General features: G+C 33.9%; 2 protein-coding genes across 2 annotated transcripts; one reads left to right on the plus strand and one right to left on the minus strand.

Annotated features, from left to right (window-relative positions):
- The first annotated feature begins 47549 nt into the window (after positions 1–47549).
- LOC111404250 (protein LYK2) lies at positions 47550–49855 on the plus strand. Its single transcript, XM_023033052.1, has one exon. It carries the CDS (start codon positions 47678–47680, stop codon positions 49697–49699), a length of 2022 nt encoding a protein of 673 aa, XP_022888820.1. The 5' UTR covers positions 47550–47677; the 3' UTR covers positions 49700–49855.
- A 17968-nt stretch (positions 49856–67823) lies between these two features.
- Positions 67824–68378, minus strand: LOC111404821. The gene has a single exon (XM_023033570.1). It carries the CDS (start codon positions 68376–68378, stop codon positions 67824–67826), a length of 555 nt encoding a protein of 184 aa, XP_022889338.1.
- Positions 68379–72089: the final 3711 nt, after the last annotated feature.

Here is a 72089-nt window from a genome sequence, read left to right on the forward strand (position 1 = left end):
GAATTTTATCAAAAAATACACGTTGCACCTCGTTCTGATGAGATTACATGTTTAGTTAAAAATATGCACATCACGATCACAAAGGCACTAATTCATGATATTCTCGAGCTCGAACCGTGTGATTGACAAATTTTCCTTCATAAAGCTCATCCTACCTTGGACAGTTATGATCCTTTCGAGGCATGTCGTCAAGTCACTTGGATGAATATCGAGAATATCACTAAATTATGTGCTAATCAATTGAACCTTCCATACAAAATTTTCCAAAATACTGTAGCACATGTCATCTTTCACGAAAAGGTCACTGAGATAAAGTAACTTCAATCTCTTCATTCTTGATTCATATCTCGTCCAACGAAATCTTGATTTTCCTACTATTGCATTTTGTCTTATGAAACATTTTCACTCATCATGATACGTTAAAACTTTATCGTATGAGATGCTTCTCACTAAAATTTTCAAACATTTTGACGTCCTACTTTCTGACGAAACTTGTGTGAAACTTCATCCCACCGATACTATCAATATTCAAACTCTTAAATGGATGAAGATAGTTAAGGCACATGGGCAATGGGTGGCGCACATTAAAGGGTTCGACCCCTCCACTCTACCCTTTCAAGGTGATGAAGAAAAGGTAGAAGATGATATACCACCTGTTTTGAGTCCTCCTTACGACATACCGGGCTACAGTGCTCCTCGTCCCTCAGGTGGCTTTATGTTCATCAAGGATCAGTATAACATTCCAAATGGGCGAATTGATTCCCTCACCTTTTCGATGGATGGCCTCAAAAATCTACTTCATCAAATTCAAGCATAGCACACTAACATTCAGGCCTGACAAGTAGAGAGATAGGTACAGTAGAACACCTTTTTCGCCGTTTTCCATGCTCACTTCCCGCTACCATCGCCTTAGTAATCTTTTTCTATGAAACATATCTTAGTTTTTGTTTGTACTTTAAATGTCGTTCATGTCATTAATATTATGCTATTATTAGATGATCCCTGTCTTAACTTCATTGCTATGGTTGACATGCATTTAATCTATATTCCTGCATATATTTTTCTCATGACAAAAGGGAGAAGATTGATAGATGATTATGTATGATAAGGGAAAGATCGATAGATAATTACGCATGATAGGGGGAATATTGAAAGGGGAAATATGAGTGAAAATGATAGATAGAATAAATTGCAAATCAATTCGTTCAATTCCTTATCAATTTGTTATATTGCAAATCATTTTGTTTGTTATAATAAAAAATGGGGAAATTGTTGACCTATGATTGACTTCTCGTTTTGATTATCACAAAAAAATTACGTTTATTTCTAACAAATTGAATTCAAGTGTTTATAGAGATTATTGCAAAATGAATAAAAATGAAGACACGAAGATCCAAATCAAGAGGTGTGCAACCGACGATGAACATGGAAACAAAATTGGCAATTGATGGACGTAAATACAAAAACCAAGCACTTAAGTCAAACTACTTTAAAGATAAAGTCAAACGTCAAATATTGAGACACTAGATATAGATGCTTTGAATTTATATATAACGATAAAATACTCCAATTCTTAGCATTGAATTGGCTATAGCTTAAAAAGAATTTTAAAGCACAACAAAGAGTTACATTGCGAAAATGATTGCATAAAAATTATTTTCAAACGATAAGTATTTTAACTCGACGATCAAATTCTTATAAAATCACTTGTCTTGAAGAGTTAAGTGTAAAGATCCTTTAGAAGCCTACATTAATCAAAATTATCATGAAAGAAAGAGTTCCGGGTCATCTTGTCCATCCAGACATCTAGAAGCTCTAACAGCAAAAAATTTGACTATTTTGTATCTAACTCATAACAAATAGTTCTGCATTGTCTAGTTCAGATCCAGACGTTCGGATGAGTCGTCCGAATTGACAGATTTTCTGGCATCTTGACTGCTGTAAATACCACTACACTTTTTTGTTCACAACAACTTTTAAGAGTATTGAAGTGAGGCAATTATTGATCTTAACTACTTTATTTTCCATTCTTCAAAAGATCAATTTATTTATTTCTTGAAAAACTTTTTGAGTAAATCAAATTATTGAAAATCACTTTTCTCATAAAAGTTTTTCTACTCTAACATTTGACCTATATTTATCGCTATCTATTAAAGTATTATCCTACTTCTCTCTTGGTGCTTAATTTTGATTATATAATTTATTAAGAGAAAATATTTCATTTGTAAAATTTACTTTTGTTTTGACTCGTGTTGAGGTCCCGTAAAACTCAACGTTGTAAAAGGATTGGTACTCCTTATTTGTAAGTTATCAAAAGCATTGTAGAAGGTTGTATTGCACCATAAGCAATCAAATTTAGTGAAAAGGCTTTACTCGTATCAGAGAGATTGGTAACAGAAGGCGTATGTCATTGCGTTGGATCGAACTTCCACAATTAAATCGTTTGCATTCTTTCCCCTTTCTATTTGTCATTTTTATATTGTGCTCATTAATTCTCCTTATTTGATTTCATATTTGGGTATATCTATTTTATTGCTATATTTGCTAGTAAATTATTTTTAGACTTGAATTTATTTTCGAAATAGATTTAAAGACCAATTCACCCCATCTTGGTTAGCTATTCTGGGGCTTTCAAGACACACATGCAATAAGAGAAAAAGGGTTGGAGAAAATTTGGTGCCTGCTGCTGGAACATATACACATACATGCCGAGCAATGAAAATTGGGAAGGAGGCTCGAAGTGGACTTCTCAATCAACAAAGACAACGGCTAAATTTGGCTGAAAATTGAGAAATATACACGCAAACTAAAGAGAATTTTGAAGAAATTGCACAGCTACAACAGCTTCACTTTGGGAACTTTATTCACGGTCCATCGAGTTTTGGTACTTTTACGTGTTTAATTCCAACAATATGCTAGGCTAATTTCTTCTTATGTATTGGATGAAGATGAAATCATTTATTATTTATTTTTAATCCAAAACAAGTAGCTTATTAAATTCTTGCAATTATTGATTAATCTTTCATGCCTAATCTTATAATTTGATTACTTGATCATCAATTGAATATTTGGTTGTTTGTTGTGGTGTTGGGAGACTCACAATAGCTTTAGAACACTGCTTAATTAACACATGTGCAATAAATTTTAGGAATAATATTATCACGTGTGTAATCTTTGAGATAATTATGAAATTGAATGTGTTCTATTCATTAGAATTCGGACTAGGAATAGATTCGGGTCGTGATGAGAATAGTTTTAATTATTCTTGGAAAAGAAAATTAATTTCAATTGAATTATCGATTGTCAAGAATGTAGGAACAAAACTAGCAACATAATTGAGAATAGAATAGATAATAATAGGTGGATTCGTAATCCAATACAATCATCTCACACACATATTAAATTCGCATTTCACAAGCTTTCGTAGATTTAAGTTAGAATAATTAAAACCCACAAATCATTTTTATTTGTTTACTTTGAATCTAATTAAGGACTAGCACACTTTAATAAATTTATTCCTCATGGGACGATATATGTTACTCATCACATATTACTTGTCAACAATCCTGTACACTTGCCGATTTCGCACAAATAATGGGCAATGAGTAGTGAAACACCATTCCCAACAACTACGCTATCCTTACCCATGTAATTTGTGGATTGGTCCAGTTTAGAATGATCCATGGTCATGTGGGCTCAGGCCCCTGTATCTACCACTCAAGGCCCAATCTTCATTTAGGGATCAATAGCCCACAAAAGCCTCAGCGAGATGAGCAGGTGACTTGTTTCGATCACAGTATTAAATGCAGCGATCGACATAATGGCCATCCATCCTGTGAATCTGGTATTGTGGGGAGACGATACTTTTAGCCAGAGTTGGAGCGTCCCTGTACATGACTGGATGAACTGCTACTACGCTCATTGAAGTGACCTCAATGGTTGCGAGAAGAACCACCACGATGGGTGAAATTTTTGGTGACAGTAAAGGATGCAGCAGCAGAGGAAGATAAGTCAAGGGATTTTAGAAAAATTTCAAAGCTTTCTACTTTGGAGACTAAATTCGCAAATGAGGGGAGAGAGGTTTGGGCCATCTGTGCTGTGTAGAAGCTTGAGAAATCACTGCCAAGCCCAGGGAGAAACCAGTGCACCTTGTTGGTGCCATCAATTGGACTACCAATTGTATGTAGTTGGTGCTTTGAAAACATAAGCATACTCAACAACTGATTTGTTGTCGTGTTTCATTAATTGTAAGTCATCTTTGAGGCGCAATTCACAGGCTTTGTAGAGATGGCTAAATGTATTCTCTAGTGCGAGCCATACATCACATGAGGTGGAGAGGCGACCCACCTAAGCCATGGCTTCCTCGGTGAGGGAGGAAAGTAATAGATTGAGGAAACGTTAATCGGTAGCTTCCCATGCTAAGTATTTGTCACTTATTGTGCGAAAGACAGTAGTTCGAGTTTTGGGAGCTGTACAACGATGCCATCAACATGTCCTAATAATTCTTGACTCTCAAGAAGAGGGAGAAGTTGGCTTTTCCACAGGAGATAATTTGAGGAGGATAATTTGATAGTGGTCATGTGGATTAAGGATTGAAAGAAATAAGGGTGGAAGATTTTTGAGGCCAAGAGATGAATAAGAAGAGGATTGGTGGTCTACTAAACCAATATTTGCTCTGATACCATGAGATAATCGAAATCCACTTTGCATTCAACGGTAAGTTTTATTGCTTTATATAGATCTCAACAAATAGTGTAAATGGAATACAAATCAATGATTATTGTACAATGAAATGGAAACTATACAAAGAAACCTCCTATAATTACGTGATTATCTTTAGCGTGTATGGGAAGACTTTGATTGAGGAGTGATATCACCAATCACAGTGACATCTCCAACAACCAGAATATCTCCAATACATAAAAATCTATAGAATATTCTGGCCTCAATTTCAGGAACTGATATATGTATCATTTGATTTATTCCAACTCGGTGATTGATTTAAGAAATATCTGATTTACTTAGTAAATCATTTTGATCCATTTTAGCTTAATTGATTGATTCTTTTGTAATTAGTAATAGTTTTTAAATTTGAAAAGCTAGAATGTACATCTACGAAGGAATACTAGTAGTCAGAAATTACTGCAATACAATCAAATTCATTAATTTCTATTGCTATTGCATGTATGGTATCAAAGCCTCATTTCTGCTCCTCAATTTAGCAAAGATGTCTAGAGAAGAATTTTCGGAGCAACATTAAAATTAGTACAGACATCCGCAAATGGCAGAATATCAAAAAAAGTTTATAGAATTGTCAAAATATGCCGCAGTCCTTGCAATTGATGAAGTTGATAAGTGCAAGAGGTATGAGTGTGGCTTGAGAGAAGAAATCATATCTATGTTAAACAACATCGGGGTATGAAAAATTTGGAAAACTTGTAGAAGCAACGCTAGGTTGAAAAAAGTCTATTAGAACAATATAGCAATCAACAACAAACGAGGCCTAGAGTTGGTGGTATTAATCAGACATGGGCACGAGTCTACGAATATATCATCGAGAAGGGATCGCTGAGGAGGTTGATTAAGTGTTTCCACTTGTAGTAACTTTAAATCTAGATCTCGCGGAAGTAAAGGGTCGAGATCGAGTGGAGATTAGTACAGTAGCCAAGGTATAGTCGTTCTAAAACCCAGAGATCATTTACTCCTAGAAAAGGATGATAGCTCTAGTCTTGCCAGATTTCCTCAGTGTCAATCGTGTGGAAAATTTTACCCTGGTGAATGCCTTATGGACATTTGATTTTGTTATCACTTTGGTCAAATTGAGCATCTAAGGAGAGAGTGTCCAGTTCATTTTTAGCAGGGTGGTATATCATAGGGGACCTCTTCATAGCCAGGTGTTGGTATTTCTAGAAAGAATCAGAATCGGGACACGTTGGTAACTAAAATATGTATTACTAGTGCTATTGAGTCCGATGTTACTAGCAGCAATAGTACTAGATAGAAGGGCTAGGTAAGACATCCTAGGACTCATGGGAGAGTGTTTGTAGTGACTCAACATGATCTAATCAATAAACAAATGTGGTCATGGTTACATTAACTATTTTTGGTAAAAAAAGCTTATTCATTAATTGACTCAGGTGATACGCATTCGTTTATATCATATGCATTTGCTATTTATGCGGGCCAAATGTCAGAACCCTTAGATAGTGATTTGGTGATAGCTATTCCTGTAGGAGATTCACTTTTAGCTAACAGTGTGTACAAGAATTACATGATCAGAGTGCATGATTGTTAGTTGAAAGTTAATTTGATTTCACTTGATATTCATGATTTTGATGTGATATTAGGCATGGACTTCTTAGCTACAAATCATGCTTCAGTTGATTGTTTTTGCCAAAAGAGCCTAGAATTTTGATTGTTTTTGCCAAAAGAGCCTAGAATTATTTTTAGTGGTGAATGGAGAATATGATCTTTATGTATTATATCTGCACTTGATGCTGGGAGACTGTTTAGAAAAAGGTTGTCTATGTATTTGGCTCATATGATTGACAATCGAATAACTAAGTTCAAACTTGAAGATATACCGGTGATAAGAGATTTTCCTGATTTTTTCCTGAAGATTTTCCAGGGTTTCTTTAAAATAGGGAAATTAAATTTACCATTTATTTGGTCCTAGAGACCACTCATATTTCACAACTATCTATAGAATAACTCCAGTAGAGCTGAAGAAATTGAAAGTTCAATTGCAAGAGCTAGATTATAAGGGTTTTATTAGACTCAGTGTATCTCCACGGGGAGCACTAGTCTTATTTGTGAAGAAGGATGGCATAATGAGATCGTGTATTAATTACAGACAGCTGAATAAAGTGTCTATCCAAATTAGGGAGGTTGATGTATTGAAAACTTTATTTAGGTTACAGTACGGTCATTATGAGTTTCTGGTAATGCCATTTGGGTTGTCAAACGCCCCAGCAACATTTATGGATTTGATGAAGGGTGCTTCACCCATAACTAGACAAATTTGTGTTTATTTTTATTGATGATATATTGGTCTATTCTCGCAGTAGTGATGAACATGTTGAGCACTTGATGATTATTTTGCAGACTTTACAAAATAAGTAGTTGTATGCTAAGTTCAGCAAATATATATTTTGGCTGGATAAAGTTGTGTTCCTGGGTCATGTTATCTCAGCAGAAGGCATTTATATAGATCCTCAGAAAATTGAGGCAGTAGTGAAATGGGAATGCCCTATTAATGTTACAGAAGTAAGAACTTTCCTTGGGCTAGCAGGTTATTATCGTTAGTTTGTAGAGTATTTATCCAAAATTGCTCTTCATTTGACTAGTTTGACTTGAAAGAACACCAAATTTGTACGGATTGAAGAACATGAAAAGAGTTTCCAAGAGTTGAAGAAAAGATTAGCTTATGTTCCTATACTTACTCTTTCATCTCTAGGTATATAGTTCGTGATTTACAATGATGCTTCACGCCAAGAATTGGATTGTGTTCTAATGCAGAATGGAAAAGTTATAGCTTATGCTTCAAGACAATTGAAGAAGCATGAGTTAAACTACCCAAGTCATGATTTGGAGTTAGCTTAATGGTGTTTGTATTAAAGATTTGGAGGCATTACCTTTATGGTGAGAAATGTCAAATATTTACTAAATCATAAAAGTTTGAAGTATATTTTTTTGTCATAAGGAATTGAATTTGATACAAAGAAGATGGTTGGAATGGGCAAAGGATTATGATTGCAAGATTGATTTCCATCCGAGGAAAGCTAATGTAGTTGCAGATCTCTCAGTAGAAACACTAGTTCTTTCCTCCATCTAGTACCGATGTGTGCTTCTTTGATTTGTAAGTTCAAAAATTTGAATCATCTATTGTCAGCTACTATTTCATGGATGGTATTAACTCATTTCCATGTGAGACCTTCTTTGATTGATAAGGTTAGAGAAGCTCAATCTCAAGACCTAACATTGAGAATAGAAGTTACTGTTGGGTTAAGAATGGATTATGTGATTAGAGATGATGGTGTGTTAGCTATGGGTAATAGATTATGTGTTAGCTATGGGTAATAGATTATTTTGGAAGAGGCAAATAGTTATGTTTATGCTATGCAAAATATATCTCACATTGAAAGAACAATATTGGTGGCTGAGTATAAGGAGAGAGATTTGTATCCAAATGTCTTATTTGTTAACAGGTAAACCTAGTTCGTAAAGAAAAAGTAGGACTTTTAAAGCCATATGAAATGGGAGCACGTTACTATGGACCTTTTATTTGATCTTCCTTGTACTCAGAATGGTCATGACCCTATTTGGGTTAGATCATTTAACCAAAACTGCTAGATTTTTGCCCATCAAAGCCACTTATGCTTTAAATAAGTTGGCAAAGTTTTATGCAGATGAGATAGTGTGCTTATATTATGTCTGATAGGGCTCTTGTTTTACATCTAAATTTTGTCCTAGTTTGTAGGAAGCCATAGGTACTAAACTATATCTCAGTACAGCTTTTCATCCTCAGACAGATGGTTAATTAGAAAGGATTATACAGATTCTTGAGGATATGTTAAGAGCTTGTATTTTAGAGTTCAAAGGAAGCTAGGATTCACATTTGTTGTTAGTGGAGTTTGCTTACAATAACATTTACCATTCCAGTACAAAAATGGCTCCTTATGAAGATTTGTATGGTAGGTAGTGTAGAACACTAGTTTGCTGGGATGAAGATGGTAAGAGAAAGTTGATAGGCCCTGAATTGGTTCAAATGACTTTAAAAAAATGTAGAATTGATTAGAGAAAAATTGAAAGCAATACAAGATAGACAAAAAAGTTATATAGAAAGGTGTATGAAAGATCTTGAATTCGCAGTTGAAGATGAAGTCTTTCTAAAATTGTCGTCTTGGAAAGGGGATTTGAGATTTGGCAAGTGAGGAAAGTTAAGTCCATGATACATTGGACCCTACGAGATTCCTGAGAAGATTGGTTCAGTTGTGTATCGATTAGATTTACCATCTGAATTATCTAGGATCCATGATGTTTTTCATGTCTCCGTGTACTGCCAGTACATTGTAGATCCTTCTCATGTTCTTGAGTCTCAACCAGTTCACTTGAAGGATAATTTGACTTATATAGTAGAGCCAATAAGAATTCTAGACATAAATGTACAAATTCTGTGAGGAAAGACAATTTCACTTGTAAAGGTACTTTGGAAAAATTAGACAGTAGAAGAGGCTACATGGGAGAATGTAGATCAGATGCATGCTCAATATCTTCATCTATTCATTGCCTAGTCAATAGCGAGTTGAATTTCGAGGACGAAATTCTTTTAAGAAGGTAAGATTGTTACAACCCAATTTTTTCCAGTAAAAAAATCAAAGTTGACTCGTCAAAGTCAAATAGGGATTAAAATAAAATAAATTATTTTATTTCTGTTTATTTTACAATTGAAAATATTTAAGGTTTAAGATGGATAAAATTTAATTTTGGGGATCTACTTATATATTGTTGGAAGTTTAGAATGTAATGCTTTATTATAGGACTGTTGGAGGACTTCCTTTGCAATTTTTCGTAAAGTAGACTACAAGTGGCAAATGTATAACCCATTTTCATTTTTTATTATAGACACACACATAAAAATTGGAGAGAACAGGTAGAAGCTGGGAGAAAAACCGAGAAACAAGAAAGAAAAGCAAGAAAAGGTAAAAGCAAACGAAGGAGAAAGGAAAGAATGACAAGAGGTAGGGTTGGCTACTCAAATTTCATTCTTCAATTTGTCTAATTTTTCCCAGAGATGTAGCATAATTTATGCCTAATTTTTAGGGTTTCAATTTGTTGGTATAAATTACAGATTAAGAGAAATGAGTACCATTCTTAGTTGAAGTTTCTTGATTGGATATTTTCCATTTACAATAAGGTTAGAAATATCAATTTTTTTAGCAAACTCTAGATTTTAATTGCGTTTTGGGGTATGTATGATTAGTAGAAATAAAGGTATTAGTTGAGATATAACCACCAAGGTAGTCCACTATAAAAATGACCTTCTTCTTCTAGCACTGGTGCATCTAGACGAGGCGTTCGAGTCTTTTCTTTTCCAGTAACCGTGGATTATTTGACATAATGAGTTATAGAACAAGATGTAAAGGAAATTGATGTAAGTGTAATTGTAAGTTTTCACTAGATGAAAGATGGGATAATTATTTCTATTCTTTGGATGAAGGTTATTTTGATGAATTAGTTATTAGTAAAGGGACGAGAAAGTGGAATTAGCTTCAATTGATTAAATGAAAATTTGAGAAATTTATTCAAGTATCGAGAAATTTAGTTTATGTATTATATCATTACGGATAAAAGGTTTCTTGATTTGATAGTGGTTATATTGGTTATTTTGTATCGTGTGTTAGAATTTGATGAGAAGATTAGAAAAGCCTACCGACTATCATAGGCTATAGCTTGTATTATGTGAGTGGAAAAGCTTAATTTTCATAAATAAGTATTTATTGAATTTATATTAGATCGGAAAGTTAATTATTTCATATAGTTGTTTTAACAGCATGATTTTCATAATATAGTGGATTTTAGAGTTAGTTCTTTTTAACTTGATTTTCAGAATACAGTGGATTTTATAGTTAGTTCTTTTTAAAGTTAAATTAAGTTCAGTTAAATTATTTTATTTACATGTTGTATGTATATTAAATATTTCAGAATATTTAAAGTTATTTTTTTGAAACCACCAGAAAGTACTCAGATGATTTGGGCACACTTGGTCATGTCTCTCGAAGGAAGCAAGCCCCACCTTCCCTCAATACAACAAGCAAGTACCTTAGTCTGCACTTGTGTGAATGTATTTTCACAATGTACCACCCTGCAGTAGTGTGAATGTGTTTCCACAATATATGATCAATTATCATCTCTTGAGTAGACAAGTCAAAAATCAGATTAGCCAAGCCATCTTGAGTCGGGGTCCACCACGGAATAGTGCACCTTCACACCTTCATCGATGTTGTTTTTCGATCTGAAGGGATTGTGTAACACCCCAAATTCCAGCAGCCCGAAACATTACAAAATATGAAGTTATCAAAGTGCTTGAAGCAAATAATTTTAATATGATGAGAAATTTAGTAAAATTGAATAACCTTTAACAAAAGATAAGTTAAATTTAATAAAATATGTGGAACATTTTGAAATCATATCCTTCATCAACCATTAATAAAAACTAGTTCTAACAAACAATAAAATTAGGACTAATTGAAAATTATAACGTTACCCACAATTGAGTCTAAAAACAAAAACAATAATAATATGTTATTAAAAATTATAATGTTCTTAAAAATTAAAGTACATCATGACGAGGATCCGTTAGTCCAATAGCATACCCATCAACCGCCGTCTAGCATACTAATTTTTACCTGAAATATGTGAATAAAGAGGGATGAGTATAATGAATTATACTCAAAGAGATGCTTGCTACTCCACATTCAAATCAAACATGAAATTATGCATAAATTCACTTACCAACATAAAATGAGAATTATCACATCATGACAAATGATAATTCTAGTAAGCGCTACATAATAACGTGATAGCTAAATTGTGCCCTAAAATATATCATGATTTCTCCCAAATGAGCCTTGAACTAAAGTAATTAAATGAAAGATGTGGAAAAATCAATAATAACACTGGGCATCTCACCTTACATAATGAATCTTGTATTATAATATGCACTTGGAAAGCAAAATTATGGGAACTTGTTTTGCTAAGATTTTCTCTTGGCTGCTCGTGAAATTGAAATATAGTAGATTGCTTTGGGTATAAAGCTTAGTAATATAGTGGAAAATTTAGAGGGAGAGAGAACGGACACGTATAAGGTATTGCTGAATGAGGAGTTAATTGTAGAATGCTTAAAGTTTGCTGTCATATATATATAGTATACTAAAACATGGTATAGGGACCGTAGGGTAGTCTCGTTAGGATTAAAATTCTAAAATTTCGGTCCACTCTTCCCAGAAATTGGTTAGGATTCCTATACTCCTATATAATTTGATTGACTATTGTTTTTGATAAGTTCCAAATCCACAACAATTATAATAAGGAGACACAATAACTGCACATCTTGTGCACACGTGGAAAAGTAAGACAAATTGGTCTCCTAACTGCATGTGTTATACTTGTTGTATTCTAACATAAACACTTGAATAAATAAATAATTAATCTCCTATCTTTGATTAAATCAAAATAAATGGCAGAATGTTTCCATGCCAATATCCGTACGACTTAACTAGTTTAATTAATTAGAGTCCTAGTTATTCTAATACTAAAATTATTAGAAAACTTTATCATAATTCAAATCATACATGATTAAGGATTTGCATTTAGTTTCTATCCTAATTAAATTTTATAAGTAGCAATACTTAATCTTATTCAATTCCTAATGGCCGAAAATGAACTGTATGCTTACTAATTAATTAGAATTTCATTTATACATTGATTCTTCTATTGATTCTATCTTAATTCAAGTTATCCTAAATATCCTTTCTCAATCCTAATATATATATAATTAATCATCATCTTGTTCTCTAGCCTGTTGGGGCACATTCCGCAATTTACCTCTCTCACAAAGCTCTAGGGACAGAGTAGTGGGGGCCCCCAAGGTTGGGGTTCAACCTTTTTTAATTAATTACCATCTATCAAAAGAGTACAATATTGATATAGTAATTTAGTCCAAATTGGTAACTAATGTTATTAACTAAGTAGTTTTCTTAATTGGCTATAACTCAAATTTAACTTATCCAAATTAAATTTTTCTTGAGTCCATAATTCGTCATTTATTACGAACCTCAAAATAAGTCCAATATTGATGGGGGTAATTCTAACTCCTTTTCTTGAGTCCATAATTCGTCATTTCTATTTGGCTCATTTAATAAAAGTATAAAATTTGATATTTATTCTCAATTTGGTCCCTCAACTATAAAGATATCCATATAGACCCAAATTAACTATGGAGATAACAAATTAACTTGCTTAAGGACTTAACTAAACATTGCATTCCTATTAAATGGCAAATAAATTATATGCAAAACTAACTAAAAAAATTCGGGATTCTACAGATGGCATGATTTTCTTTCTTTGTAGGAAAGGTGTGCGATGACACGATACTTTAATGCATCTTGCTTTCCCTAACCTGTGCTTTCTTGACTTCTGTTTCTCTCTTCCAACCTAATTTCTAATACTCTTCCTTTCAAAAAGAAGTTTTAAATCTATTAGATTTTTTTCTTCTTTTGTTTTCATTAAGACGAAAATAGGGACAGTATACTGGCTTGTAGACTTTTGAATTCCAACTTCGAACCATCGATAACTATTTACTATGTGGTGTTTTACCTGCTCTGCACTATTGTGAATGTGTTTACATAGTGTATAACCAAAGTATAGCCTTTCAACAACTCTGCAAGCGTATGACCAGAATTACAGAATTGAATAACCTTTCCATGTACATCGAGATTAATCGGTACATGAGTATGGTTATTCTGGTTACCTTTTCGGTGTATTTTTCAGTAATATACATCTTAGCAGACTTCAGATTACAAAATTTAGTTTATTCAATTTAAAGATAAAGATTTTAATTTATAGTACTGTAAAATGATATTTTTATAATATATCACTTTCAGAAAGTTAGCATAATTGGAAAGTATATTTATTTGTAAAATATACACTCATTGAGTTACAAGCTCATGTGTTTTGTCATCCTTTTCCTATCAGATAGTAGCTAAGTTGAGCCGTATTGGAGCTTGTTGATTTACCGAGTTGAGTTACACAATCGTTATTTGTATTATTCAACTAGTTAGATTATACAGTTCATATTTTTGGGATACATGTATTTTTGTCAAAAAATGTATCATATCATGGGCTCATTGAATATTTGGTATATTTTGTATATGTTGGGCATTTATAGTTTTTTTACTTCTTAAGTGTAAATTTCATTCTCGTGCACTTTATTTTGAATAGTTTGTATTTGAAAGGTTAGTGTGCCCTATTTTAAATGAGATGTACATGTTTAGAAAAATTGATTTTTGTTCAGGTGGTTTTAGTGCATATTTTAGAGGAAACTCTGTCAAAATTCTTTTAAAATTTTGTCACAGTCGTAGCAGGTCAAGATTGCCTTGGTGGTAGGTCTAACATTTAGCTAATATCTATCATTGGTGCACGACACGTGTCAGGTCCATTAGGGTGATTTGGGATGGATCGTGTCACCTTGCATTTTCGTCATGGGATGCTGACAATTCCATGTTAATATCATTGTTTGTGAAGCTAAGTAAGTGGAATAATGTTACAAAATACTACAAAAACTTGAAAGTTTTTGGCAAGACCTTGATCTGTTCTATGATCATGAGTGGAAGAGTGTTGAGGATGTAAATATTATCTTCTAAGTCCAATCAACTTTGGGCATAAATATATTTAATATATAATTGATGCATTTTTTGACATATCTATTATTTAGCTAATATTAAATTAAATTAAATAATAGAGTCCGTAGATTTAAATCTTGATAATTTGTTCATCACAATGAGTTGTGATTGTGAAATAAAAATTACATATGACTAAATCTTAAATCATCAATGGCTATAAGTACTAATGAGATACATATATCGTTATTAAAGTTAGGTCATCACATGTGACATTTCTTACTTTCAAAGTGAGTAGCCGATTTCATAAGCTAAAGTGTGGTGGCATTTAAATGAATACGTGGATATTTTGTTATAGAACAAAATATTAGAGGCCCGCTGGAAAGATTCACATAAATAACTATCTGACTGTCAGGGTTTAATCTATAATGTTCAGTAGTGAAATTGATCCTTCGATTGAGGTCGTCATAGTGCCTTATATGAGGACAGTCATACTTTGATGATTTTGGATGTTGCTGTTCCAATGGTTGCTAATACAGCATTTTCAAGTATGTCAAGAATCATATGAAGGTTGTGAATGATCAATAGAGGATTCGTCACTCTTATATTGTAAGATATTATTATCTACATTTTATTCAGTTAAGTTAATAACGAAATCGTTGGCCAATGTGTACTCATAAGTCGAAAATGAGTTTTCAACTCACATTGATGAAATAGTGGAATGAAAATTATAATAAAAAATTGTGATTGACACATATTCATATCTCGTAACTAATCGAATTATATTGACAAAAGAATTATAGTTTCATGGTAAACGAACACGTTTGATTTTGTCATACCACATGACAATTTCTGTCACATGTACTGTCCTAGCACGTTGCTAGATGTTAATCTAGGACGACGAATGTGAATTGGTAATAAATTAAAAAGGATAATTTAATTTATCGATTTTAATTAGATCAAAATAATAATTCACATCGTTAGATATCATGATTGAGAATCTAATGGATCACACGCAAAAGGAAAGGTAGAAGAATGAGATTTACCAATTAATTGAATGATAAGTATTGAATTGTTAAATAATTAGATTACTTGTTAATATGCCCGAATTAATTAATTGGATTAATTAACTCATTGACCAATTTTAATTAATTGAATTAATTAAATATTAGATCGGGTCAAATTTAAGAGACGGGCCAAGTTCACATGGACTTATAATAACAGGTTGCTAGGGTTTTTAAAATGAGTCACGTATTTTCTACAATGTAAATATACCACAAGTATACGGTGTCAAGTTTGTAATATGATGATGGAGTTAGGATGTTGAACTCACAAGGATTGAATATCAATTTATTCTAAGCATTATAATTGAATAGCTCTTATTTTATCTAGAAAATCAAATTATAAGATCAATGGTTTAAACTAACCTAATAATAAAAATGGTGACGAATTCAACAAATAAATGCAAGTTAAAGAAATAATCAAAATGAGAAAGCCTATGGTGATTTCATCTAACTATCAAATATGATTTTCAATATATAAATATTTCTAATCAAATTTTCAAAGTTTACAAGTAAGAACCCTAATATAATTTTACTCCATCTCTCGCCTGTCGAGTAAAAACTATTTCTATATTTCAATTCCAATATCTCTAATTTACACCAAATTACCTAAACTATAAAACTACACGAAAATACAAATCAAAATTTTCTAGAACTCTAAAAATCTAACAAAATATCAAGATTAAGTAGCATTAATATGATGAGTAAAACTCACTCATCAAAACCCTCAAACTTAATACTTTGTTAGGTCTCGAGCAAATATCCAAGAAAAGAAAATAAACTAACGAAAACACACAAACAAAATTAACGAACGAACTTAACTAAAATAAGTTTAGTTAGATAGCCTTTATGTCTTAAGATTAAAAACATTATATCAAATTCATGAACTACTTTAAAGTTATAGTGCAAAAGCTAAATTCTCACATATTCAATGCAAAACATGTGTATGGAGAATTAAATGCAACATTGTACATTCATAAGTATATCCAATTCCCGACCTTAAAAGTCAAGTGTTTCCTTTTTCGACACCCCACAAACTTGTTTTCTTTTATTTTCTTCCCAAGAGTGTAATCTAAGATTGACATACAAATCACTAATCATTTTCCTTTCCAGTTTGGTTAGATTTTACTAGTTGTAGTTCAACATATTAACAAATGAGAATTCTCCTTATTTTTTACTACTTCAACCTCTAAGAATCAACCAAGTTACTAACCATTTACCAAATGTCTAATCCTCTAAAACAAGTATTTGGGGGGCTTAATCAAGGCATGTTGTGTGTTTTCTATTTCATGCTCTTGTTTTTTCAGATATATATTGATTGATTAATCTGATGTTTGAACGTCTCTACATTGAGCTTTCTAAATGATCCTTATAATTAGCTTTAAACTGATAACTTTCAAGTCATATGACCTTAGGATATTGGTGCGTGCTGTTATAGGCACTTCAATATAAAACCTATATTTATTAGTAGTGGAAGTAAGAGTCGATCCCATGAAGAGTGATTAATTTACTTTTTGATGCAATATTAACTAAAATGGAGGCTTTTGATATTTTTGAAATAATACAAATCATCGAATTAAATATAAGCAATAAAACAAACATTGATCTAAGTCAACATCCACCGTTGAAAATTAATAACCGGTCATTGATCCACATAATTGCAACAGTCATTGTGAAAAATAAATTTCCCATTCGAAACAATTTTCCTATTTCTCCTTAGTTTTAATTAATTAGAAACAAGCGATCTAATTAATCTTCATCATCAAACAATCCTAGACAAGCGCGAGAATTTAATTTAATAATGACTTTGCGAATTAGAGAAATCAATGAACTAGATAACACAAATCAAGTGTTTACATTTAACCTAGATAAATCTTCTCGATAATATTTAATAATTTTCAACCAGCAAATTATCAATCTTAGTTGTTTCATGAGTTAAACCAATCAACAATTACAGTTTTGAAATTCAACTTAGTTATAGATTATTGAAATTAATAACCTAGCCTACACTTTAGAAATCAAACACAACAATCATAAAAATAATTGCAGAAGAAGATTTAATACTAAGCATATGAATTAATCAATAAAAATCATGTGGATCTCATATTTTAATTATTCCAAGGCTTCCGTCTCCTTCGATCAAGCAAAAGAAATTAGTTGCGCATCATAGATCTTGAGCACAAAGAGAGAAAAATAGGGTTGGGGGCATTCTCTCCGTTTTGGACGAAATTTGGGGCTTATATATGGTGTACAAGATTTGTTTCTATAAGTATTTGATTCAAGTTAGGAAACTAAAAATTGCGTGTCAAAAATGAACTATGCGACCGCATAGTTGTAAGTGTTGCGGCCGCATAGAACAATGATTTGTAGCCCAAAAGTTCTCTTTAGGTCAGAATGCGAGCACATTGGATTTGAACTATGTGACCGCATAGAACAACCGTTTTCCCGTCAGACAGTTTCTAGTATTTTGATTATAACTTTCTTTCTCGATATCTGATTGAGGTAATTCAAAGTGCGTTGGAAAGATAACTCAAAAGGCTACAACTTTTATTCATATGTCATCTTCCAATTCGATCATTTACCATGTTAAAAAGGGATCCCAATATGATGCTAAAAATCAGTGCATAACCTTTGCGATTGGAAATTGGTGTGATTATACTTTGATTGTATTTATCCCTTTGACTTTTTTCCTCATCTACTTGATCTCTAACACTCTTGAATCTTCATCCCATTGCTCATCTCATCTAGGGATTATTTGCAACTTGGTCCCTGAGCTTTCATCTTCTATTTTCTTGGCCTCTTTTTCTTGTTTTCCTTCTTCCAACACTTTAAGTCTTCCATCAATTGACCTTCAAATTTTTCACTTCTTTGTTTCGCCTTTCGATTCAACTTTTGTATATTTACATTTTAGTCCTTAAACTTTTGATTTCTTTCATTTAGGTCCTTTTTTGTTCTTTCCTTCTATTTTATGCCATAATCATTTAAATGCAACCTAAATCACAATATAAGGGTACTTAGCATATTTAGGTGTTAATTAGTCATAAAAATGAAAGAATTAATGGATGTAAATCATGACATTTCATGTCTTATCAGATATTAGGTTTTAAATCCTTAGGCTTAATTACTCAAGTCATAAAGGCAACGAAAATACATTTCACAATAAGATTATTATGGTTGTCCTCATTGGGATATTTTAGGATAGCTTCACAACAAGATAACTTTTTCCCTTAAAGCAATGATTGGTGCAATGCCATTTATTAAACACTCATCCTCGAAAATCAACATCTAACTTAAGGTTTTCATCCAAGTTTCATCCCATTGGTCTCCGATAGTCCACACTAAATTTAGAATAGATGGAATCCACATTTATTTTCAAGTTTCCCCCCAAAGGTCAACCACCTAAACTATCCTAAATTTGGTTTAAAGATATAATAATGTTTAGAGGTTATTTGGGTGTAGCATTTAAGTTCTTTATTTTAATGTATAAGCATGGATTAACTTATTCACATACAATGTTACAATCAATTCGCGTGCATAGGTATCTCATGTTCCACATGAATAAGCAAAAATTTAACTAAGGCACATAATGTATCCACAATTCATAAACCAACATATGTTCTCAATTATATACATCAATGTCGGCAACACTATCCAACTCACAGAAACATGCAAAACAACTATTTTTTTTTTCAAACAGCACTCAAATTACTCAAAATAACTAAACAAAAAAATAATGCAATTAGATAATTTATATTTCACCCCAAACTTAAACTAAACATTGTCCCCAGTGCGAAATTAAAGGAAAAAAGAATAGAACTTCCCTGAATTATCTATATTGCCAATGATGTTGTGGTGCTCTGATGCTAAATTTGATAGATTCTTTTTCTATTTTCTCTCCCCAAACTTGAGATTTCCTACATAAAAAAAATAAACTCATTACTAACTAAAATTTGATTGGACCATATGGCAAGTGTCGATTTTTTCTAAGGATTTTCGTTTGATATATGCTGGACATAACTTGCTCTTTATTAACCCGAAGTGTCAGTTTTCTTCCTTGGACATCAATTACAGCTCTTCCAGTTGCCAAGAAAGGCCAACTAAGAATTAATGGTAATTTTTTATCTTCTTTCATATCTGACACTACAAAGTCCATCAGAAAGATAAATTTGTATACTTTCACCAATACATCTTCAATAATACCTCATGGGTATGTGAATGATTTGTCAGCTACTTACAATGTGATAGTAGTCGACTTCACTTTTCCAATTCCCATTTTCTTAAATAAAGAGAAAGGCAATAGATTGATACTAGCCCCAAGATCACACAATGCCTTATCAATGGTATATTCACCAATTGTTTGTGGAATTGTAAAGCTGCATGGGTCCTTCAATTTTTGAGAGAGCTTTTTTGGAGAATTGTGTTGTACTCCTTTATCAATTTTATTATCTTAAATTCCTTCAGCTTCCTCTTTTTAGATATAAGTTCTTTAAGGAACTTAGCATAATTTGGCATTTATGCCAAAGCATCTGCAAAAGGAATGTTGATGTGGATCTTCTTGAAGACTTTCAAGATTTTGTAAACTCCTCATTAATTTTTTTCTTCAAGAACCTCTATGGATATGGCAGTTGTGGGTTCAAGATAGGTGGATTATCAAGGAATAAAATTAAATTAGGCTTATAGTCCTTCTTTATGGTCTCTATCTCAATCTCTTGCTCTTCAACCAGTTTTTCTTCTACATGATTTGAAGCAGGTGTATGAACCACAGCCTTTGTAGGCATGCTTTTTTCAAGCTCTTTCCAGTCTTCAATATGATAGTGTTGCAGTGCTTTCTTGGGTTCACCTATGTGTCACTAGGAAATTTCCTTTCTGTTGGGAGGTTATTGCATTTACGAGTTAACCAATCTGTGCTTCTAAGTTCTTCATTGTGGCTCCTATATGGGGTCATATAAGACTCAATATTGTAAAGTCTGGACTTACCCTTATTGAATCTCGTCCATGTCTCAGAAATAAAGGTCTCCAAGATATCCTCTAGTGATGGCTTTCCTTCAAAAGGTTAATTATTGAACCCAGGTGGTGGCTACAGCATGTTCACATTGTTACCATGAAAGAGGTTCTTATGGTTTCACAGTCCTGAATGCTAATGGTTTTACTGAATTGTTTCCTCTCCGATTGAAGTTTCTACCATTCACACACTAGACTGTTCATTCTCCGTCTCAAACTCATGGTATGTAGTAGAAGCGGCCATGATAGAATTTGCTTTTTTGAGTTCCTTGTATGTTAATGCAACTATTTGAGTTGTAAGAGAAGACATTTGAGCTGTAAGGATTATAATATAATCTATCTCATAAAGATCAACTACTCTCTTCACACTTGAACGCCTACTTAGCCATTGATATCTATTAGTGGCTATTTCACCTAGCAAGGAGTAAGCCTCATTTCCAGTATTAGATATCAAAGTTCCTCCAGCTGCTGAATCCACTACTATCTTTGTGTCGTGGTGCCATAGGAAGAGATAAAAGAGGTTCACTTTTAGGTTTTTAGTCTGGCATTGGAGAACAGAGGCGAGGCTTTGATTGATATTTGTATAATCATGGGCGCCTACCTACAATTTCGTTTAGGTGTCACTATGCAAATTTAAAATAAAGGGCCATTGTACAGTTTTGAAATTTTGTGGCCTTGTTGATAATTTGTAAATTTGTGAAATTGGAATTTTCAAAAGGAGTTTTGAATTTGAATATAACGAAAATTTTAAATTTGATTTTCAAATCAGTGTTGACCGAAATTTTAATTTTGACCCATTAAAAAATTTATGTACTTGACGACTTATGCATTATAGCTAAAATTATTTTAATATAAATATTAAAATTTTACCTAAATTAAATTTTATTTTATTTAGGAGTTTTATCCTAAATTAAAATACAAATTCAATTTTATTTAGAGTTTGACACTAGTCTAGTATTTATTTAAATATGATATTAATTAAATTATCCACCCTGATATATTCTTGAAATTAGAGTTGGACTCCAATTTGACATTTAATTAGAATTTGATTTAATTAAATTGTCTCACCCTAAAATTTTCTTTGAGTTAGAGTTGGACTCTAATTTGGTATTTAATTAAAATTTTAATTTAATTTAATAAATCCACCATATAATTGGGGATTTAGAGTTGGGCTCTAATTTGGCATTTAATTAAAATTTTATTTTAATTAAGTAAACCCACTAATTAAATTAATTGATTAGTATGGTTAATTAATTAATTAATTATTTCGATCCATTTATCTAAATTAGTTTAGACAACCTTAATTACTAAAAACTTAAATATATATACATATAATATTCAATATTATATAGGAAGCTATTTGTTTGATAAATGTTTTATTTAGTGGATGATTATGGAATCGATCATGTGGATATGTTGAATTATTAGCTTTATTCTTTTTGTTTCATGGGTCTGTAAGCTGTAATTTATTTTGGACCTACGTGTCCATTGTAATTTTATGGGCCTTCCTATTCAATTATTTAGACCTACATACCAAATAGTATATGATATAGGCTGCAATTGGATTAATTGAAGAAACAAGAAGAAGGGAAGACCATAGAGATTGAGCATTTTACGGATCAATGCAATACACCCTAGAAACTGACCAACTAGTCTTTCTTATGGCTCGAGAAGACTAGATAGTGAAAGTACATAATCGTCCACGTCATTATTGATTTAGGAGTTACATGAGATACAATTAATAACATTATCTACCCAAATATTTTATTAAGACTTGTTATGTATACTCAACATCTTGATATAACAAATGGGTTCCCAGCCCAATAGGAGTCAAGTATGAATTCCATAACTTTATGTAAGAGGATCATAAATTTGAGTTAAATAGAGGGAGCATAATTAATTTAAGAAAAGGCCATGTTAAATTAATCGATGCATTTCTATATATTATTCTTTTACTTTTCGTCATTTATGTTTATTGAATCATGAGTAACCATATGTATTTGAGAGACATATTGGATGTAATAAATCAAACCAAATTTTCTAAATTGACACCACAATCTGAGAATTGTTCTCAAGCATTAGAAAACAGGATGTCCTTAAGTATCCCTTTGCAGAGACACCTATTAATTACTCGATTAAAGATGAGGTGACCGATATAATAAACATGGTGATGATGATAGTAACGGGAACATGTGTGATGCTTGCAACTATGTCACCCGAGTTGCAAAAGAAACATGAGAGTATAGATGATCATATATGATTTTTATCTCAAAGAGTTGTATGATTAATAATCGCTTGTGGAATGATATGAGACTTCTAAACAATTATACTGGTGCAAAATGATAGCTTCTGTTTGTGCTCATGTACTGAAAATAATTAACATTGAGAAGTTGTCTCAATTGGGTTCAGTCATGAACCATGAACTAAGTATTTACTTAGTTCTGCAATCTTTGTAGGAGAGGTAAACATAGCTAATTGTGAATTTAGATATGAATAAACTCGAATGCATACCTTTTTAAATTGCTAACATGCTTAAGACTGTTAAACTTAATATCAAAGTATATAGTGGGCAAGTCTGGCCATTGATTCATTTAACAGTACTAAGAAGAAGTCTTAAGGAAAAGTATCCAAGATGGTTAAGATAGTTAAAGCAAAGAAAAACAATACAAAATCTAATGACCCTTGTTATCATTATAGAATGATAGGTAATTGGAAGTGGAACTACAAAGCTTATATCTATTTTATTAGTTTCTTAGGTATTAGATACTGGATTTGTGTCTCATAGTTATACAAATATGAAAAAACTAAATAGAAGTAGACCACTACAAAATGGAGAAGTTGACTTGCAAGTTAAAAATGAGCATATTGCATGTAGGAGCATACTTTTTACCATTACATCTAGACTTAGTATTGGAATTAGAGAAATGTTATTTTGAACCCACCATTATCAGAACATTAAATAAATTTTATGTTTGGACATTAATAATTTTAATGTAAAGGATAATTTTTGTTGTTGTTGTATTTTTTTTTTTTTTTATCTTGATAAGATCTTAATAGTTATTGTAAATTATAAAATGACATTTATATTCTAAATACTAGTATTCTATAATAAGTAAAGAAATTGAAAGGCATAAGCCATAATCTGAATAACACCTATATCTGACATTGCAAACTTGGTCACATAAATGAGAATGTGATTCCAAAATTACAAAGAGATTTTGAATTATTTGACAAATGCGAATCATGCATGTTAGGTATTATGACCAAATCTCCTTTTACTTGATAAGGAGAAGAAGTTGCACAATTACTGGGCTTGATAAATAGTGATGTAGATGGACCCATGTTAATTGCTGCTAGATGAGGTTTCTCTTATCTTATCACATTTATAGATGACGTTTTTAGAAATGGTCATGTATACTTACGAGATTTGAACATGAAGCTCTTGAAAAGTTCAAGAGATCCAAGCTAGAAGTAGAAATATCGATAGGTAAAGATATTTTCACACTAAGATCAAATCGAGGTAGAGGATATCTAAATGATGAATTTTAGATTATCTCAAAGAGAATGAGATTCTCTCGTAGTGGACTCCCTCCAATACACCGCAGCACAATGGTGTGCGACTAATAACAAGTCATGCAAACTTTCCAAAATTATTTTAGGGTCATGACTGAATGCCTCAAACTTCACACTAAATTATGTCCCATTTAAGTCGTTCAACATAACTCCATACGAGTCATGGAAAGGCAAAATGCTCAACTTATCACATATTAAAGTTTGGGGCTGTGTCGCTTATTTGAAGCTCACTGAATCAGATAAACTTGAGGCTAAATTCGATAAATTCATATTTGTAGGATGTCTAAAAGAGGCAATTGGATATCAATTCTGTAATCCCATTGAGAAGAAAGTCTTCATTTTACAACATACTATCTTTCGAAAGAAAGAATTCATTCTAGGAGAGGACAATGGGAGAATAATTGATCTTGAAGGAGTTCAAAAATTCACAAATATAGTTGACCAAGTAGATGAACCTGAATTTGATCTCACTTGTTGAAGGACATATTCTTGATCAGAACTTCAAGAATCCCGAGGACACGTCAGTTCCATGTGAATCTTGTAGGATCATTTGACCTCCTAAAGGTATGAATCTATGATTACTAATCAAGCATTATTAATCATAGATGATGAACCTACTAGTTACGCAGAAACAAAGTCAAGTGTTGGCTCTAAGAGATGGCGAGATGCCATGGAACTCGAGATGAATTCGATGTATGTGAACAAGGTTTAGACCTTGATCGAACAACTTGATGGGTTAAAACCCATAGATTGTAAATGGGTTTACAAAGAAAAGGGTCGATGTGAATGAAAACATCCATACATACAAAGTAATGCTAGTAGTAAAGGTTTACAAACAAAGATCAGGTGTTGACTTTGATGAAATCCGTTCACCTGTACCCATGCTAAAGTCCATTTGGGTATTGCTTGCAATAGCTGTATATAATGACTATGAGATATGAAAAATGGATGTTAAAACCACATTCCTTAATGGAAACTTGTAACAGGAAGTGTATATAGCATAACCCATATGTTTTTAATCCAAATATGCTTACAGGATATGCAAGTTTTATCAATCCATATATGGATTGAAGCAAGCCACTTGAAGCTAGAATCTTCAATTTGATAATCAAAAGTTTTGATTTTATCAAAATGAAGATGAACCATGTTTTTACAAGAAGATAGTAGGAGCGTTGTCTCATTCCTAATATTATATGTAGATGACATTATTAATAGGAGACAACATCTCTATGTTTCAAAGGATTTCTTCATGAATATAGAGATAGATCTAGAAGATTTCTTAACCCATCTCAATCTATATAGATAAAATCTTGAGAAGATTTTGTATGGAGAAGATGAACTAAAGAGTCCATCGATACACTGATGCTAACTTCTAGTCAGACTAGAATTAGAGCTAATCTAAATTAAGATATCGTTTACTCTTAATAATTGAGCAGTTAGTTGGAAATATTCCAAACACGAGACAATCGTTGATTCAATAGCAGAAACTTAACATACTATTGCTTCAAAAGCAGCAAAAGGTTGAGGTATAGATCAAGAAGTTCATTAATAAACATGGAGTAGTTCCTAACATTGTTGATCACGTACTTTTGTATTATGATAATAACGAAGTCATCGCGCAAGTAAAGGAAATAAGGTCTCATAATTGATTCAAATGTGTTAAGATGGTATCATCTCATCAGAGAGATAGTACAAAGAAATGATGTAAAGGAAGAATGAATTCCCAAAATCAATGATTCAAATATATGTTAGACATAAACACTTTTAATATATAATTGATATATTTTTTGACTGATCTATTATTTAATTAACAATAAATTAAATTAAATAATAGAGTCCATGGATTTATATCTTGTTAAGTTGTTAATCACAAGAAGTTGTACTTGTGAGATATAAATTATGGACTTTTCTATTTGTACATCCGGGGCGTCAACCCCGGATGACACTCCCCTGGTCCACAATTATTTTATTACGTGTGGACCCCACTCTCTTGTGAGGGAATATTATCCGGGGTGTCAACCTATGATGTACAAATAGCTTTATTGATAAATTATATATGATTGGATCTTAAATCATCCATGATCTTAAGTAATAACGAGATACGGATATCATTATTACAAATAGACCATCACATGTGGCATTTCTTACTTGTGAAGTAAACAGTTGATCTCACAAGCTAAAGTGTAGTGACATTTAAATGAAAACGTGGATGTTATGTTATAGAACAAAACATCGGAGACATTGGAAAGATACCACATAGATAACTATGAGTGTCAGGGGTTAATCTCTATGTTTGATAGTGGAATTGATCCTTCGACTTGAGGTCATCATAGTGCCTTATAGAAGGATAGTTATAATTTGGTGATGTTGGATTGCTCTACCAAGGGTCGCTAATAAGGAATCGTTTGGGTATGTCAAGAATCACATGAAGGTTCTGAATGATCAATAGAGGATTCTTCACTCTTAGATAGTAAGAGATTATGATCTACATTTCATTCAGTTAAGTTGATATCAAAATAATTGACCAAGGTGTACTCATAAATCAAAAAAGAGTTTTTTGCTTATATGGAATATGATCAATAATTGAAATTGACACATATTCATATCTCGTAATTGATCAAATCATATTGACAAAAGGATTATAGTTTTAAAGTAAGCGAACAAGTTTAGTTTTATCATACCACGTGATATTTTTCATCATATGTATTGCCTTGACACATTACTAGATGTCAATCTGAGATGACGAATGTGAATTGATGATAAATTAAAAGAAATATTTAAATTTATCAATTTTGATTATATCAAAATATTAATTCACATCGTTATGTATTGTAATTGGGAACATAATGTGTCACACAGAAAAGGAGAACTAAAAGAATGAGATTCACTAATTAATTAATTGACAGGTGTTGGAAAATTAATTAATTGGATTGCTTGTTAATATGTCTGAATTAATTAATTTGATTAATTAATTCATTGATGAAATTTAATTAATTAGATTACTTAAATATTAGACCAAGTCAAGTTTAAGAGACTAACCAAGTCCACTCTTTTTTTCTTTTTTCTTTTTTAGTAAAGACATCCACACATTCTTAATGACTTTTTAGGGTTCACCGATGAAGGTCGATGGGGGTTAAGGGTTCCCAACCGTATATAAATAATAAAAATAAGAATACAAGGAAGGAGGGTATATAAACCTAATCTCCAAAATGCAACAATGCTACAAGTGAATAAAAAATTAATTAAGACAATAAATAGGGATGTACTACTTTCATGTACAATGGAATTAATGCAAAAAATGGAAACTAAGCTATAGACCACTAAAGTTAGGTAGTCCATGTCTGTCAATCTACGCCAATGTCCTAATCTATTTTGGTAAGGCAGATGGTCCATACTCCTAATAGCACCCTTAATCCAAACCTTCTGAAGCAACCGAATATGCAACCTTGTTTCCCTCTCTATAGATGTGGGAAACCATGTCTCTGTCGAAGGAATAAAGTCTCTGATTTATCAAAGAATACCCTAAATCTTCTATGGTGCTCGGCCCCTAGTGATGCAGTGAATAGTCACGGTTGAATCTACCTTCTAACCCAAATAGCTAATAACCCAAATCCTCTGACATAATCACATCTAGTATCTGTGTTCAGCTTTCAAAATCAAATATGGGCCATACCATATTGAGAATGCCTTGGTGCAATGTCCTATGTTGTCCCTAATGATGTCCCTACCACTTGCAAATTCATCCTTGAGGCATCTATCAGTGTTGATCTTGTAAGATCCCACTAATAGGGTGTGCCAAACAACCATAATAGGTGATAGTGGAGGAGAGAGAGTCTTAGAAATACCAAATAGTGTGAAGTCCTCTCGCCAATGCATAGCTCTAAAAAGTCCATGCATATGAGAAAAGAGACCATGTGGTATACCTTCCAAATAATCCGTTTGGCTACCATGCGGATCTCCCGATGCTTTGCATCATTCCTCGGTCCATAAAAACCAGAATGCCAATAGAGGAATAATAATACGAATGTATCCACAGTGAATGTGTAACATTCCAAAAAAAAAATAATAATAATAATAATAATAATAATTAAACTATAATTTTTCTGATGTGTTTTCTTTGATAAATTTATATTCTTTTCTAATGAAGATTACAATGGAAGAAATCGGGATTCAGAAGGAGTTAAAATTTAAAATTTTGTGATTATGAAATTGAGTGTTTTCTGCCATCCAATTGTTGAGTGATGACCAAAATCAAGAATATAAATTCATCACCATTACAAATTTCTTTTTTCTCGTTCAATTGTAAGTAAATTTTTTTAGAAATATATTTATTGCTATATTTGCTATGGTATCATAGTTGTTCCATGTAACATCCCAAAAATTCTAGAATAAGAATTTAGTTATTTTATATGCTATGCTTTTATTTTATAAAAATGAAAAAAAAAAGAAAATTGAAATGAAATAGATGATCATGACTTCGATTTGTGTTTCATTTTCTATCATTTTATTTCGACCCTTTTAGTGACTTTGCGTTAGATCAAGCTTTTCAGGTGCTGTTTTCTCCAGCCTCTTCATATTCCGTATCCTGGTGTTTCTTTGCTTGCTATTCTCGATCAAGTTCTAAATTCATAGTTTAATTGGCCAAATAATTAGATATTAATGGAGCGAAAATAAGTATATTGGTATTGGGCTTATTTTGCTGTCCAAATTAAATAATGTAGGTTGGGCTCAAGAAAATATAAGGTCGTATAAGTTAAGCCCTAGATAAATCAAATCTAAACAACATATTTAATACCTATTTTTTAATGTATCCTTCAAGATAATTAGCAAAGGATTATAATATTTTATTTGCATAATTATGTTTATCTTTAGTGCGAAGAAGTTAGTCATAACCAAATTCTGTTATTCCATTTGAAAACCCACTGTACGTACACGTGCATTTTATTTATACTTTTTATTCTATAATCTCTGTCAATTGAATTAAGTTCACATTAATCCAAATAAAATTGTTCCCTTTTATTGTGTAGTGTGGTTTGGTTGGGTTTTTCATAAACCGTGATCTAATATATAATATATGAAATGAGATTAGAATTTTTAAATTCAAATAAATCTATTATAGAATTATTTTATGTGGGGTTGACTTATCTTTAAGTTGAAAATATATCTAATCTAATCAAATTTTTGTTGGTTGATTAAGATAAAGATAATCCTGAGTGATTAACTATCTTAGTTACCCAGCATAATCCGCTTATTAGCTAGTTACGTGTACATTGTTTATTTTAGAAAATATTATGTAATACCAATCCTAAAGTAAATCAGAGTGTTCCCGATTCTAGCAGTCCTCGATTTTGTTGACAATAAAATATTACTTTTGTTGAAATTAGGTAAGAGATTGAAGAATTTTAATTGAGTCATATTTACCTATGGACAAGTGTGCATGCCTAGAATAACTAACCAATCATACACTCACAGAAACTTCAGAAAGCTTTTTAATAAAGAAAATAAATAGTTAAGTCAGAGAGAAAGAATCATTAAAAAGAGATTTTCTTGTGCATTTTTCCAATACAACTTTTCAAATCAACGAGGTAGAATACTATGTGCAAGTTGTTCCGTCCTTTCAATATTATAATTTTTTACGTGATTTATTTCATGAAATGTTAATTGACCTGCGGGTCCCTATGAAATGAAATGTGAGATCTCCTTCGGGTCCTCTCAAATATGTTAGAGTATTCGATTGATCACCGATTGCTCTTGATGGAATGGAATGTTGTAAATTCATGTTTTAAAAGTTATCATATTATTTTGAACGCACGTATCCTATTGAGTATAAATTACTCACTCCTTCAGATCTAACATTTCAGGTCAGATCGATCGACGTGGATGGTAGTTGAGCGGTGCGCAGGTTGCCAAGTAAAGAAAATTTTCAAGAAAACATTTAAAAAATAATAATTCTTCTAGGACATTTTGCATTTCCATTTATTTCCATTTAACGTTCCATGTTACATGATGATATGTTTATTTGATTCAGCATTTGAGTATTCAATAAATTAAGGTTTTAAGTTTTCAATTTTTATTTCTGCTTGGTGTATGTTTATGGAATGATATCGATAACATCTCAAAATTTAAGTCGATAAAATTTGGGGCATTACAGAACATATTATCTAGAATATCTCCATCTTTGGAACCTCTATTTGACCTTCTTTCTTGATCTCATGGTTATCTAAAAAAATCCCCAAAGTGCTGTCATACCTAATCAGAAATGCTGCTGCTAGTGAAGATATGATTGATGGTCTCAAACTCAGAGCAATACTGACATCGAGAACCTAAGTGACACACATTCCTCCTTCGAACAAAAAAATGAAATAAAGATAGGAAAATGGAGCTCCATAATGATCGATACGAGTCCTAAGACCGGTGAACCGAAAGGATTAGTTGCCATGTTGAATTGGTAGCAAAGCTACCATTCGATGTAATCCTCCAAACAATACGATCTAGGCATCTGCACATGAAGTTATTGTCCCTAGCTACTCTGTCATGTAAGGAGAAAGATCCTATAATAATCATTTAAAATCCCACCCATTGTCAACAAAAAAATCCTGCACCATCGCATATGTGTGTTGCCTAATTGGGAATGGGATGCTAGTGTAGTATCACCCATCCAGCAATCGTGTTAGAAGAACATTTGTCCTACACCAAGGCACCATGCAATGTGTGGCTCAGTATGTGGTGCAACTCTCTTCAACCTCTTTCAAGTAGGAGATGTCGAGTAGGAAACCTTTGCAAATGATGGATAAGTTCCCATACAATATTTGCCTTATAAGAATTGAGCCCAAAGAGAACTCTGAGACCACCAAAGCTTTATAGAAAAAATGTCTACCACATCCTATAATCTCCTTAAGCCTAGTCCGCCCTTATCTATTGGAAGGTAAATCTCCTTCCAACTCCTCCAGTGTAGTCGACGTGCTTTTTCCTTAGAATTCCACAAGAATCATGCAAAGATGCTCTCCATCTTTTTAGTACAACCTTGAAAGGCCGCATAATCGGAAAAAGATAAAGTAATAGAGATGATAGTACCAATCTCAACAAAGTAATTTGGACCGCAGGTAATAGTAGTCAAGAATCCAAGCCTCATATCCTATTCCTGACCTTCATGATGAGGTTATCATATAAAAAACTCCTCTTGGCTCCCTTAAACAAGAGGACTCCCAAATAAGTAAATGACTGCTACTGATGAGTAAACCCAGTCAAGAATACAAGTCTCCTGATTTAAATATCTGATGCCCGTCAAGGTAGTATAATACCACTTTTGTCTCTATTCACCAACTGGCCAGAAACCCTCTCGTAATACTTCAAGCAGTCAAAGACCCTCTAATAGATATTTATGGCCATTGGCGAATATGATCATGTCGTCGACAAAAAAAAGGTGTGAGACAAGTGTGCTACCTCCATTTCCATATCACATACCTGTCTGAGCCCATTGGACTTATATTAATAGGTTGCTATGATTTGAAAAATTAGTAGAGAACACAATTATTCTTGTTAGCACAAGAAAAGAAAATCCTAGTTCTCTCAATCTTGTTTACTACGTGGATTTTCATGGGAGGTTGGACAATTAGAAAGCGATAGATCACAGATTGTGATTGTTCACGTTACAAGATAGACAAATGAGTTTGCAGAATTTACAAAAAAGTATAATTCCTATCACAATTTTTATTTAAACACAAAGAAAATCCTTTGTGGGAATTAAAATTATTTTAGTTTCCACTATGCATGATCAAGTAAATTGCCAAGATATGATAGTGCTCACTACTAGAAAATTGTGGAGAAGAAAAAGATTCTCAGATTTTTTATTGGTTTAAATCTCTAATTGGATGAAGTGAGAGGTAAAGTTATGGGCAAGCAACCATATCCATCCATCAAAGAGGTCGCTTTTGAAGGAAGTTTTCAATATCGACCATTGAAAATTCTACCTTGAAAGCTAAATATAGTGTTGCTATTGGTGGTTTTTATCCTAAAAATCAATGTAAGTCTTGAAACTTTTTTCTTTGAAAATCAAGCCTGTCTTGAAACTTTTTTCTTTGAAAATCAAGCCTACTTTGACAAAAAAAATCTCTTCAAGGATAGATAGATGAACAAGAAGATGTATTTTGGGAACTTTTGAACTACTGTACCAAACAATGAGTTAATTTTTAAAAATTCAACTATCCAACGTCTGTAACATTCTGTCCAGCAAAGGGCCAGTGTCCTCCGTAGGTGACCAACCGCATGGCACTCCCTTAAGATCTCCTTCCTTAAGTCTCCAACCTTAGGCGCATAGAGGTAATTTCCTCTGGTGATCAAGAGCCCATCCTTGATCCAAAACCTCCATTGTCCAGCAACCTCCATTTTCTTCTAAATTAACTCCAAATTGGCCTAAACAGCCAATGTTACAGACTTCCAAACAGGGGGAAAACTCTATTGGAAAGACCTCAGTACAAGCCGTGTATTTATTCTAGAAGAAAAGGTTTGAAAAATAATGTTGATTGTTCGGATAATTCTCGCAAGTGTACGAGATCATTGATAAGTAATAAATTTGATGAGTTGAGAGTATCCCATAGGGAATACACCTTAAATTGAATTGTACCAACTCGTTATCAAATTCGAATTACGTAACAAAAGAAATAATTGTTTATTATTCTACGTTATTTACTAATTACTTAAATGTGATTATAAACTAAATGTGGGATGTATGTGTAGGAGATTCGAATCTACTTATTATTATCTTATTTTCAATTCTCAACTAATTTAGTTTCATTCTTGCATTTTTTACAATCAATAATTTTATTTACTCAACATTCTTTTCCAAGATAAGCTAATTCTATTCTCAATAGACTTGATTCTATTTCCAATTCTAATTCAAATGAATAGAAGCATTCAATTTCAAGATTATCTAGATGATAACACATTCAATCAATAACATAATTATTGAGGTGATTGCACACCTGATATTGTTAATCCTAGCATCTATTGCTCGTGTGTTAATCATGCAGTTTTCTACTTAATTGTGAACTTTTCAGCACTATAACAAGCAACTAATTATCTAATTGGTGATCAAACAATTAAATAATGTATGCATAATTAATCAAAAAACACAAGAATCACTAAACTAATTGTCTTAGAATTAAAAATAAATAAATAAAGGGTTCATCTTCATTAAACAAAAGGAATCTAGCTTAACACGTTTCTAAAGATCAAAAGACAAAAAGAATGGAAAAACACTACCCGAAATTTATAAGTACAAGAAAAAGATGTCACAGTCTAATTTTTGTTCTTGATCTTCGACCCCAAGCTTTGACTATTCACCTTCTTGAAGATCTTTACTCAAACCACAAATTAGATTTGTTCTCATCTCCAAAGGATATTGCATTAGTCCCTTGTTTCTTGATATATGCACAAATTACTAAACATGTTCATTTATTTAGCTATATAAATGAAGAACAACAAATACAATAGTAAATGCAAACAAAAATAAGTAACTAACATTAAAGAACAAGTATTGAAATAAATAAAATTAGGTTAAGTTACATCATAAATTCCAACATAAAAAACTAGCTCATTTTGTATAAAATAATTAAAAAAGGGAAAGTTAAGAGAAATACATTTCAATTTGGAGAACATAATGGATAGAAATACAAGACAAAATGTAGAATTATTCCCTTAGTTGGATTCTTGAAAAGAGGAGTGCCTTGGTCTTGATTTTTCTCCAAAATCTTTCCACTTTTTCTTATTTTTCTCTCCCTTTGTGTTCTATTTCTTCCAGATTTTCTCTTTATTCTACGTTATAATATTTAGAATGGAGAATGGGGTTAAAGGTTGAAATTTTACATTTAAATAACCTAGAAATCGCACCAAAAAATTGCAAAATGACCCTAAAATTTCTCATAAAACTATAGTCCCTAGACAATGGTGAGCGCGTCGCCTTCTCTAAAGCACATAGGTCGTTATTGCATTTGAACCTGTGCCCATTTGAACACTAGCCACATGTGTAGCACTTGCCTAGCTTCCTCTTACTACAGTCAAGCCCAAATGATTACGTGATAGGTCCTTCAACTTTGTTCTTGTACATTTTGATCATCGAATTTTGACTTTCATTTCAATCATGCCCTTCATAAATTGCAACCAAGGTCGCTTAACTTTTAGCAATTGTGCACTTAATCCCAAAGTTCAAACTTTTGTACGATTTTGGTTCCTTTCTCTTCATTTGTCTTGTTCTCATTCAAATGAGGATTATGACCAATAAAAGCGCAACTTACACAATTGTGAATATAAGTCCACTCACTTAATCAATTTAGTTTAGTTAGGCACTTAATAAGTGTATGATTTATCAATGCTCGGATTCAACTTTTATCCCTTAAGGACTTTGAGCATGAGGGTCATAATATTGGGCTCAAGTTAACCTTGGTTGTCGAAGCTTGTTCACATACCTCTTCCGAGTCACACTTTGACTTTCAACCTAAGGTCACTCATTTGCTAGATGAGTTTAGTGATATCACCCCTATTGACATACCTAAAGAGCTCTATTCTATATGAGATATTCAACATACTATCAATCTTGTATATTGTTCCTAGTTACCAAAGTACCCTTACTATAGGATGAACCAAACTAAGGAGTAGAACTCAATAGGTAAATTGAGGCTTAACTTGATGAAGGTTTGTTGGCCCTAGCCTTACCCCTTGTGCGGTCTCAGTCTTATTGACCCAAAAAAAGAGATAATGGTGGATAGTCATGCCATCAACAAAATCATTGTTAAGTATCGATTTCTTATCTCACATCTTAAGGATATGTTAGATACATTGTTAGGATCTTTATGATTTTCTAAGATCGATTTATAGAGTGGTTATCATCAGGTTAGAATTAGACTAGAGATAAATGGAAATGACATTTAAGACTCATAGTGGTTTGTATGAATGAGTAGTTATGCCTTTTGAGATGTCCAATGCATCTATCACTTTGATGCAGGTCGTCTTGCGACCTTTTTATTGGAAAGTTTCATGTGGTCTGTTTTGATGATATTTTAATCTATAATCGATCGCAAGAGCTACTTAGATCATTTTTGACATGTTTTCCATACTCTTCATTATGCATAGTTTTTTGCTAACCCTCAATGGTAATCATTCTTCAAATTCCAAGTTCTCTTCTAAGGGTTCATCATTTTCGCCCAGGGTGTTTTTGCTTATCCAATTAAAATCTCCATTATTTGCAATTGGCTTAAACCTACCCATTGACTGAGTCCGTAGCTTTCATGGGTTAGCATCAGTCTATAGGAGATTCAAAGTTTTATCTCTATCTCTATTCCCATTATTGAGTGTATAAAATATGGGATTTTCGTTGGACTCTTTCATCCCAGAGAGCTTTTTTAGTCTTCATGCAAGGGTTGATCGAGTCTCCTATTTTATGTCATCTGGATCTTTTTTTAGGTTACCCATGATGCATCCGATGTATGTATGTATAGAAGGTGTCTTAAGTCAGGATGGTCAGCCGGTTGCTTAGGTAAAAGTATTTTACATATAATGAAGAGTTTTAAGCCATTGTCTAATCTCTCCATCATTGCCAATATTACTTATTGTCTCAAAAGTTTGTTCTTTTTCCTGACCATCAAGCTCTTCTTTACCTTAATTTCTAACGTTATGTTAAGTGGTCGGTCGAATTTCTTCAAGGGTATACTTTTGTTCTTTATCATCAAGAAGGGGTCAAAAATAAAGCGATTGACACTTTTAATCTACTACTACAGTGCTTCATTTTATGAGCACTGCTGTGGTGGGATTTGAGAGCTTGAAGGATAATTATCCTAGCTGTCATGAATTCGGCACCACCTTTCACGAATTCTTAGATAATCTTTCTCGTGACCATGTTGCTTTCTTGCTTAAAGATGGTTATCTTTTCAAGGGCACCAAGTTAGGTATTCTTCGCACATCACTTCGTGACTTCTTGGTCTGGGAAATACATGCATGTGGTCTAGCTAGCCATTTTGTTGGAGATAAAACTATCACTTTAGTTTATGATCAATTTTATTGATATTCCCTAAAAAAACGTTGCTTGCATTATCTCTCAGTTGTCAATTGGGTAAGACACAACGTTAAAACACTGGGTTGTATACTCATCTTCCTCACCTTATTCCTCATACTCGTTAGCGTGACCTTAGTATAGATTTCATCTATGGTTATCTAAAGTCACTAGAGCTCATGATTCCATTTTCATGGTTGTTGATAGGTTTTCTAAGATGGTCCATTTTTATCATGTTCCAAGTCTACTGACGTGTCCCATGTTACTAAGTTGTTCTTTAATGAAGTGTTCTACCCCCATAGACTTCTAGTTATTATTGTGTCTGATCAAAATTTTAAGTTTGTTAGTTACTTTTGGAAGGAACTATGAAAATTATTTAGGACGACACTTAAGTTTTCCTTCGCATTTTACCCTAGTTCGAGGCGAAATTGAGGTAGTGAACCATAGTTCGAGTAATATATTTCATTACTTAGTTGGGAATATAATAGGTAGTTGAGATCTTGAGTTGCCTACCATTGAGTTTGTGTAAAATAATTTTGTCAATAGGTCTACCAATCATAGCCTGTTTGAGGCAGTTCAGGGTCTTTCTCCATGTTCAACCGCTTGATCTCATTATTTCTAGGCTTTTTGGTACTTCATTACTGATTTATATTCTAGACTATTAAGATTTTATGCACGTCTTTTGGGAGTGGACTTTTATTTTCATTTTTTGTATTCTTTATATTAACACATTTTATTCTATTATATTCAGTGTGATGGATGTGTCAGTGCTCTATTAAGGAACTTAAGATCTTCTGTTGGACTTCAATTTTCGCCTTTCTTTAGAATATTTTCCATCCTTACTAGCCTTAGTTTATATGATGAGCTTGTATAAAAGTTTAAAATAACATTGCTAGCCCTAGATCCGTGAGTGGTAAATTGAAGCTGCCAAAAACTATTAAAATAACATAAAAGAGATCATTTTTCCAACCTTGAATTGACTACCTTTTGGAGAAACTATGATAAAGACATGCCTTAAGTATAGTTGCAATAGGCTTTCTATTAGGATTTTGAGCCTATAAGTAGCTGAACTGAGGAGGAAACTTGGTATAAAGACCAATGTCATTGGAGTAAAAATCAATATTTAATCAAAGGTTCTTTTTCAGCCGTAGACAAGTGGTCTCAACTTGCTCACATAACCTATTTTTTCTCACTTTTCGTAAGTATTGCTACTCTTGTAAAAAATTATATTTAAGGGTCTGATATTAATTAGTCGCCTAGGATTTCAAAGTTTTCAAGGCCCGTCCTACGACTTCAGAGGTGGAACTTACTTTGTACTTTTCCCTTTAAATTTTATATTCATTTTTACATTTGTGCAGTGTGTTGCATTTACTTAATCATGCACAGCGAAATTTATATAAAATTTCAATTTCCACCAAATATCTTCTTTATGTTTATATAGAAACTGTGATAGAAATTATACATTTGTCAAATTCTGCAAACTCCTTTGCTTTTCCCGAACTCCAACAACCACGATTTGCAATCCCAACTATCTAATGATCCAGCCTTCAATGAAAATTCACACAGAAAACAAGATTGAGAGAACTATGATTTTTTTCTTTTCTTGTACTAGTAAGAATATGAATTTTCTCTACAGTTTTTCAAACTTCAACAGCCTATTAATATAAGTCCAAACGGATTTTGCCCATCTCTTAAACTTAATCCAGTCCAATATTTAATTAATTCAATTAATTAAATATGACCCATGAATTAATTAATTCAATTAATTAATTTGGACCTATTAATAAACAATCTAATTGATTAATTATCCAACACTTGTTAATTAATAATTGGTGGATCTCATTCTCCTAGTTCTACTTTAGTGTGTGACCCATTAGGTTCCCTATCATGATACCTAACAACATGAATTTTTATTTAAATCTAATCAAAATCGATAAATTAAAAAACTAAAACACCCCTTTTAATTTATCATTAATTCATATCTGTCATCCCAGATTGATATCTAGTAATATCTTAGAGTAACAAATATGATGGGAAATATCACCAGGTATGATAAAACCAAATTTGCTCATTTACCGTGAATCTATAATCCCTTCGTCAACATGTTCCGATCAATTACGAGATATAAAAGTGTGTCAATCTCGATTATCGATCATATCTTTCATTCCACTATTAAGTCTATATAAATCAAAAACTCTTTATCGACTTATGAATATAACTTGGCCAATAATTTCATTATCAACTTAATTGAATAAAATGTAGATCATAATCTCTTACTATCTAACAGTGACGAATCATCTATTGGTCATTCACAACCTTCATATAATTTTTGACATGACATACCCGTACGATGTCATATTAGCGACCCTTGGCAGAGCAACATCCAATATCACCAAAGTATGAATGTCCTCATATAAGAAACTATGATGATCTCTAGTCCAAGGACCAATTTCATTATCGAACGTTAGAGATTAACCAGTAATACTCAAATAGTTATCTATGTGAATCTCTCCAATGGATCTCCAATATTTTGTTTTATAACAAAATATCCACGTGTTTATTCAAGTATCACCACACACACTTTAACATGTGAGATCAACTACTGACTTCACAAGTAAAAAATGTCACGAGTGATGGTCTATCCGTACTCATTATTACTTACGACCATAGTTGACTTAAGATTCAGTCATATGTAATTTGTATCTTACAATCATAACTTCTTATGATTAACAAATTACCAAAACTTAAATCTACTGACTCTTATTTAATTTAATTGAGCGTTAATTAAATAATAGATCTGTTATAAAATTGCATCAATTATGTATTAAAAGTGTTTGTTCAAAGTTGGTTGGACCTAAGGCATAAACACTTACACATAATTGGATGTTTGGCATTGAAATTAAACTAGAAAATAATAGTTTTTAATATTACGAATTTAGTTGTTAAACTTTAGTCCTTCTATCATTCAATGAAAATCTCAATAATCATGAAATGTGACTAGTCCAGTTTCACAGGCAATTAGAGAACTTGTGCAAAGGATCAAGTTAAATGGAATGTGGCTTGGTGTTGACTTGAAGCCTTAAGGAAGTGTATACACTGGTGGTAATAAGTTAGGATATATCTCGTCTGAGTCCCAAATTAAACAACTTAAGCATTGCTAAACATAAAACAGCAGCCACAAAGATTTAACCCGGTGGTAAAACAAATAAAACTGAAGTTAACGAATAAAAAGGTATTTCAGAGGCCATGAAGTACGAATATGGTACACAATCATGGTGGAAGGCAATATTTTCCCTATTGATTAAGAAAATTAATGATTCCCAGACCATCAGGTTTGCTTTATGCTCCACAGCGTAATGATGAAGATTCTCTCAAAATGGTTTCTTATTATGACTGTCGTGCCTGGATTTGGTGAGCAAATGTTTATGCCATAAGATTTACCATACACTATTTGTCAAATGTGATTTCAGGTCACTAAATATTTAAATCTCACTCTGAGCTATGTTTCAAAGAAAAAATACTACCACTGTTTTAGTAAATTCTATAGCCTACTATCTACAAAGAATTCTGGAAACATTTACATGTCCAGAGTGATTTCGCTACAATTTTAATCTAATTTTTGATGTGTTACGAAAGCTCTCTCCAAGGATCTTCAAATTTGTATTTTTCGGGCTTAGTCCAACATACATTTCTCTACCAACAACCAAACCAACCGGCTCCAATCCACAACCAATATAATTCATCTTGGTTGCTATGCAATCTTACCCACAAAGAATAAGAAATGGTGATGATTTGCAACCACAAAGGCAAGAAGAAAACACCACAAAGGTAGGCTATGAAGGAACCACAAATTACACAAAAGTAATCAACCATTTTGGAAATTTCAAGGGGCCGTTTTTCACACACCAAAGGGGGTAGCCAAAAATCTCCTTTTCTCACACACATATCACACTAGAAAATAGTTAGGGTTGTAGTCTTATAAATAGTCTAGGGTTAGGCTTTAAATTGGAACAAAAAGAAAGGTAAACGGGCTAAGATTCAAGCTATCCGAAAGGGAATACAATTGGACCGGGTGAAACTCATGGACTTGGTTGTTGGATATATTTCATTCATCGGCCAATGCCTATAAAATATATTAACCTACGTTAATATCATAGCTCGAAATTTATTGAGTATCAAAAATCCAATAAATCTCCAACTTGATGCCCAATAAATCTGCAAGCAATTAAAACACATAGTTAGTACTTGCATAATCAAGGTAGTCAATAAAATTAGATCACGGACCTTACCTCGTATTTCCAACTTGAAACACATACCATACCTGCTCCATGTACGTGCCGATGTTAAGGTTAAGAACACCTAAGTAGAAGCAAATATTCAACAATAAACAATCAAAAGTAAATACACATACAATGACAATATATTATAAGATAACACATATAGATCTTTTCAGAGGCATGTTCACACAGAACAACAGATTAACACCAAGTCAATCAAACACACGATTAGCCACATACACAACAAACTCATAAATGACCCAGAAGATCTCACCACATTTATCCTATCCTATTCCGTGTTGCTCATACCTCGAGAACATATATTTCCTCTCATCGCCCACCATGCTCACTAGACTGATCACTCAACTCATGTCTAACTAATAAGTCACAATAGATCCTAAGTCTACTAGATAATCCGCTATCACAACATCACTTCTTCCAACCTACGTGGATAATAGGTCTCCACCTAACAAAAGTAATAGAAGTGCCTCTCTCATACTCCACCCGATCAGGGTCTCTTTATAGATAAAGGATTCTAGAAATTTAATCACATATTTACTCGTGATCCAAATGTCACACTCCACATCCCCGATACAAACCACAATGTATCCCTAGACATCTATACTACACCTCCCCAAAAGACATCAAATACATTGCTAATGCATCATAAAGCCACTATGTATGCAAACAATTACACCTAGTAATCATATTGCCTCAAATTCATGCAAATGCACATATTAAGTACATTAAAATGCAACATATAATCATGCAACAAAATTAGATAATCACACACATGCAGAAATGATCACGCATAGATGCACATGTCGTAACTACGTTTACTCTCAATAAACCTCACTAGAGTCATCACAAGACCCTATAGCCAAATTCGTCTCACCTCTCATCTTACCCTTTAGCTTATCTTTCTTTTTGGGACAGTCCCTAACAAAGAGTTCATACTTACCACAACTGTAACACCGTCTACCACTAGACTTGTCCCATCCCTTGCCCTTCTTCTTACTACTCTTATCACTCAAGTCATTACTCGAATCACTATTGTCTTAAGTTCTACCCAAATTCATTTGCTTAAACTTCATCATACTCTTCATCATATATAACTCACAACTCCTTTGGTCTTCTTTTTCAGCCTTAATTCCATCTCCTTACTCCTAAGTGAGCATATGACAATCTCGGGTGTTAAGGTGTTCCTATCATACTTAATTACATTCTTAGCCTCTCTATATGAATCAGGCATAGAATTAAGCAAGATAATAGCTTTATATGTTTCAGAGACCTTTTCATCACAATTATCAATGTCTTGAACTAATTTGTTAAGGACATCCAGATTGTCGTCAAGATCCTTTGAAGGATCCATTTTAAAACTGAAAAATCTTTCAAGCAAGAACAATTTATTAGGAGTGGACTTAAGCATATTTATTCCTCCAATTTTTCCCAATGTTCTTTGGTAGAATCGAGTTTTCCAACTTTTCTCAAAATAGTGCTAGACAGGTGTAAAATAATTGAATTGTACAGAAGTTCATTATACTCTTCTTTTTGTGCTTCTGTTAAGTTTACAGAAAATTTGCCATCTATGACTTTTGAAACTTTTTGTTGGACCAAAATACTTTTCATCTTTGATTACCAAATTAAAAAATCTCCTTTCCCATTAAAAATTTCAACTTCAAAGTGTGAAAACATTTTTAAGAAAACAGAACAACCAAATGCACAGATAGGTCACACAAAGTAATCTTAAGGTCGCAATATACACCGTTCTAGATTTTCAGGATTTCGTAAAATTCACGAACTTAGATCAGGGAAATATTTAAACCGATCAAGTTCAGGTGTTCTAACGGGAAAATCAATGCAAACACGAAGGTATGTAAACAAAAAAATTCAATTTGTCACGCAATGCAGTAAATTAAACACAGAAGCAGTTATTAACTTGCAATTTAATCCAACACTTTAAATAGAACAAATAATTCCTAAATTTCTAACACAACCAATGTTACCCCTTCATGGTAACCACAAATCTAATCTAACCCCACACGATGACGCGCTAAGCCAATAAACCAGAGCGAATCAATTTGAGTCCTTAAATTATGAAAGATATGAATTTATCACTTTTGGACCACCACTATTCGTCCTAAAGTCATTAGAAACTACAGTAACCAACCAACCACGATCGATTCCCGAACGTGTAAAGAACAATTATGTTCAGATTCTACTGTACAACCTAAAACAAAAGACTAACAACACCAAAATGTCATAAATCACATTAGAAACAAACTGTCTGAAGAAACCGTCACCAAAAATGCCTCCACACGCCCTCATCATGGCCAGTGTCTCTACGCGTGGTGCTCGCGTGCCGCCATTTAGACTGAACCGCCACCACTTGTACATCACACAAGTGATCTCCGTTTCACCAAAAACCTTTTGGATTGACTAGAAATTGCACGAACAGATCTGATTTTTACACAGTTTTCTATCGATTTCTTCGATTTGTTTTCTACCTCATTTCACCCGTTTTTTTAACGTTTTTGATATGTTTCACAAGCTAAAACCAACACCTTGAAGCTCTGATACAAATGTTGCGGAAGCTCTCTCAAATGATCTTCAAATCGGTGTTTTCCAAGCTCAATCCAACATACCTTTCTCTATGAACAACCAAATCAACCGGCTCCAATCCACAACCAATATAATTCACCTCAGTTGTTATTCAATCTTACCCAAAAAAGAAAAAAAAATTGTGATATTTGGTAGCCACAAAGATAATGAGAAAACACCACAAATGTGCCTATAAAGGAACCACAAATTACACAAAGTAATCAACCGTTTAGGACACTTCAAGGAGCCGCTTTCACAGACCAAAGGGGACGGCCGGAAATCTTCTTTTCTGACACACAAATCACACTAGAAAATAGCTACGGTTATAGTCTTATAAATAGTTTCGGGTTAGGCTTTTAATTGGATCAAAAAGAAAGGTAAACAAGTCAAGATTCAAGTCATTTAAGAGAAAATACAATTGGACTAGGTGGAGCTCATGGACTTGATTTTAGGACTTATTTTATTCATCGACCTATACCTAATAAATACATTAACTCACGTTAATATCATATCCCATGATTTATTGAATATCAAAAACCTAACATTGACAGTTCCATTTGTGAGGTAATTAATGACTCGGCCAAAAACATTTTTCCAGAAATATCCTTTTATAATGAAGACTGAAATGAGAGTCAAAGGACGCATTTGTCATTCTACTTAATTCAGTCAATAATTACGGCTCCTCTGTACTGAGAATACACTGCATAACAGCTAAATATTTGATAAAAATTCGCTCCCAAACAGAAGCTTAAACCCAATGAGGGGAACAATAGAAACTTAACACTATCTTTAATTTTCAAGTTTGATTGGAACACACATTTTCCAAGTTTATGGGACGATTCTTTCTATTTTCAATTATCAACAATCCGAAGGCTTGTGTAATTATTGATATGGCTGCTTCAGCAGGAGCAAACAGCAGTGTAGCTGGAAATTCACCATTTGGAGCTTCAGATCCGGCTATTGTTAGAAGTGTAGAGAATGCTCAGGGAGTAAGTTGATACTACGACAGGTAATTGAATATTCGTGTGTAAAATTATGATTTGCATGCCAATTTGGCATAATTAATTACGATTAAAAATTGCATAAACAATTTGACCTTTTTCTACTCATACCATGCATGAACGTATTTAATGAATATATGGAGGTATTGAGAGTATTGGAACATAATCTTTTTAGAAATTTGGGTTTCGCCGTTTGGATTTCTTTTATATTGTCCATTTTTCGATCTGATTAATTTTTACGAGCCAATTATTATGAAATTTATGACTTCCATGAAGATGGGAAAATAAACCTTACATGTGCTTCAACTCGGATGCACAAAATGTTGGCCAGTGACAACTCCATCGGATCCTATCTATTAGGGCTAGACAAACTCCCGAACTGAACCAAATCGAACGATTCTTCTTAAATTAAATACCTGAACGGATATTTGAATCGATAACTAACCGGTTTGGTTCGATTCTAGTTTCTATATTAAGAACCGAATCTCCCTAATTTTTTTAATTATTTTATTGTAAATAAACCAAATTATTTTATTTTTTCTAAATAAATTTGCTAACTAGTTAATTTAGCTCAAGCTCAAAAATATGATTTTTCTATTTCTAGTTTTCAACTCAAAGCTAACTTAATCAAATTTATTTAAGTTTTATCTAAATCTATTACTCTACCGCAGTGCCGTTTCTACCGTTTTGGAGAAATCAAATTGAAGTTCGATAACACCTCTCTTAATTATTGTAAGCTCGTTATCTTCCCCTTCCTCTGATTTTAACAATCAAATATATGAAAAACTCGATAAAGAGGGACGCAAAAGACACATAAAACTGAACTACGTTAATTTTTAAGAGTTAATACTGAACATATCATTAGTTGAATTAACGTAGCTTTAAAATATTAAAAAATTTAATTATAATACAGAACCTGATAAACAAATCGAACCGAACTGAACGGAACCCGATGATTCCACTTATAAAATACCCGAAAATTTCGGGTCCGAGTTGGTTCTTGTTAAAATCGAACTGAACCAAACCATGTTCAATTCTATCATCTACATGTTACTTATAAATTCGAATCATGATTTTTATTTTATTATTATTATTATTATTTTGATTCCTTTGTTCTTCTGAATTGAGAATGAATGTTTATTACACTTGTCATATATTGTTTCAATTTATAAACAAATTATATAATACTTGAGATTCGTCCATTTGAAATTCTAAATTCTTTCTAAGTATTTGAATTGTATGCACGTGCAGTCACGTGTACACCTTCCGACCCAAGAAAAGCGTTTTCAATTTTATACAAATTTAATATTATGTTTTATTGGTACTTTTAGCCTACTCCTGAAATGTCATTAATTTGGTGTTTATGCTTTTAAAGGAACATGATTCAGTCGCCCCCTATCCCAAAAAAATAAAAATAAAAAATAAAACCAGGTGCAGTAACTTGTACAATAATTATTTTTTTATTTTTTATTTTTCATAATACGTCGTAAAATTTGACAAAGTTTTACAGATAGAATTTTTGTAGTATACTTGACATTGCAAGTCAAGCCAGTACTTTTCTTCGATTATCAAATGGAAAGGCCTATATCGGTGATGATATAAAGTCTTAGAGTTCTTTCTTAAAACGTAACTAGTTGTCTAAGTTCGTTAGATTGCTTCATCTTTAATCGACGTGAAATTATGCCTAATGGATTTTATTTATTTTATTATTTTTTTTGGTATTAAAATTTAGGATTTCATATTTAAATATCAATATTGTTAAGAAAAGTAGTTCAAACTCTTATATTTTGACTATTATTTTACATACGTAGCACACATGAGATTTACTCTTTACATGCTCTTGCGAGATAGTAGCTCATTTGAGAACATTAATCTTGAAATTATAATACTTATTTTGAGCTTGACGTAGTGTTCTATCTTTGAAGATCTTTTATTTTCATAGTCAGCAGGTGTGAAATTTTAATTATTTTATCATCCAAGAAAATGAATGAGAATTTGACCCATCTATCCATCTTCATCTTGTAATGCTAGTGCTTTACCATGCATGCAGGTCTTGTCGATGGATACATTATCTTTTCTAGTCTCTGTCACCCCCCTTATGCTACCCAAGGACTAAGCATACCTATCTATATATTTTTTCCCATCAATAATCAAGCAGATTGCAGTTTGTTTTATTTCATGTCCACACCTTTCTTTCTACTTTATGATGCAATTCACGGATATTTAGTCCCTGTTCGGTGGGTTTAAAATCAGATTTTAAGTCAATTTTAAAGTTGATAAAATATGTGGTTAAAATTAATTATTAATTTTGACTTAAATTAAAATTTGGATTTTAGTCCCTACCAATCAAGGGCTTAATATACGAGTGCATGTTCGTTAAAGTAAAATGTATATTAGTGAACAATGTCGAAGTTATCGTTCAATTCTATCTAATACTTATTAGTAGTATACACCTACATTTCATGCCAGGCCTAGAAGGGATGCCCACATATTTTTGAAATTAACAAAAGTGACTATTGTAATAAGTGTATACGATATGTTTAAAAAAAAACAAATAAATAAATAAATAAAATAAAATGCAAAAATAGTGAGATAAGGAATTTGAGTTGTATGTTCATGTCATTTTGTGTCGAGCTTTTCAAAATACTTGAATTTTAAAGGGGCTAGAAATGTTGTCAAAGCTCCTTAAATGTTGAGTAAGAAAGATAAATAGCTCGTATATGCTTGTATTTGAAGTGAGGATGAACCATTATACCTCTTGTTTTGCACTTTGACTCTTTTTCATAGGAGATGTGAATTCAACTTTATGATATATGACTCAATGTAGGGATTGTGACGTAGGACGGAAACGTAAATACTAATCAAATCGAAATCCTAATTTCTTAGATAAATATGAATAAAACTACAAAAATGATAAAAAAAAAAAAAAATACAATTATACTAACGAAAAATAGGTAAATGTTAGAACAAACCCTTAAACTATGGAATTTGACCAAAAAAGTTTGACAAATCATTGTCACCTAGGAAAAATGTGTAGAAGTGAAAAACGCTTCTGAATCATACTTACCACCTAAAATTCGACACCCGAACTAAAAGTTACGACGTTTTCGTAGATCCTTCTTATTTCTTCTCTTTTCCAATTGGTTTATGACTTTATCTTCTAATTGATCCGCATAAAGTCGTCTTATTTGAGAAACTGGCGAGTGAAGTATTCTAATCGATTATTGAGAAAAGAAAAATGAATTCAACTTATGTGTTCAAGATGTAAATACAACCAAATAGATCCAGAATCAATTAACATGGGATGTGGCCGGTGGAGATAAACCTATCTCTAATTCTTTGTCTAATATTGGACAAGAGATTTCTACTAATTTCAATGCATCAAAAAGGAGGGTTTTGAAACCAAGAAGTTCAATTGAACTTGTTATAGTTCAATGAATAATCATGATTACAGGCACTTGAAAATTCACTTAGGATATATAAATAATGAAATCAAGAACAATTTAAAGGGTCACCAGTAAACTAGAATCAAAGCTCCAAAATATCTATAATTATTGCAAAATCCAAGAACCCTGTCCCTAAATTCTCCCTTATTATATAGCCCACCATGTATAGATCCAAAATACTCAATCACCCCACTTCACTATTGAGAAAAAGTTCCTGAATTTTTATAAGGCTTCCATGTGAAAACCAAGTGGTCCTTCCCTTGCACATTCAAACTATGAACACTAAACTCCAACTTAGAGCTTTGCTTTTCTTTCAGTATGTACTTGTATCTGCACTCGGCCAGAACTTTCTTAGCTGCAATGCTACATCTTCGGTCCATTCAGCGTATCGTTGTAATGAAAACGGATTGCGGGATTATTGCAGGACGTTTGCTATTATTCGCACTAATTCTCATTTCTCCTCGCGATCCAGTCTGAGTTCTTACTTAGGCATCAACCATATTGAGGTGAATGACACTGAGTTTCTTTCCATTGATCAGTCCTCGTTCATCCCGATTGACTGTAAGTGTACTGGTGGTTTCTTTGAAGCAGAAGTGAATACAATCATCAGCAAAGGAGAGAGCTTTGATGCTATTGCTGAGTCTCTGGAGGGGTTGACAACTTGCCAAGCCATTCAAGAGAAGAATCCAAGCGTCTCACCAATAGGTGCTGAAGAAAAATTTCATCTAGTTGTTCCGTTGAAGTGCGCGTGTCCATCTTCAGTTGAACTCGAACAAAGAAAGTTTTTGTTCACTTATCCTGTAAGGGAAGGTGACACACTTGCTAACCTCGCCTTCAAGTTTAATATCACTCATCAGAGTATAGTTTCTGCTAATAATATAACAAGAGCAGATTTCACTCCAGCAAGCCTTCTTGAACCGTTGTCGACTGTTCTGATTCCAGTAGAAGGAAACCCTATTCTTGGTTCACTAGCAAAATCCGGGGAGCCCAGTTTGGGATATCCAGCAGCAAGTATTCGAGTCAGAAACTCGCATAAGAAGAGAAAACCAAAAATGTGGAAAATTGGAGTTTGTATTGCTGTCAGCTTATTTGCATTCGCTGCAAGCGTAGTAGCTATCAGGGCTGCGTTCGTTTATTGGAAGAAAAAGAAGAAGAGGCAGGACTCGATCAAGAAAGTGAATAGAGATTTGGAGATGCAGCAGCTAAGTTTGAGTGTTAGAACTACAAGTGACAAGAAAGTTTCATTCGAGGAATCACAGTGTGCTCTTGATGATCAGGCTATTGATACCACTCCACACAAGAGGTTGGTAGAGAGTTACACAATTGAAGAGATCCATAAAGCAACAGAGGATTTCAATTTGAATAATCTCATCGAGGGTTCTGTTTTTCATGCTCGTCTCAAGGGAAAAAACACGGTAATAAAGCGTATCCCATCGGAGACAGTCTCAAGGATTGATATCGGGCTTTTCTATGATGCAATTTACCATCATCCCAATATAATCAGGATCTTAGGCACATGTGTGATCGATGGTTCTGATTCATCCATTATTTTCGAGTATGCCAAGAATGGTTCATTGAAGGATTGGCTTCACGGTGGATTGGCAATGAAGAGCCACTTTATTGCTTCCTGCAATTGTTTCTTATCATGGAACCAGAGGCTAAAGATCTGTCTAGACGTGGCCACAGCCTTACAGTATATGCATCACATCATGAATCCTAGTTATGTCCATAGAAACATAAAGAGTCGGAATATATTTTTGGACGAAGAATTCAATGCAAAGGTTGGTAATTTTGGCATGGCGAGATGTGTTAGCAACGATGCAGAAGATTCAGAATCATTTTGTAGCCAGCCTGCAGCCTGGAATAAAGCATACTTGGCACCCGAGTGTCTCCAAGACGGAGTCATTTCCCCGAGTGTTGACATTTTCGCTTACGGGATAGTTTTGCTAGAGGTTTTGTCAGGGCAAACACCAATAACAAAGGATGACGAGAAAGGAGAAGGTTATATCCAGTTGTCTGATAAAATTAAGCTAGTCTTACAATCAAAAGATGCAGAGGAATTGAGGGAATGGGTTGATAGTGCACTCGGGGAGAATTATTCTTTCGATGCAGTCATCGCATTGGCTAATCTTGCAAGATCTTGCATAGATGATGATCCTTCTTCAAGACCTAATGCTGGAGAAATCGTCGAAAAGTTGTTGAGGCTAGTCGAAGAATTACCAGAAGGTAAACAATCCAATATCTGTGAAAGCTCTTGCAAACCTCTTGTCAAGGCAGGAGCTGCAAATAATATGTAAATCTGGTTCAACGACTGATATCCTGGTATGAGTGTATATAATAACTACATTTGTAATCAAGATGTATGCCTAGTTCCATTTAAAAAATAAATGATATCAAGACATGTAATACATTTTCAATTTTTCGAGTTGTATTCTGCGTTCTGTCCAAAAATAAACGCGACGAATTTTAGTCGATAACATTGCATTAAATTCAGCCTAACTAGGGTATGTAGAATCATGTTGAACATTTTTTAATGACCATAGAAAGGATACTTTACGGATGCTAATGTGATGAGAACTTTGTCCAAATGAACCACGAGTTCAAGAATTCAAATCGAGGGACATCCATAAAGGCTTCTTTAAGAGGATTGAATGAAATCCAATTAGGAGAAAACTGAATAATAAGATGACAATATACATTAGTCATGCCCTTCTATCAATTCTTCGAGCGACAACACACATCTTGGTGGTTGCAGATCACTGCAGAAATAGAAGGTAACAACAGGTGAGCTCAAAATCAGAGCTAAATCTTACTGGAGGTAGGAGCCACAAATGAAAAAAATGACTCAACAGACAAGTACTAAAATATTTCTAACAAGATTTTTCAATCAAATTAGGTTAATGTTCCTAAAGAGAAATGTTGCTAGAAATAAGCGAAGATCTATAGGATATCCCAATATCATTTTTGTTCTTTACATTAGTGCTCTCTTTATGCTTAATTTCTGGATCATGGATCAAACTTAAATCCTACTTCCTATAAGCATCCACAAATGTAGTACAGTGATAAGTCCATAGACTTGATAGGATGTAACTTATTCATGAACACATGGAATCAATGATTTTTGGATTATGCTATTTGTCTAGAAAATGACATCGAGAAAGTGTGCCAGAAATATTTAGGAATATTTTTGATGAATTATAGCTTAATCTCTTATATATTATTTTTTAGGTAAAATTTATTGATTGTAAGTGAATTTAAGGAAAGGGAATGAAAAATAACAAGAAATGATAAGTTTCAAAGTTTATGGACTAAATAACAAATATTCAAAAGTTGATCCGAACCAAAAAATGATGAATTAAGAATGCATAAATTCAATTGGATGAAATAGGAATGCAAATAACTCAAATTGCATAAAGAAAGGACTCAAGTTGAACATCAAAGAAAAGTTGGGTACCTAATTCCTGTTTTACATAAATTACTTTGGTGCGATTACACCAGAGTATAGAGGTGTGCATGGGTCGGTTTGGTTCGGTTCTAAAGAGAATTGAATTGAATAAAAATTTTCGGGTATCTAATAAATGGAACCGTCGGGTCCAAATATAATTATGGAACCGTTCGGGTTCGGTTTCATTCGGTTCTGTACTATAATTAAATTTTTTTAACATTTATAACAACATTATATATTTCAACTAATGACACGTTCAATGGTTTTCGAATGTCAGAGGCTGGTAGACTACATTGTTCAAATGATCGCTACGGTCAAAGTTTTAGTCGGTGGAGATCACAGCTTCAATCGAAGTTCACAGCGTCGACCGACGATTGTATAGGTTTTGGAATATCGACGAGGCTGCGAGAGTGAGTGCAAGAGTCGAGACAGCATTATGCACTTTAGTGTAGGTGTTTAGAGTTATTTAGTGGATTGGATCTTTTTGGGCTAAGAATTGAAACAATAAAATGGGTAATTGGACCAAAAATTTAAAAATTAGAAATGAAATAAATTACTAGGCCAAAAATTTGGATTTAAAAATTTTTAATTTGTTAATTTGTTTAGAAATTAAAATTAAAATAATTTGATTTATTCAATATAAAAAAAAATTAGAAAGATTCGGTTCTTGGTCTAGAATCGAGAACTGAACCGTACCTGTCGGTTCTCAATTTAAATACTCGTTTGGGTATTTAATTTGACAAGAACCGTCTGGTTCGTTTCAGTTTGGTCCGGGTTCGGTTCGATTCAGGAGATTTGCCCAACCCTACCAAAGTATGGGGTGCAATCGCACACCTTGACATCGGACCACCCAAGAGCAAAAGACAAGAACCATGCAATAGCACAGTTACTTTACGGCAAGATAGGAGCAACTTTTCTTATTTGATTGGAAATTTTTGGAATCCAAATTAAACACAGTGTTAACCTTATTCCAGTTAGGGCTGTAAGCAAAAACTGTCAAACTGAAAAATCGAATCGAAATCGCATTTTAGAAATCGTCGATTTAGTGCCACGTGGATCCGGTCAACAAAATGGTTTTGGCCCAAACCAAACCGGTCAAAATGGTTTGATTTAGGTTTGAGAATTTTAATTGCGGTTTAAAACCAAATTGAACAGGCGAAAAAATATATAAAAATGAAAAAATGAATTTTTTTTTTTTTAAATTCATCCAAATATTTAAAATTCAATAGTTTTGTCATTTGTGGGTATTGTTGTCAATTTCTAATTTTCTAATACAGATATATTATTATCCAATAATCCTAATTTATATCTAATAATCTCAAAACTAACATAATCTATCAAAAGTCATTTTCCTCTTCAGAATTTAGATGAACTCCAGCCGACATCCAACACAGTTTTGAGTCACCGACACCACACACTTCTTTTTTCAGATTTTTCACGGCTCTTCAAAGTTGAATTGAAGTCCATTATACTAAATCGGAGACAAAGAGATTCTAGACCTTCAGTGATAATATTTGCTACGATTAAAGTTTCAGATCAATAATTTTTTTGGAGCAAACTAAGTTAAGAATCTGAAATTAAATGCATTTCGTAACATCATACAAACGTAAGCTCATGTAATTGTTATGTTTAGATATTATAAACAATTACCTTAATATTGTAGTTGGTTATTTTCTTTGTCTAATCAGTATCCTTTTTTCAAATATGATGATCATGAGATCTTGTTGGACATCATTATATTTTTTGGTCCTTATATCTAGTTTAGTAGACTTGTATTGTAATATTATTGTATCGTCATTAGCCTATAAAAGGTGAACCCAAAAAAAACTATGTTTTAGTTTATCCTAATTTCACTTTTATTTGGTTGGTATTTAAATTTATAGTAGATATATTTAGTCCCTATTTGAGCCATATTTTTCGTATCATCATAATGAGAAATTGACTATTGGAAAGAAGCCTGTGTCCTAACATGAAGCAGCAGGTCAACAAAAACTGTTGGATTTGTGGGATAACGGTCCAAGTTTTTTTTTTTTGGTCCCAAAAATTTGGTTCAAACAGGGGTTTAGTTTGTTTTAGATTTATTGCTAGTAAGATATAAATATATATTGAATTCAATAAATTAATGACATAAAAGTAGACGGGCAAAAAAATATATAACGAAATCGATGGTTTAAAACCGGACCAAACCGCTAGGATAAGGTTTGAGTATTTTTCAAACCGTTCAAAATAGTTTTGTTTAAGTTTGGATTTTTCTCAAACAGATTTAAACGGTTTGGTTTGAAATTATGTCAAAAATGGATAAAATCGGACCGCTTACACCCCCTAATTCCAATAGCTATAAGTGAAAAATAAGGGCAGAATAGAAAGAGATCTCTCTCTAACATCTCAAACCAATTCATGTGACAAAATCTATAAGAATGAGGGGATAATTAGCCATATTTTGGAGAGAAGATCAAACCTAACAAGAAATTAAAGGTAAATTACATCAAGATCTTGAAGAATCAAAGCTTGACATTAAAGATGAAGAACAAAAAATTGCATTCACATATTTTTGTATCGAAATATATTCTGGATGATGACTTATCATTATTTTTGTTGTATTATCATTAGAAATATGCTAGGCTAGATGTATTAGATGAAGATGAAACTATTGCTTTCTTTTTTCTTTCATTTACATAGTAGTTTAATATTTGTGCATTTTCTTGATTAATCTTAAATTACTTGACAAACACACGAGCAATAGACGCTAGAAATAAAATGTATGGCATGTGCAATTGATGTGATCCAAGAGTCAAGCTCGAAGAAGACAAGTGCGGAACGAGATCCGTTGATAATCGAAGGCGGGCCGATGACGCAATCGAGACAAAGCGAGTGAAGGAAGCGATGGGATTGTTCGTTTAAAAAAAAATTGACAAAACATCATTAGGGATGCAAAATGAGGCAACTTTCATGTTCGAATCGAAAGCCGAATCAAAGAAAATCAATTCAATACAAGCAAACGAAGCTGGAAGCCCATTAGACTACTATGCGGTCGCATAGTAGAAGAAGGCATGCAACTACATGCATATAGGTAGGGAATTGGCATTGGCATTGGCAGTTCAAATGAACTATGCGACCGCATTCAAATGCATTATGCGGTCGCATAGTGTATTCCAGTGGTAAGATTTTTCCTTTTATGACAACTTTCATTATTTCATTAGAATTTTATTATAGAAAATATTCTTATAATCTTTAATTCTATTTTTAAACTAGGATTAGAGTTTTATTCCTATTAAAACTAGTTTCTAGATTTTCTACATATAAATAGGTTTATTTTCATTGTAAAACATTACCTTACATTATTTTGAGAATTTCTAATGGAGAGGCAATTTGTTTTCTTCATATCGTTCTTCATTGAACAATTGGAACTTATCAAGAATTACAATCTTGTGGCGTTCTACAATCCGGGTGCGGTTCTTAATCATGCAATCAAGGGGTCTTTCAAACTTTGATCTTACTGAGTTTTTTGGTCCATTGATTTGGGTTCAAACTCTCAAACTTTTTAATTGACTTTTTTGGGATTTTAATAATCTAGTTGTGGGTTTCGTAGTCAACGCTGTTACGGGGTTCGCATCAGCAATCATCTAATTAATTGTATACGTTCTTCTCACATGAGTACGGAATAGAAATATGAGCAGGTTGTGTTTAGAATAGGTTTAACTTAGAGAGAGAGATAATATTGGTTTATCGATTGTCAAGAACACATAAACTATACTAAATTACATAGGTCAAGAATTGGAAATATGATAACAATAGGTGAATTGATAAGTCCAATACATTCATCCCATAATTCATGAAGATAAGCTTTAGATAAATTGTAGAATAATTTAGATTTAGATTAAAAAAAATTCACTCTTGTTTACACACAATTGAATTTGATTACAAACATAGAGAATTTGATTTAAATTTATTCCTCTTTGCATTAAATTATTACTTGTCAACGATATAGCAGCGAATTTTGCACGAACAAATTTTTAAAACCATTGTTGGAGAATAAAGTTTTTAAACTGAGTTTATTAATTTATTTTTGGATTCGAATTTTATTGTTTTAGGCTATTCATCAAAACCTAACTTCTTTTATGTTTTATTCTTTCCAGGCTTTATTAACAGTTTATGCAACATTTCGACAAGATTGAGTTCTTTCGATAGATCTCAAGATCAAAAGAACTTTCAAACAAAGAAGGAGAGAACATAGAACAACAAGAAATATGGTAAAAAATCATAATCAGCTTGAAAGTCAGTTACCATCACCTCAGCCAGCTCAAATAAGAGCAATCGCCGACGATGGCCAATATTAGTTGGGGATAATGTGATTCTTGCTCCAGCTCTTGTGCAACCTATAATTATATATCCTCTAAGTAGGCTAATTTGTTTAAAAATCATCAAGACATGAAGTTTTTCCAGAAAACAACTGAAAATCCACATGTACATGTTCAGTTTTTCCTAATCTTTTATGAGGTCATTAGCCATAAACGGATGATAGTGGATGCCTTTCGAATAAGTCTATTTGCTTATATCATGAAGGATAGCGCAAGAGATTGTATACACTCATTAGTTGTTGAGAGCATCAAATCTTGGAACGTTATGTTTTAGAAATCATAAAGAAATTCTTTCCACCATCTCAAGTTTATCAATTTTGAAATAAAATACATAATTTCAAGAAAAGGGATCTCGAGAGCTATCTAGAAGCATGTGAAAAGATTCAAGAATTTGTTTAGAAAATGTCCTAACCTTGATGTTCCTAAACAAACTCAGGTTTGCATTTTCTATTCAGGATTACTTCCAGAATATCGTAACATGGAATACGATTCAACGTGTTAGCAATGAAGATGCACTTAAATGATGCATATGAGCTGTATGAAATAATATCAGGAAATCGGCTATATGGCTATCTGACTTGGAGACATCAAGGAAAACAAAAGGGGTTCATGATATAGATGTAGTAACAGCTTTAGCAGCCATGATGGAAGTATTAACAAAGAAAATGAACACCATCACTCGGATAGTGCACATGTTATACCAACCTATACCGATCTGTGAAGACTATAGTACAAATGATATAACTGCAAGTTGCCTCTAGCTTACATTCATACATATCAGTTTGAAGAGGTATAATCTATACCAAATTTCAAGAGGCAATAGGACAATCCTAACTCCAACATACATAATCTCGGTTTGAAGAAATCATCCAAAGTTCTCATGGGCTGAAATTTATTGTTAAGAAAATCAAATTCAGGGCAACTCGTCAGGGTTTTAGCAGCAGTAAAAGAAGAGGTGATAGATCCAATTATCTAGTACGTTACAAAGACTAACACTATATTGTAAAACCAACAAGCTACTTTGAAGAACCAACATGCATCAATCAAGAATTTGGAAACTCAAGGGGAGATATAGCAACTTCATTGTCCAATAGAACACAAGGTACCCTATCGAGCAATAAAGAAACAAATCCACGAAAATAGGTGATAGATGCAGAGCTTTAGAGAATGACATGATTTACAAAACATCAATCAAGTTTGCTATCCCTATACGAGCTTATTTACTATCAGTTCTATTCCCTCAAAGGCCTCAAAAGCAGCATAAAGAAAAACATATTCAGGCCATCAAAATAAAGAGTGGAAATCAGCATAGAAAGGTACCTATCATGGGGGAGGAACAAGTGGTTCAGTCCAAAAAAGAAACAAAGGTCAATCAAGAAGAACATTCAGGTAATCCACTGGTTAAAAAATCGTTCCCGTTAATATACCTTTAGTTCCCAAAGGTTGCAAAACAACAAACTTGAGAAGTGTTTACTATAAAATGTGTACCGCGAGCCTATGGATCGCGTACAAGTAATAACATAGACTAGTGAGTCTAAATTGACGATTCCAGGATGAATGTTTTCTTGATTACACAATAGTCAATTTAATTCTATCAAGGAAACACACACAATTGAATTTGATTTTGAAAGTGAAAGAACATAGTTTTTGAGTTCAATTAATATAACAATAACAAATTTACATGTAAAAACTTTGGATAATAAAAGGGTTGGGATTCATGATTTCACTTAACAATCGTCAAGTCAAAAAACAAATTATTTAATTACAATGTTTGACTCGATTTTCCTATATTAACTTATTGCATTTCTCAAATGAAATTAATCCTAATTGATTGGTTTAACCTATTATATCTCTATGACAATTGAAACTCAAAAATCGCTTTAAATCTTTGTGAAAATAGCTTAATGGGTAATTTAGGGTTAGGAGTATATCTCTATCTTCTACAAAAACTTAAGGCACTACTATTTTTGTTTAAAATGAACAATAATCTCTCAACAATTGCACAAATCACTCAACACAATCATTTATTGGCACATAAATGAGAAACATTAAATACAACAGTAAATACACAAGAACATAAGCATTTTAACATTAAATAACAAATATTGAAATTAATCACACGAGGTTAAGCTACCTCTATTACCCTAACATTAAAAAGCTTAACTCATTGTATAAAAGTGGCACAAAATGGAAAAGTTAGAGAAATACATTACAAAATAGGGAAAATAAATGATGAAATACAAGACAATAGGTGGAATCCGTCCCTTGAACAGATTCTTGAAGATTGCAAGGGCTTAATCTTGATTTTCCTAAAGCCTCTCCACTTTTTCCTTGGTATTCTTCTTCTTTTCATGCTTCTTTACCCTTCTCAATACTCTTCAATGTGGTGCATAATAAAGCCTTTGAAATTTCTCAAAAAGCCTCTTAAACTTGCACAAATTTGCTCGTGTGAGTTGCCCATCGCAAGGGTGCCGTTTAAGTCGGTGAGCCCGCACCTCAGGACCATATTTTGACCGCTTTTTGCTGCTTCAAGTCCTCAATTAATTGCATGCTAGGTCCCTCAACTTTGTCTATTTGGTCCTTGAATTTTGACTTTTATTTCAATCATGCCTTAGATAAATTGCATACCTCTTCTATACTTTGGTCCACAAATTCATGTTTTTGTAACTTTTGGTCCTTTTTCTCTTCATATGCATTGTTTTCCTTCAATAGGGGATTTTTGACCTATAAAAGAAGTAATTACCCAATTGTGAATAGAAATTCCTTCATTTTATCAATATTAAACCCATTAAAGCTTCAAATAAGTGTGTGAAAACACACTCTCGAGTAAGATTATCTACTAGCACAATCAAACAACGTGTGATAAAGATCAACAATATTAGATAATTCCTCAAAGTAAATCTATCAAAAACAAATTGAGCTCATCCAATGTTCTATCGATGTGTGATGCATAGCCACTTTCAATCATTCCCTGGACTTAAAAAAGTTGTAAAAAAGGAAAAAAAACTCAAATCAACGCCAACTCGACCCTTAATGGTCATCTTTTCCCTTTCCTACTCGTGAATTTCACATCTCTAAAAAAAAAAAAAAAAAAATCTTTCTCGAGATGTTAATCTATAAGTTTCTCTAGAATCATTCATTTCTTTTACCACTCTAATTTGGTTAGGTCTCACTGAAAATGTCAACAATCTATACATGTGATAATTCTTCCCCAATGTGGTTCAACATTTAAGCTTATACTAAATAAGTCAAACACACTAATTATTTAAGCCCAAAAATTCAATTACAAATGCACAATTTCTTGTAAGCTTAACAATTATAGCCCATGATTGATCTCACCTCTTAAACGTTCTTCTTAACCTATGTAACGAACTTTAGGTTGATATCTCCTAGATTTTTAACAAACAAAGGGTATCGAGTTTGAGATGCGCTTTCGAACTTACTAACTCAAGTCAAAAAGGCTAATAAATGAGATATAAGATTTAACAAGTACAATGCCCTTTTTGAGCAAGGCAAAAATATATGGGCTTAGATCTTAGCATATGTTCATTACCTAACTTATACTTGTTAGCCAAGGACACTCAACACAAATATAATCAACATGCATGAAATCAACACAATTCTATATGATATTCTTTAACGGCTCGACCACCTCCCAAAAATGATAGAGGAGAGAATGTAGGTTGATGAAAATTTATACATAACTCAAAACCTAGTATCAATTCAAAACTTCCTCTATCAGTCAATAATTTTCACACTAAACAACAATTGGTCATAACTATTTCTCTTAAAGTAACTTAGAATCTTACATGAATAAGCAAATTTTATTTTCACTAAGAGAACTACACACAAATAGAATATTTGATTATAACTTATGAATGAATAACAACTTCAAACATCAAATCATCCTTAACTAGCAAGGTTATCTAAGAGGTCAAACAAAATTGTCACAAAATAAAACATCACTCCAAACATGAAATATACATTGTCTTCAATGTAGAAAAAACATAAACGAAGATGAGGTCATCAATGGAACTTTCCTAATTGGATGGTTATTGAATGGATGCTTATGATAGGCTACTGCCAAACTTGTTGAGAACCATCTCAAACACTACAACAAAAATGATCTTTTACAACACTAAAAAGGTAACACTCATTAATTGAATGTTACCAAAGAGGTCTATCACAATATTTTAACAAGAGAAAGTTGTCATTGGTTAACATAATTGAGCTTTAGCAACATTTTTTAAGTGTATGTTGCCAATGAGATCTTTTACAACGTTTATTGAATATTGCGAAAAGTTTCATTTTTTTGCAACATTTATTTAAGTTATTAAAATTTGGCTTTACAACAACGTTCAGTGCATATTGCCAAAACTCATAATATATAGCATTTTACAACGTTTACTGACTATTGTAAAAGTGAGCTTTTTTTGCAACGTTATTGCACGTTGCGAAAAGTTTCATTTTTCGCAATGTATTTTCGTAATGTTTAATCACTGTTGCGAAAACATTCAAAAAAAAATTACTTTTTACAACGTTTGTTAAATATTGCTAAACATTTCATTTTTCGCAATGTTCAATGATTGTTGTAAAAACATTCCCAAAATTTACTTTTTACAACGTTCATTAAATGTTGCGAAAAGTAGCCCACACCCTTTTTCTTCAAATAGCCAAGATAGAACTACCATTATTCTATGCTTTGACTTCTATTCCCTTTCTCCCACTTGCCATTACATTTTCCCTCAACTTTCAATCGCTGGGAGATCATGGAAAATAAATATGTATAATGTACATGTGGGAAAATTACAACAGAAGTCCCAAATCTTTAAAACTTTAGCAGATTTTTCCAAACTTTTGATTTGTTGTAGCCATCACCCCTAACCTTTCCAAACGTCGCAGGTGAAACCCTTTCAGAAGATTTCCTTCCACAATTCTGTTAGTTGATCAAAAATTTAATTTTGATCACATTTTTAATATTTTAAAAGAGGTAAAAGAGTAAATTTTCATTTATCACATTAATTAATAATTAATTTAAAAAATAAAAACACATTCACGTACACCTGTCTTCTTCCTCCCACCCCCAACTCAAACCCAAAACCCACACCAACCACCGTCACCTCCACCTCCACCTCAATCAAGAGTCATGAGCCTCTTGATTGAAATTAAGGACAACCTGAGTATGGCCACTGCCCTGAAAATGTAAGTGACCTGCAAAGCAAAATCACAAGAAAAGCCTAGAGAACACATAGCACTTCCGTTCAACCTCACAAGATAATCCCCAAGTCCAACCTCACAAACCAATGGCAAATTCTGTGTGTTCAAAACAACAATCTTTCCCCCATTCTTAATGTCCACATCCAATGGAGCTTTCTCACAATTTAGTGCCATTCCACTGCGATGCTCTGCCATAGGCTCGGGCATTTTGATGTCCGTGTCAACCTGTTAAAAAGAAGTCAGTAAATGAACCAGTTTTGTGGACTATTTTGGTATCACCAAAGAACAGGATGACAAGTTCAGTGTCTGGACTATTGTACCACCAAGTGACTACAGCAAAAGGAAATACAATGGCATCACCCTTTTCGATTGCAAGCACATGTTCTTCTTTTTCTGGAAGAACAATTCTAGCCAGGTGAGAGATGAGATATACTTACTGTATAAAAAGGCTATTAGTAAATATTCCCGAGATTTTTGTATTGGTGGAATAAATTAGATCCCATACGTAGAACAATTTCAGCCACCTTTACCTTTTATAGCGGCGTGCCACAAGATCTGTTAGAGAAGATAAATAAATAAAAAAGTGGAAATTACACCACATGTCAAAATATTGATTTTTAGTTACACAAATATCATCCTTCTTCTGACATTACAAATATGGCAATTTATGAAAATTTTGGACTAATTTACCCCTCTGCATAAATGTAATACCTTACAGGTTTTGCATTAATTGTAGATTTGACTAGACAGAATTGTGTCAGGAAAGAGGTGTGAGGAGAATAAAAACAAAGAAAAAAAAAAGCAAGATGAAGGAAGAGAAAGCCAAACGTCGAAGCGCCTCTCACCGAAATCACCGACCCTTTCTCTGCAATCGCTGACCTCACTCCCAGCCTTGGACGACGATCGTCAACGTCGAAATCACTTTCATTGTCAGTCGAATCGCCCGAAGCTGAGCACAACGCCGAAGGTTGTCTTCTCCCTTGCGACTGCCAAAGAAACTGAACAAAGGCGAAGGTAAATCCACCCATCTTCTGACTTCCCACTTTTTTCATAGGCATCTACCCATCCACCCATCTTTTGTATAGTGCATTTTGAGAACCGGGAAATTTTGCAGTTTTACACTTTCGCAGTATGTAAAATGAGATGTAGGGTTTAAGATGGCCATTCATTGATTGTTTATTCTGAATGGTTATTTCTGATTTTTTGTTATTGAGTTTAACACGTATGTTTTCCCCTCCCTGTGAAGCATTGTGTTCGATATTTGTTGAATAGTGGGTGTGACTCTTTGTTGAATAGTGGGTGCGATACTTTATTGAACATATTTTTTGTTCTTACTGAAGCTAGATATATATTTTGTTATATGATAATATTAATGTTGAACAAATAATTAAACAAGGATTCCATAAAATTTTGTGATTTCTTAACGTGGGTTCATGTGTGCAATAATGAGTTCAGTTGTATGGATGCATACTATAATAAGAAGCTATAATTTCTATATTGTGTAAGTGGAGAATTTGAAGTGGCGTTTGCAAAGGGGGTTTTGATGGATTTTTAATTCTCATTGAAGTAATAAAATGTTGTTTACTTTGGTTTACTTTGAAGTGATTGATTTTGTTGAGTTTGAGGTGCAGTTTTGAGTTTGTCCAGCCCAGTCTTATTTTATAACAATTTGAAAATTGTGTTTTGGTTTTGCTGTAATTTTATATTTATGACTTCTATAAGTTATGATTTATGTTCTCATTTAATTGGCAATTTGGCATTCAAATGAGAATTGTGAATCTGTGATTTCGGATACATAATTTATGTTGTTGAAGAAGGTGAAGCTCAAAGCCATATCGTTTATGTTTTCTTAGTTATGTTGAAATTTTGAGTTCTGTAATGTTTCAATATTTTACTTTTTACTAAAATCAATATTAGTTAGATAACCTATTCATCTTGTGTTTGATGAATTGATTTAAAATCATGTATTACCTGAGTGTTGTATTGTACATGAAATTATTTGGAGTCTGGCGACGTTTCGTGATTTGCTTCTAGTATTTGTGAATTGGGTTGGATGATGGAATGATATTAGTTTTGTGAAAAAGTGCTTGCATTCGTTTATGTCTTTTCCTTTATTTTTTTGTTAGTTGCTTTATTTCTGAACAGTTTGTTTTGTGATGGCTATAAAATCCAGTATTCTATATATGAATGGATAGCTTTTGACGACCCACATAGTTATCTTAGAGAGATTTTACGTAATTGGAAGTGATTTAGCAATGATTTAGAAGTTCAATGCCTCCCACTGAACTGTCGTTCCCGACAGTAGAGCTCAGGTTTTCTCGACAGTTAGGCCAACCTTCTTGCATGTTTGGACATCAACTGTCGGTATCGACAGATCATCTGTCGGTACCGACGGTTGTAGTCAGTTTTTCTCGACAGTTGAGTGTGTCCATGCATTAGTGTATTTCATTAAACTGCTATTTATGATACAATATTTTTAAGTTTATCCAGTAACCCCAGTGAGTTTTATGAATGCATCTTGCAGGACACAGGACTGATGGAGTTTGATTATTGTATTCCAGAGGAGGCAAGGTTACGGGCCCACATTTCGCAGAGGAGCAACTTGAAGTATGTGAAGACAGTGATGGACCTTTTCGATGACCGACAGCGCGACGAGTTTCGAAACTCCCCCTCGGGTATCTGGTCAAGGTTGCGGAGATTCAATTCTCTGCCCAGCTCATCCAGCAGCTCGTGTTCAAAACCATTCGCACTGACAGGGTTAACGAGCTCTGGTTCAATGTGCAAGGCAACATGATGAGATTCGGTCTACAGGAATACATCCTTGTGACGGGGTTAAGATGCGGTGTATTCCCGGAGGGTGATGAGTTCGATCGAGTTCTGGAGAGGAAAAGGCTGAAGGAGAGGTACTTCAAATCCATGGAGAAGATATCGTTGGCACAACTCCAAACTACTATTGCCGACCTTCGACGACCCGAGCCGATCGCTACAAGCTAGGGCTCGTGCTAATAGTCGAGGGAGTTTTCAATGCCCCTGATAATAACGTAGGAATTGATTTGCGTACACTATCTATTGTCGACAACCTAGATATCTTTTTTGCCTACCCTTGGGGTAGAGTCGGCTAGCGGCGTTTGCTGTACGGATTTCGAGGTTTCTAGGCAAAGAAATTCCTGAAGGCGAAGAGGAGGCAAGAGAAGGAGGTTACATACACTATTCATGGCTTTCCCATTGCCATGCAGGTATACAAGTTTTAAATAGTAGCATATCATGCTTTATTTGTTTGCCATCATGTAGCATCGTGCGTATCATCTCAATTATTTTATTTCTGTTTGTCTTGATGGAACAGGTTTGGGCGTACGAGGCAGTTCTCGAGATTGGGGAACGTTTTGGTCAGAGAGTTGGGAAACGAATGCCACGATTGCTTAGGTGGTCCGCACGAAAACAACCACAGCATCGTACGTACAATGCATTCTTCAAGAACATGCGAGTATGGATACCACATGTGTTACTTTTGTTATTCACGTTTCGTGTCATTCCTGAAGCTTTTCGTTTCTAATGTATAACCGTACATTGCAGTTGCATGTCTATGCCACACTTCGTCCCACCGATGCTGAGGCGGAACAGCAGTATTTCTCCACTCTCGTGCCGTACGATGATCCTCCGGTGCCTGTGCTGGATGAGATTGCCAGGAATGTTGTGGGGCCGCAGTTTAATGCATCACACGGAGGCAGTGGAAGTGGCGGCCAGTTGGTGAGGCAGGAATCCGATGACGGAGTCTCCAGTGGAGGAAGTGGTGAGGATGAACGTCTAGAGATGAAGGTGCCGATACCGAGGAGAGTGGCGAAGGCGCCAGTGAGCAATCCAGCGTCGGTGCGGATACTTGTAGAGGACAGATCGGTGCATCTTCCACACCTCCAGCGACCCACGTTTCTTCTCCAGTGCGAGGGCCGACGATGGAGACACTGTCAGTTGGCACATCCGGATCAGGCCTCACCAAAGAGGAGGTGGAAGAGCTATTGTTCGACCAAAGAACTCTCTTTGAAATACGACTCCGCACTGTCAAGCTTGAAATCGAACAACACGTGACATCCGAATGTAAAAAACTCGGAGCTTTCTTTGCTACCCTCGTGGCCCCACCTGCTCCGACCCCCGTTGTAGCTGCGATGCCCTTCGATACCGAGGCTGGAGTTTCAGGTAGTATTTCGCAAGATATGAATGTTCAATACATAAACCGTTTGGTTTATATTTTTCACCTATGTTCGACAGTAGCACATGCACCTGTAGCTCACATTTTTTTTCCATACGACAATTGCGAGTTAGAAATACATGAAGGAGAAATGGAGCCTTTCCCGGACGAGCGAGACATGCGAGCAAATACAGGAACTGCACATGTACAAGGTACGTGGGTTATTTATGAGCGCATTGAAACTTGTTATTTGACGGACTTTGTATGTTGTGGAAGTTGGGAAACCTAATGTATTCACACAGTTTTCATGTTCTCATCAACAGATGGAGGAGACATCGCGGCTCGCCCGGACAACGTACACGACCCACTGCCCGTAGCAACCGACGAACAGATAGGTACGTTGTCATGTGCTACGATTTTTTCCTACTATATTCGATGGGAATTATTTTTCTCATTTTCTTTCTTCCTGTACGCTTCCATTATCTTCCAACTGCAAGCGTCGAACACATATGCAGTTATATATGTGTTGTAATATCAGATGGAGGAGCCATGGAGCCCTCACATGCGGCCCTGAGCAACGATGCTGACTTACAGGGTTGCGATGTTACGGATGGTGATGGTAAGTTCATTCTCTGCATCACTTATTGTATGTTACGTATGGTACGTGAAGGGCATTTATGGTCACTAACTCCCCCCTCCTTTTGAATTCTCGTAGGCGATCTCGCTGAAGTCCCTGTTCTCTCCAGTATAGTCGAACCAGGACACGGAGTTCCTACGACGAGTCGCGCTCGGCACGGGTGCGACGTCCAGCTCCTACGGCCAGGACTCCGTATACAAGGGCGGCGAAGCGAACAAAGAAGTAAAAGGAGTATGAACTATTGGGACAGCACGAGGATGGTGTTGTAGTTGGTAATACCCTGTCAGCGATTTGGTGGAGATGATGACGGATGTTAACTTGTTGGATAAATAACTTTTGTTTGAATTCGTTTTACATTACATTTTAATTACTCTTGTGTATCATGGTGATACGTGGACAGATTCCTCATATTTTATGTTGCTTGGCTGATCGGTAGTTGTAGTGTTTATGAATTGTGTCTGGTATTTTAATTTTGTTGATTGTATCAGTCAGGTTCATTTTGTTGTTCGGTATATGTTTTTGTTGGACATATTGTGTGCGCTTATTTTCTTTTGGAGGAGGGGAACAAGCGTATGCAACATGTCAATTTCCCAAAATACTTTGTAAGTACTGTTTTGTTGATATTGTTGATATTCAATCCAATCTTATTATAGATGTAGTAATATACTTCGAGTCTTTAAGATTTTCTAATTTGTGTTATGTTTCTTACACCCGTGTTGCTTATGTTAAATAGTGAATGTTATATTTGATAAATTTATGTAGTGGACATAATATGATGTAAACACTGTCATAATATGCTTTGAATACATGTGCAGGTATGTGCGCATATTTTTCGTTGCATGCTTATGTATGTACTTATCTGTTGTTCTAATTATATCTAGTCTTCACTATAGCTTTAATCGGGGACGATATTATTATGATAAATTCTCAAAGTAAGGCATTAAGGCACATACATGAGATGCAACGAGAAGATGAGTCGTTACAAGTGTCAAGAGCATGACAACCACGGTAAAAGTAATTCATAAATCAATGAATTGAGTAAAAATAATTATTTCGTTGTTCGTCTTCCATATGTGTTGCGACGATGACCCGTACGTGTGAGAAATTATACCATTACAACCATTGCAAATTAAAAGTAGCAATTTGATTGAGCAGTTTTTTGTTGCAGATATGGACATTTCCTTAATTGTGCACATGATTAAAGAGTGTTTAACATTGTACTAAGTATGAGGAAATGGGGGATAAAGATACACTTCATTTATTCAACCATCACACCAAGTACATTTCAAATTTACAAGGAGATTGGACTTGGTGGTTGGGTAGATGGAGACCATAATTGCTTCCCCTTCAATTAGCTTATAAATACTGTGGGACTTCATTCTCACTTACAAACAAGTTCCTTCAAGACCATTGTCACCCATTCACCTTCTCATAGACACTTATCATTCCTTCAGTACTACTATACGTTCACGTAATGAGTACTTCCACAGGAAGCAACGAACCGTTGAACATGAACGAGCCACTGCCAGTTCTTGGTTCATCTCCGCTTTTTCCAATTTATATTTCGTCAGATGAGGAGGAAGTTAACCCTCGTATTGGGAGGGAAGCTATTTCCCCTATTCCTTTTCCCAACTTAGAAGTTGTTTCCAACGAGGGTGCGCAATCACCGAATGGAGTCCTCAATGAGGAGTTTGAGCTGGATGCCGGATACGAGGGGGATTTCGACGATAAGGACGACTGGATGGCGTACGATCCCCCAAATGCGGTAATTATCATCTCTTCCGACGAGTCAGGTGAGGATAGCGGGGACGGTGGTTCAGTTGTGGACGACGACTAAAGTGACACCTATGGAATGTAGTGAATAAGTACTGTATAGTAAGGTATTTCGTAGGGATGACTTTAGTTAAGACAATACCAAAAAGTCCACGTGAACATGTCCCTAACATGCAATTTGTGTCATGTTTTTTGCGTTTTTCGGTCGAACTGTCGAGAATTACTGAGACTATCTGTCGGGTACGACATGTCAACTGTCGGGCAGTGAGGATAATATGTACAAAAATGGTTATGTATTTTGCAGTATGTAAAACGGCTATTGTGAAAGGTGTGTATCATGGACTAACTTTAATCCTTGATTTACGATGATGCAAATGATTGTACATTTCTTCGGGATTCAAGATTGCGTTTTGCACTACCTTTAATTTCGATTTAAGATGATGCTAATGATAGTAAATCTGTAGGGGGATAGAAGATTGCGTTTCGAAATGGAAAAAAAAATATATGTACAGTATCAAACATTTTCCGTTCTCGTGTTTAGAGGTCACAACACGTATGTGTGACGCAGACCGTGAGTGCAGTGCAAGGTTCTGTCAACTATCGAGAATAAGTAACACATCTATCGGGACCGACATTTGAACTGGGCGGGATGTTTACTACGTGCTGGACAGAGAGTGAAATTTTTATGTGCACAATAGGATGCGCAACATGCAAGAACATTAGTGATCACAAACTGTAAATCATAACTTCCTAATGTTCGATGTAGTACGGAATAATTAACATACAACGTCTATTAACCTGCAAATCTTTAAGGAGCATGTGATACACGGGGGTTTGAATACGTGGTCCGATTATGACCAACTCTACTACAGCAGGTACATTTTCTGGTAGACCATGCATACTCATACCTAGAACGCTTACGGCGGGTTGGTGATCTACCTGGAAGACGACGTACGAGTGGTAGGAAGATAGGAGTACATGTAATTAAGCTCGGAACAACCCAATTCACTTTCCTCGGAACAGGATATATAGTTTCGCTGTAGGCACTCTTCCAGTAGTCCGATGAATAATAACGGGAGCAAAGCTCGTACAACGTCTTCCCTCTAAAGTAAGCAGCACGACTTGCATGAACACATGGCATACGGTTTAGTTGGAACTCACGACATGTGCAGGTTTCTTCGGACAAGTCAACTATGTCCGTGTCGTTGGATATTCCAACCTGCGTCAAGTTGTTTGTCAGGACATGGGCTCGAAGCCTAGTTCCATTTTCAAAAGTCGTCCGTAGCTCGTTCTCCATCCTTGGTGTCAATAAGGTACTGCATTCTTCCGCATTTGCTCGACGTTCGTAAAACCACTTCTGCATAGTACTCCGAATGTGTTCAACCAAGCAGGTTATCGGTAACGACCGGGCTTCTCTCAACATCGAGTTCAATGACTCTGCATTGTTGTTTGACATAATATTGTAACGGTGTCCAATAAATAGTGCTCTGGACCAAAATGAATATCACGCTCGCTCTAAGCACGCGTGCGCTCTTTCGCTCACTCTACGAATCTGTCCCATGAGTCGTTCGAAGTCCTCGACCCAAAAAGTTGTAGCAGCTCGTTTGAATAGAAATAATAGGCTTGCGTTGTTATACCGTTGTATTAGGTTCTTTTCCATATGCCATATACAACAACCATGCCGAGGCGACGGAAACAACTGAGAAATAGCTTTCTGAATACTCTTTTTCCTGTCTGAAACGAACACGAGTTCTTCGGAATCCCCTATAAGGTCTTTCAAGTTCGACAAAAACCACTTCCACGATTTATTGGTTTCAGCATCCACGATCCCCCATGCCAACGGATAAATCTGTTTGTTACCATCTTGGACAGTTGCCACTAGGAGTGTACCTTTGTATAGACCTTTCAAGTGACTGCCATCAACACAAATAACGGGTCTCAAATACTGCATGTATCTACGAATGCTTGCACCAAAAGCTACGAAGAAGTAACGAAACCTATTACAAGAATCAACTTCGATGTGGGTAACGGTCCCCGGGTTACTTTCTCCTACGACGTGACAGTACGAAGATAATTTCTGAAAACTGTCCCTTGGTGTACCATGTAGCATATTTAAGGCATGGAGCTTCCCCCTACGTGCTTTGTTATAACTGATTTTCACACCAAACTCACGTTCCATATCACGTGCAATATGAGTAGGCGGATATGATCGGTATGGAGTATCCAATTTTCCCAAAATGTGCTCCTCAATTACAGCACTAGTGGCATGTCAATGTGCGTTACGACGAAAATCAAGGGAACATGTGTGAACTGCAACGAACTTACGGATCATGAAGATTGCAGATTGCTTGACAGTAGAAGCACGTAGCATCCACTTGCAATTATCATCCACACAGACAACTGTTAACATTTTCAAGCTTGACCTGCTTACCCGGAATTGGAACTTCTCTTGCAAAGCAAAGTACATGAAGCTTCGAGTACAACTGTTTCTTGGCAAAGAATATTTGCTTCTCGGCGAGGACCGATGTATTTTACAGCTGTAATCCACTCATCTGTGCATGAACGTCTGGAATTTGATGACATTGTCTCGTCTATTTCAGCAATAATAGCACAATCTGTACCATGTAATGGGTTCTCTAAGTGTTCGGCGGATGCTGCAGCCTCTATACGCTCAATTGGAGGTTCGGGTGGTTCGGTTTGCGACACACTGTGCTGATGATTCATCTCGTCATGTTGTACATTCAGTGGACATTCCATTGGGCCGAACAAGTTCCCTTCACAGTTTGCATCTGTTGCCATACCAACAATCGGGAGCTCGGATACCAAATATGTGATGCAGAGTGCAGTTTCCTTATGAACAGATATGTACCACTGTAGATCCTCATTGTCGCGTATCTCTGCTGAAGGTAGATTCAAGTTCGGGACTTTGAACTTCAATTCGATTGCATTGCGGGATTCAACGACACCAAGTTTCTCCTTCAATCACAAGTTCTGCTACGGTAATACTTCTCGACACTAAAATGGAAGTGGTTTTGTCCCCTCTCCACTTCCATTCATCATCTGAGTGAACGAAGTTTCCTCCATGCGACACGATGAATCTGAAATCATGACTCATACCTGAAATGTTGTGACTGCAAAAGTGAGAATTCTACACATTCATATGTCGACATTTCATAACATCAAATTGGCACACGAAAATACTTACATCCATGTACTACCAAAGATATAAAAAATGATCAATTTTCAGGTGTCGAAATCGACAATTACATTTTCTATCCCGACAGTCAGTAAATGTCGAGTTCGACAGTTAAAATGTCTAACCCGACAGTTTCCAAGATACTGCTCGACAGTTCTACTGCCATAACTTTCGAGAAAGATAAATTCCATGTGCTTCACTGTTTGACGAATTTATTGAAAACAGTAAAGGCCGTAATAAATTCTGAACTACAATATCACTGTATCTTTTTAGAAATGAACAAGGTATCACTTAATGCTTCATTAAATGTTGAATTATATATGGAATACTTCACATTTTCTATATAATATTGGTATAATTTTTCTTTCTAAAATATACCAAAAATTAACTACATCAATGAATAAGAGATTGAAAGAGTTCATTTAAATATGATCATATTGTATTGAACATTTAAAGTAGTCAACTATAACATGAGATGAACTTTTTTCTACTACCTCACCTTTCAAATTTGTCAATGGCTTTCCTTGTTTCCTTGTTGATGATGGAGTGGAGATGATGAAGAAGAAGCTCTTTCAATTCGTATGTGTGTGTGTATTTTCTAAAGATTTCACTCCTTTTTTAATCAAAAAAAATCTTATTATACAATATAATATCATATCTTCAATATTAAATTTAAAGCAAAAATAAATTAATCACATCATAACATTAATTGCATTCAAATCAAGCATTTATTGCTCCAAAAAGGTGTTAAAGGGTAAAGTGGACATTTTGTAGGGAAAAATTGACATTCTTGGAAGAAATTGGTGAATGTCCAAATTTTTTTTGCATTTTCAATTTTAGTGACATTTGTGTAAATTTCCCATAAAAAAAATTAGGCCCAAGACTCTTGATTGAGGTAGAGGTGGCTGTGGTTGGTATGGTTTTTTGGGTTTAACTTGGGCGTTGGGGAGGGTGAGGGGTGAGAGGAAGAAGACAGGGGTGTGTGTATTTTTTTATTTTTTATTTTTTAATTTAATTATTATTTAATGTGAGAAATGGAAATTTACTCTTTTAACCCTTTTTAAAATAATAAAAATGTTGTCAAAGTTAAATTTTTAGTCAACTGGCGGAATTATGGATGAAATCGTCCAAAAGGCTTCACCTGCAACGTTTGAAAATGTTAGGTGTGACGGCTACAACAAATCAAATGTTTGGAAAAAGTCTGTTAATGTTTCAAAAGTTTAGAGCTTCTACTGCAATTTTCCCTATATACATTGATAAATATATTGGTAAGATTGAAAAGCAACCGAGGTGAATATATTGATTTTGGATTGGAGCCGATTAATTTGGTTGTTGGTGGTGAAAGATAACGTTGGATTGAACCCGGAAAACACCGATTTGAAGATCTTTGGAGCAAGTTTTCGCAGCAATCAAATAGTACTTTATGTAATTATTACTTTTATTTTATTTAAGATTACCATATTTTTTTTAGCAAATTGAAGATTGGATTATGCGTGTGTTAGTTGACAATACACAATTTAGGGAATTAGCTATATTGATGTACAATTAAAGGCAATTCACATTTTATTTTGAGAGAGCAAATTTTGCCTTAGTTGTTCTATCCTACTATAATAATAATAATGTTATTCAAATAATTTTAGAAAATTGTGGATCATATCCTAGAATATTGATTTAACATTTATGGCTTATTGTCCTTCCCCAACGTTTTAGGTCTATGACCCTATGTTATGACTTTAACAATTAGTTCTTCCTTTTCATCTCCATAACCTTCTCCTTCTTATTCTCTATTCTTCAATATGTTCATGTTAAAGCTACCTACAATAAAGTGGAGAAGTTTTTGCTTGATAAGTTAAATTGTAAAGCATCTTTTTCAATTTA

This window comes from Olea europaea, chromosome 11, assembly GCF_002742605.1.
Source record: "Olea europaea var. sylvestris chromosome 11, O_europaea_v1, whole genome shotgun sequence".
Taxonomy (NCBI): Eukaryota; Viridiplantae; Streptophyta; class Magnoliopsida; order Lamiales; family Oleaceae; genus Olea; species Olea europaea.

Bases quoted from the DNA above. Each gene is read 5' to 3' on its own strand.
- LOC111404821 (XM_023033570.1), bottom strand. From the start codon at position 68,378: ATGCAGAAGTGGTTTTACGAACGTCGAGCAAATGCGGAAGAATGCAGT.
- LOC111404250 (XM_023033052.1), top strand. From the start codon at position 47,678: ATGAACACTAAACTCCAACTTAGAGCTTTGCTTTTCTTTCAGTATGTA.